Source organism: Physcomitrium patens, chromosome 7, assembly GCF_059467195.1.
Source record: "Physcomitrium patens ecotype Gransden chromosome 7, ASM5946719v1, whole genome shotgun sequence".
Lineage (NCBI taxonomy): Eukaryota > Viridiplantae > Streptophyta > Bryopsida > Funariales > Funariaceae > Physcomitrium > Physcomitrium patens.
The window spans coordinates 9,281,558-9,353,646 of record NC_143416.1 but is presented as its reverse complement, the minus strand read 5'-3'; the positions used below and the strand labels follow the sequence as shown (position 1 = coordinate 9,353,646).

The 72,089-nt window shown below is 37.2% G+C and overlaps 4 protein-coding genes and 1 pseudogene across 9 annotated transcripts; 2 read left to right on the top strand and 3 right to left on the bottom strand.

Annotated features, from left to right (window-relative positions):
- Nucleotides 1-29,810: 29,810 nt before the first annotated feature.
- On the bottom strand, nt 29,811-33,272 carry LOC112285127 (uncharacterized). The gene is made up of 5 exons (XM_024525684.3): nt 32,140-33,272; nt 31,710-32,013; nt 31,528-31,596; nt 31,201-31,273; nt 29,811-31,053 (listed from the first exon to the last, which is right to left on the bottom strand). The coding sequence occupies exons 1-5, from the start codon at nt 32,222-32,224 to the stop codon at nt 30,208-30,210; spliced, it is 1,377 nt and encodes a 458-aa protein (XP_024381452.1). The 5' UTR covers nt 32,225-33,272; the 3' UTR covers nt 29,811-30,207.
- A 600-nt stretch (nt 33,273-33,872) lies between these two features.
- LOC112285128 (uncharacterized) lies at nt 33,873-34,773 on the bottom strand (annotated as a pseudogene).
- A 750-nt stretch (nt 34,774-35,523) lies between these two features.
- Nucleotides 35,524-37,225, top strand: LOC112285129 (transcription elongation factor 1 homolog). 4 transcript variants are annotated; one of them, XR_002970602.3, is made up of 4 exons: nt 35,524-35,753; nt 35,866-35,936; nt 36,127-36,296; nt 36,693-37,225. XR_002970602.3 is itself a non-coding variant. In XM_024525686.3 (3 exons), exons 1-3 carry the CDS (start codon nt 35,641-35,643, stop codon nt 36,201-36,203), a joined length of 261 nt encoding a protein of 86 aa, XP_024381454.1. In that variant the 5' UTR covers nt 35,524-35,640; the 3' UTR covers nt 36,204-36,633. The 4 variants fall into 4 exon arrangements, 1 of the variants encoding a protein (XP_024381454.1); XR_002970603.3 differs by having other exon boundaries at nt 36,690-37,225; XR_002970604.3 differs by having other exon boundaries at nt 36,685-37,225.
- A 16,994-nt stretch (nt 37,226-54,219) lies between these two features.
- On the bottom strand, nt 54,220-55,796 carry LOC112284484 (jasmonate-induced oxygenase 2). Its single transcript, XM_024524307.3, has 4 exons — nt 55,664-55,796; nt 55,328-55,578; nt 54,915-55,239; nt 54,220-54,774 (listed from the first exon to the last, which is right to left on the bottom strand). The coding sequence occupies exons 1-4, from the start codon at nt 55,739-55,741 to the stop codon at nt 54,508-54,510; spliced, it is 921 nt and encodes a 306-aa protein (XP_024380075.1). The 5' UTR covers nt 55,742-55,796; the 3' UTR covers nt 54,220-54,507.
- A 4,202-nt stretch (nt 55,797-59,998) lies between these two features.
- LOC112284933 (high-affinity nitrate transporter 2.1) lies at nt 59,999-64,007 on the top strand. Of its 3 annotated transcripts, XM_024525325.3 has the most exons (6): nt 60,060-60,189; nt 60,917-61,007; nt 61,476-61,940; nt 62,036-62,354; nt 62,485-62,650; nt 62,782-64,007. In XM_024525325.3, exons 3-6 carry the CDS (start codon nt 61,586-61,588, stop codon nt 63,589-63,591), a joined length of 1,650 nt encoding a protein of 549 aa, XP_024381093.1. In that variant the 5' UTR covers nt 60,060-60,189; nt 60,917-61,007; nt 61,476-61,585; the 3' UTR covers nt 63,592-64,007. The 3 variants fall into 3 exon arrangements, with proteins under 3 accessions (XP_024381092.1, XP_024381093.1, XP_090108024.1); XM_024525324.3 differs by lacking the exon at nt 60,917-61,007 and having other exon boundaries at nt 59,999-60,189; XM_090251898.1 differs by lacking the exons at nt 60,060-60,189; nt 60,917-61,007 and adding an exon at nt 60,276-60,391.
- The last annotated feature ends 8,082 nt before the right edge of the window (nt 64,008-72,089 follow it).

Below are 72,089 nucleotides of genomic sequence, written 5' to 3'. Positions count from 1 at the left end.
CAACGAAGTAGCCATACCTTATCACCCAAGACGAATGATGGTTGTTCCTTTCGATAGACATCCGCATTGGCCTTTTATTGTTCTTGAGCCTCTTTTAACTACGCCTTCATTGTTGCATGTAGCTCTGATAAATGAATTGCCAAATCTTTCGCAGCAGGATTATCAACTTTTGAAAAGTCAAAAGTATCAAGTCGTGGATGATAACCATAATTAGCAAAGAAAGGTGTTTGTTTTGTAGAAGTGTGTACCGTGTTATTGTAAGCAAACTCTGCCAATGGCAAAAGAGTTGTCCAATCATCTTGTTAGTAATTAATGGTACATCTTAAATATTGCTCCAAAATTTGATTAACACGTTCCATTTGTCCATCAGTTTAAGGATGGAATGTCGAAGATAGTTTTATATCCACTTTAAGAATCTTGAAAAGAGTCCGCCAAAATCTTGATACAAATTGAGTTCCCCTATCTGATATAATATCCTTGGATAATCCATGATAGCGATAGATATTGTCAAGAAAGAGCTTAGCTGTTTCTTCACTTGTGATAGATTTTGTACATGGTACAAAATGTGCCATCTTGGTAAAACGATCTACTATCACGAATATAGAGTCATAAGAACTTGAGATTGGAAGATCCGTCATGAAGTCCATAGAAATAGAAGACCATGGTTGTTCTGGAATGGGTAATGGCTGAAGAAGTCCAAAAGGTCGATGACGAGGAGTTTTCGATCTTGAGCAAACTTCACATGATTATACAAAATCTTTAACTGCCTTCCACATTTGAGGCCACCAAAAATCCTTAGATATCATCTCCAAAGTCTTATTATATCCGAAATGTCCTGTTGCTGGGAAGTCGTGACGAGCTTGAAGAACACGTAAACGAGCTTCTCCTTCTGGAACATATAGGCGTCCTTCGAAATAGAGTAGGTTGTTCTTGAATTCAAATTTAGATGAATCATGAAATTTAGAAGAATTGTTCTTGATATCATGAACAAGAGGGTCTGAAGACATACTTAACTGGACTTGCTTAAGGAAAGTTAAATCAACAGTCAATGTTGATTTTATTGCTCGAAGATGAAATAGTTCCGGCTTCAAGAGAATCATTCTTTATTGCTCAAAAGCTGCATCTTCTTCTTTTGGTGCAAGATAAGAACGTCTAGACAAGGCATCAGACAAATCTTGTTGTTTTTCTGGCCGATAAGTGATGATGAACTCGAATCTTGATAAAGACATGCTCCAACGAGCTTGGCGACGATTTAATACACGTGCTGACATAAAATATTCGAGGTTCTTGTGATCTGTATACACGGTGACTGGATTAGAAGCGCCTTCTAGATAATGACGCCATTCTTGAAAAGAATCCACAATTGCAAGAAGTTCTTTTTCGTGGTTCTCATAATTGATTTCTGCTATTGAGAATTTTCTTGAATAAAAGGCTACTGGATGAAGTTTGTCATCTGTTCCCATTTGTGAGAAAACCGCACCATGAGCAAAGTCCGATGCATCTGTTTCCATAAAGAATGCTTTGGAAAAATCAACACGATACAAGATTGGTACAGAAACAAACGCTGTCTTCAAAGATTCAAAAGCAACTTCCGCTTTTTGATTCCATTGGAGTTTGTCTTTACAAGTCAAACATGTAAGTGGAGTTGCAACTCGAAAGAAGTCTTTGATGAAGATCCGATAGTAGTTGGCAAATCCCAAAAAACATTGGACATCTCTTACCGTTTTTGGGATCTTCCAGTCTATAATAGTTTGAACTTTCTTAGGATCCATCATAAGTCCATCATTTGAAATGATGTAACCTAAGAAATCGACTTGAGTAGTGTGGAATACACACTTTTTTATCTTGGCATAGAGTCTTGCATCTCTTAATTTTTGTAATACACGACAAACATGAAGTTCATGTTCTTTTGGATTCTTAGAATAGATCAAGATGTCGTCTAGATAACATACCATAAAATCGTCCAAAAACTCTCAAAAAACATCATTCATTAGATGTTGAAAAGCTGCTGGTGCATTTGTAAGTCCAAAATGCATGAAGTTGTATTCAAAATGTCCATACCTAGTTCAAAACGCAGTCTTCCATTCATCTCCTTCTTTGATGCGTACTAGATTGTATGCTCCTCGAAGATCTATTTTTGTATAGATCTTAGCTTGATTCAGTTGATCAAGAAGTCCAGATATTAAAGGTAGTGGATACTTGTTTTTGATGGTAATCTTGTTGAGTCCTCGATAATCAACACACATCCGCAATGATCCATCTTTTTTCTTCACAAATAGAATTAGAGCTCCTGTCGGAGATTTAGAATGGCGTATGAAATTCTTGGCTAGATTTTCTTCAATATACTCCTTGAGTTCAGCCAACTCATTTTGTGATAAACTATAGATTGGTCCGAATGGCGATTGTGCTCCTTCTTGAAGGTCAATTTAGCAATCATAGGGACGATGTTTCGGGAGTGTATCCGCATTCTTTTTTTTGAATACATCTTGAAATTCTTGATATTGGCTTGGAATGCCACTTGAAGTCTTTTCACCAGTAGAAACGAGTGTAGCATAAATAATGTATGGTGATTCTTTCATAGCAACATGCAAGAAAGCTTTTGCACCTATAAATATGGATTTAATTGAACTGGACTTATGACTCTCTACTTGCTTAACTACACTGTTAGTTATACTTCAGAGAAAGTGAGAGTTCGAGAAATCCAGTCTATTTGAGGGTTGTATTTTTCTAACCACGATAAACCTAAAATGACTGGATTAGAGGGAGATCTAATGATATTAAATACTACAAAAATATTATGACCATTGATTATTACTTCTATAGGAAGGGTTTCGTGAGTAATATCTCTAGAAGACAATGGACGACCATCTATGACTTCTACATGAACAAGTTTAGTTTTCTTTACTAAACATATGCTATGTCTTTTAGTAAATTCTTCATCTAAAAAACACGCTAAGGCTCTTGAATCTAACAAGGCAGAGACTTTGTAATGTTTAGGTCCTAAAATAATATTTAATGTAAAACAAGAAGACGGCTCTGAGGAGAGAATAGGACCTTTATTAGAAATTGTACAAGGTTCCAGCCGCACGGTCCCTATTGTAGCTGGACAAACTCGTTTTTCGACATATTATCTTCTTTCACAACCATACTCCTCATTTTGTGATTGCATATTTTCTTTGGACAATGTTGAGCAGTGTGCTTTGGTTCTCCACAATATAAACATAATCCTTCTTAACAACGACGAGTATTTTCTTGCTCAGTAAGAGGTTTGAAACGTACTGCATCAATTTGCATATCCTCTACTTCCGAAAGTATGTGTTGAAGAGATATTGGTGTTGCCATTGAATTATAGTAACGTTGAGGTCCACTTGTACGGTTCTAAGATCGGAATTCAAAAAGGCGATTGTCGCACTTCACAGCAAAGTCAATTGCTTGACTCAATGTTTGAGGATCAGGTAAGTTGAGCATTAATTTTTTACCTCATATTGTAATCCGTAGAGAAATTGGCTAATAAGTGCAGCATCATCTCACTTGATATCAGTTGCAAGTTGTCAAAATTGTGAAGCATATAACATTACTGATCGATTGCCTTGTCGTAAAATATGGATCTTATTGGTTGCAACACGAATTGTATCATGTTTTCCATACATGGATCGAAACTCCGCCAAAAAAGCCTCTAGATTATCCAATATTGGATCTCGTCGTTCAAGAAAAGATGAAAATCACGATAGTACCAAACTTGAAAGAAGCGTTGTCATATTACGTGCTTTCCTGCTCGAGAACGCACCGGGCATCTGGCTGTAGAAGGTAGTATGGAGATTCGCCGATAGTCAAGCAGTCTATTAGTTTTTGACTGCTGGAATATAAACGACTGCAACAATGTACCGTAAATCTATACAGGTGCTCTTCGACTGCTTGTCGGTCTTTTTTGCCCCAGCCGGTAGGTCTCTAGACGTTACAGAGAACCCCGTACAACCCAAACTGTTAACCTTCAATACTGCTTTGTACTTACGATCTTGTATCTACTGACTGTCTTGTTAGATTAACCCAATAAATTTCATTCACTCCGCATACTCAATCCTATAGACACCCTTTTAATCCTTCAATCACAGACGTAACTCGATTTCACAAAACAGTCAAGAGTATTCAAACCCACTTCATTTAAAAATCCCGATTCACCATTACAACACTGACTTCAGCAGCGATTGTCTCAGTCTTCCCCAAAACTCTACGAAGAAGAAAAATCCAAATTCTATGTCTTTCCTTCCCCGACCCGAAGCATGAAGCTCCTCTCTCTAATTCCCTTAATCTTCAAAAACCTCCAATAAAAAAAACCCGAACTGGTAACCTTGCAGAAGCTTGAAAAATCCTTCCCCCTCCCCGATTTCCCTCAAAAAAAAAACCACTCCCAAAACTATATCCCACCTAACCTTATCCTCTGAATTTCTTCAATCTCCCGTCTTAGATCCGGAATTGGCTCCCACCTCAAGCTTGGATCCGAAATTGGCTCTCGCCATGAAGCTTTCTCCTCCGTTTTTGCCTTTAAGAAATCCATTTACCGAAAACAATGTTCCCTGAGACGGCACAGAGAACAGGACAGCCTGAAACAGAATCGAACCCCGTAATCGGGACCACATTGAGTCGCCCGACCAATTCAGGTCCTATAATGGGAAAGATGCCCGTAGTAACCTGGTGTCAAGGACAAGAACTCGATGAAAGCTAAAGAGTAAGTGAGACTTTTTTCAAAAAAGAAATAGGACAAAATAGAAATATGTATATTAAGAAAGAAACTGGAATGGCTATTGCCAAAATACAAGAAAACTAGAGACCCTTGAAACTAGACTAGAAGCAAGAAAGGAGTTGACAAGAGTGAAGAGGGCTTCACTCTTGCCTCTATATATACTATCTAACTAGAAGCCACGTGGCGATGTTCTATAAGACCTCCAATATATGTTGACTTTCTAGGCCACATGCCTTTGCTTGCAAGGCAAGTTTTCTATGGATGGACCACGTAGTTAGCTTGTTCTTTAAGCTTCCAACATGCGTGGCACATGGCTAACTTGTTGACCAAGTTTCTAACCTAAAAGTCAACTATAGACTCCTATAAAGTCAAAGCAGCGTCTATGAAGCTTTTAAGAAGCTTCTCTAGAAGGTATTACACAATTAACCTACTTTTACATACTTTTATCTATTCATATAGGTAATTATATGTATGTCCATGACATTACTCCCCCTTCTAGAGACGAGTTCCACGAGGAGCGGTGATTATATATTGAGAAAATCTAATATGCGGCGAATTGTATTTGCTACATACTCTGATCTTTAATCTCTTCGAAGATAGTTGATGGGTCCTCTTAGCCATTGATAGTGTCCCATTCCAAGGCGAGAAGACCACCCTGTTATTTGATCACTGTTGAGGCCTTCATAACTTCCTTCAAATAATACATTTGAAACACCATCAGGAGTCGTTCCTATCTCCAATAATATCACCAAACATCGAGAATCTCTTCCAAGGTCGTGATACAAAACGCGTATCTCACCATCTATTCGAGGAAGAACATGTCGTTCTTGAGGGTCTTCATCTCGGTTGCGTCGTCTTGAAGGTTGTGACAATCGCAATGTCTCATCCGGTAAGTCAGCAAACGAAGGTTCTTGAGTTGAATCCGCTGGTTGTTGGGTCTCCATCTAATTAGCGTCACAAAATGCAAAGAAGTTATAAACAAGGATAGGAAATTGAATGTTATCTTGCCTCAATCTTGTCTCTTTTATAAGAGAGGTTTTCATCTTGGTTTTGATGGATGTCGTTGATGAAAAACTTTGACTTTAGCTGATGCATTTGCTAGATTCCTGGATGGCTCCCATGTGCGCTCACTAATATCATATCCGCACCAATGAACAAGATATTCCAGCTTATTTTGGCGCCGCCTTGAGTCTAATATCTCTTCCACCTCAAATTCTTCATTATTATCTACTTCTATAGGAGGCGATGGCATTTGTCTTCTTCCTTGTATATCCACTGTCTTATATGGTTCAAGAAGAGACACGTGGAATACAGGATGGATCTTCATTGACTCCGGTAGAGGTAACCGATATACAACTGGGTTGATCTGTTCAGAAACAGAAAAGGGGCCAAGCCTACGATAGTCCAATTTATCACAAGGTCGAGTGGTCTTGATATTGCGACGAAGTAGCCATACCTTATCACCCATGTTGAGTTGTGGTTGCTCTTTACGATATACATCTGCATTTATCTTTTGTCGTTCTTGAGCTTTCTTCAACTGCGCCTTCATTATTGCATGTAACTCTGACAACCGATTTGCCATATTTTCTGCTGCAGGATTATCAACTTTTAAAAAATCAAAAGTATCAAGTCGTGGATGATAGCCATAATTGGCAAAGAAAGGTGTTTGTTGCGTGGAGGAATGTACCGTATTATTATAAGCAAACTCTGCCAATGGCAGAAGGTTTGTCCAATCATCTTGTTGGTAGTTGATGGTACACCTTAAATACTGTTCCAAGACTTGGTTTACGCGCTCTGTTTGTCCATCAGTTTGAGGATGGAAAGTTGAAGATAGCTTTATGTCCACTTTTAAAATCTTGAAAAGAGTCCTCCAGAATCTCGACACAAATTGAGTTCCCCTATCCGATATGATATCTTTAGGCAATCCATGATAGCGATAGATATTATCAATGAAAAGCTTAGCTGTTTCTTCACCTGTGATAGATTTTGTACATGGCATAAAATGTGCCATCTTGGTGAAACGATCTACTATCACAAATATAGAATCATAAGATCTTGAGCTTGGAAGATCTGTGATGAAATCCATAGAAACAGAAGACCATGGTTGTTCTGGTATAGGTAATGGCTGAAGAAGTCCGTAAGGTCGATGTCGAGGAATTTTTGATCTTGAACAAATATCACATGATTGTACAAAGTCTTTGACTGACTTCCACATTTGTGGCCACCAAAAATCTCTTGATATGAGTTCCAAAGTCTTATTATATCCAAAGTGCCCTGCTGCTGGAAAGTCATGACGTGCTTGAAGAACACGCAAACGTGCTTTTCCTTCTGGAACATATAGGCGTCCTTCAAAATATAATAGATTATTCTTGAACTCGAACTTAGAAGAATCATGAGACTTAAAAGAATTATTCTCGATATCATGAACAAGAGGGTCTGAGGACATACTGGACTGGATTTGCTTGAGAAAAGTTGAATCAACAGTCAATGTTGATTTCATTGCTCGGAGATGAAATTGCTCCGGTTTCAAGAGGACCGTTCTTTGTTGCTCAAAAGCTGCATCTCCTTCTTTTGGTAAAAAATAAGAACGTCTAGATAGGGCATCGGACAAACCTTGTTGTTTTCCTGGCCGATAAGTGATAATGAACTCGAATCTTGACAAAGACATACTCCAACGAGCTTGACGACGATTCAACACGCGTGCTGACATGAAATACTCGAGGTTCTTGTGATCTGTATACACAGTGACTGGACTAGAAGCACCTTCTAGATAATGACGCCATTCTTGAAAAGAATCCACGCTTGCAAGAAGTTCTTTATCGTGGATCTCATAATTGATCTCGGCTGCTGAGAATTTTCTTGAATGAAAAGCTATCGGATGAAGTTTGTCATCTGTTCCCATTTGTGATAAAACTACACCCAAGGCAAAATCCGATGCGTCTGTTTCCATAAAAAATGCCTTAGAAAAGTCAACACGATATAAGACTGGTGCAGAGACAAACGATGTCTTCAAGGCTTCAAATGCTGCTTCCGCTTCTTGATTCCATTGGAATTTATCTTTACTAGTCAAGCGTGTAAGTGGAGCTGCAACTCGTGAGAAGTCTTTGATGAAGATCCGATAGTAATTGGCAAATCCCAAGAAACATTGGACATCTCTTACAGTCTTTGGAATCTTCCAATCCATGATTGTTTGGACTTTCTTAGAATCCATCATAAGACCATCATTTGAAATGATGTATCCTAAAAAGTCAACTTGAGTAGTGTGAAATACACACTTTTCCATCTTGGCGTACAATCCTGCATCTCTGAGTTTTTGTAATACTTGACGAACATGTATTTCATGTTCTTCAACATTCTTAGAATAAATCAGGATATCGTCTAGGTAGCAGACGACAAAATTGTCTAAGAATTCATGAAATACATCATTCATGAGATGTTGAAAAGCAGCTGGTGCATTCGTGAGTCCAAAAGGCATGACATTATATTCAAAATGCCCGTACCTGGTTCGAAACGCAGTCTTCCATTCATCTCCTTCTTTGATCCGTACTAGATTATATGCTCCTCTTAGATCTATTTTTGTATAGATCTTAGCTTGATTTAACTGGTCAAGGAGTCCTGATATCGAAGGTAATGGATACCTGTTCTTGATTGTGATCTTGTTGAGTCCTCGATAGTCAACACACATTCGTAAAGATCCATCTTTTTTCTTTACGAATAAAATTGGAGCTCCTGCTGGAGATTTTGAATGGCGTATGAAATTCTTTGCTAAATTCTCATCAATATATGTCTTGAGTTTAGCCAACTCATCTTGCGATAAACTGTAAATTGGTCCAAATGGTGGCTAAGTTCCTTCCTTGAGATCGATTGAACAATCGTATGGGCGATGCTCAGGAAGAATATCTGCATTCTTTTTCTCAAAAACGACTTGATAATCCTGATATTGACTTGGAATGCCACTTGAAGTCTTTATGCTTTCAGAAATAGGTGCAGCATAAATAGCAAAAGTTGATCCTTCTTTTGCTGCGTGTATAAATGCTTTTGCACCTATAGGTGCGAGTTTTACTATACTAGAGTCATGGTTTTTTACTTGGTTAATAGAACTGTTACTAATGCTCTGAGGAAAATCAAGTTTACGAGAAATCCAATCTATTCGAGGATTATACTTTTCTAACCATGATAAGCCTAAAATTACTGGATTAGAGGGAGATCTAATTATATTAAAAATTACGCAACTACTATGACCATTTATTACTACATCTACAGGAAGTGTTTCGTGAGTTACATCTCCAGAAGACAACGGACGACCATCTATGACTTCTACGTGTACAGGTTTAGTTTTTTGTATTAATGATATTCTATGACCTCTAGCAAATTCTTCATCTAAAAAACAAGATGAGGCTCCTGAATCTACCAAGGCAGAGGCTTTGTAATTATTAGGTCCTAAACGCACATCTATTATAAAACAAGGAGATGGTTTTGAGGAGAGGATAGGACCTTTATTAGAAGTTGTACAAGATTCCAGCCACACGGTCCCTATTGTAGCTGGACGTACTCGTTTTCCAACATACTGTCTTCTTTGACAGCCGTACTCCTCATTTTGTAGTTACGTCGCTTCTTTGGACAATGTTGAGCAGTGTGCTTAGGTTCTCCACAATATAAGCACAATCCTTCTTGTCGACGACGAGACTTTTCTTGCTCAGTAAGAGGTTTGAAACGTACCGCATCAATTTGCATATCCTCTACTTCTGAAGGTATGTGTTGAGGAGACGTCGGTGTTGCCATTGAATTGTAGTAACGTTGAGGCCCACTTGTGCGACTCTCGGATCGAAATTCAAAAAGTCGATTGTCGCACTTCACAGCAAAGTCAATTGCTTGACTCAATGTTTGAGGATCAGGTAAATTGAGCATCAATTTCTTTACCTCATATTGTAATCCGTAGAGAAATTGACTCACAAGTGCGGCATCATCCCACTTGATATCAGTTGCAAGTTGTCGAAATTGCGAAGCATATAATGTTACTGATCGATTTCTTTGTCGCAAAATACGGATCTTGTTGGTTGCAACACGAATTGCATCATGTTCTCCAAACATGGATCGAAACTCCGCCAAAAAAGCCTCCAGATTATCCAATATTGGATCTCGTCGTTCAAGAAAAGATGAAAACCATGACAATGCTGAACCTGAAAGAAGTGTACCAATGAATCTTACTTGTGACCCTGGAGTTGGATAGCTCTGGGATTGAAGTTCAATCACTAGTTGGACCTGATTGATGAATCCTCGAAACTTGGATCTGGTACCATCAAACTTCTCGGGCAAGGCAACTCTCGGTTCTCTAACACTCGAAGGGTGTTCCATTCTGGGAGAAGGGACATGGTTTGGTGCAGATGTTGAAGCAGCCCCAATCATCTCTATATCTTCACTTCCTACCATTCTTGTTGCTCCTTGTGGTGGTAAATTGAGTTGATGCATCGCAAGCATTAACTCCCTCAATTGTTCTTGCATCTGTGCCATTGCACTCTTCATTTCAACAAGCTCTGCCATAGTAGCACTTAGAAAAGAGAAGATGTCTAATAACGCTCAAAACAAATAGAAGAGAGGAATTGATAACAAAGAAAATACTAAGAACAATATCAGTTTAAAAGAGGGTAATCCGCAACTTCTAATGCGCTTATGTCTTATCAAGAAAAAGGGGTAATCCACTCTTAATCAAGAAAAGACAAAGCTCTGATATTGTAAGTGTACTCTTGTCAATCTGTCAAGGATAAGAACTCGATGAAAGCTAAAGAGTAAGTGAGACTTTTCTCAAAAAGAAATAGGACAAAATAGAAATATGTATATTAAGAAAGAAACTGGAATGGCTATTGCCAAAATACAAGAAAACTAGAGACCCTTGAAACTAGACTAGAAGCAAGAAAGGAGTTGACAAGAGTGAAGAGGGCTTCACTCTTGCCTCTATATATACTATCTAACTAGAAGCCACGTGGCGATGTTCTATAAGACCTCCAATATATGTTGACTTTCTAGGCCACATGCCTTTGCTTGCAAGGCAAGTTTTCTATGGATGGACCACGTAGTTAGCTTGTTCTTTAAGCTTCCAACATGCGTGGCACATGGCTAACTTGTTGACCAAGTTTCTAACCTAAAAGTCAACTATAGACTCCTATAAAGTCAAAGCAGCGTCTATGAAGCTTCTAAGAAGCTTCTCTAAAAGATATTACACAATTAACCTACTTTTACATACTTTTATCTATTCATATAGGTAATTATATGTATGTCCGTGACACCTGGATGTTCCCGTAATTGGGTCAAATTGGTTCTCGCGTCAGATTGGCTAAAACCTGTAGTAAGACCTAGATTTCCTGTAATTAGACTGCAATGGGTTGACCGGCCAATTCAGGTCTCATATTGGATAAGAGGACCCGGATTGGATTATCGAAATTGGATCCAATTGGCTCCTCGAACCCGTCTTGTGAATTGGTCCTTTTCTTCCTGCTGACTCCTGTTATTGAGATCGAATGGAGCATTTCAGTATGCCCTGGCTGACTGTAACGAAGTCACTGAACCTGACCACTTAGTATTTGTACTAGAGTTGGTCGATGCTCCCAATATTCGAGGTAACTGAATATTAATAAAATTCCCCTTTCTTTTTATTTTCACTGTATACTCGTGTTACAATACGACATCCACCCCCTCTGAACCTGTGCATCCTCCGGTATGCACCAATTTACCCAATTGCTGTTTGATTCAGAATATATCCCCTACGTCTTTGTCCAGTTTGTCGTCGTCACCTTCATTATCCATATCACTTTCATCTTCTTGCTGCGGAATCTCTGTACCTTCATTAAGGTCTTCTATATTCATCTCCGCGTGTCTTCGTTTAAATATTTTTACTCGCTTCCCTGCAATTGGTTTTTTTAATTTTGTACCATCTAACTCCCGTAATGAGTAAGTCGCATTATCATGAACAGTTGTTACAACATATGGTCCAAACCAACGTTTTGAAAATTTCCGTAAAGTACTATGTTGATTATCCAGACTATTGTCATAAAAAAGTACCCAGTCACCTTCCTCGATTGCTTTTGGTCTCAATCGATGTTGCTTATCGAATCGCGCCTTATTTTGTAACCTTGCTCTTTTTAACATTTCCAATGCTATCTGGACATCTTCCATTCTTTGCTCCAATTGTCGAATCCTAATAGCCAGAAGTTCTTCTCTTGTCAATCCATCTTCCCATGGTAGCATACTCCAAGTAAGTACCTTTTCTTCAATCGACATAATTGGTTTTTGACCTGTCATAAGTTCTACTGGCATATATCCTGTCACCGAACTATGTGTTGTTCGATCAGCCCATAATGCAAATGACAAAAGCCGTGGCCACTCTTTAACCTTCCCATTACAAGCTTTAACCAATGCTTTCACAATCGGCAGATGATCGCGTTCGCTTTTCGCATTCCCTTCCGGATTATAAGCAGTAGTCAGTGATAGTTTAACTCCACATCTTTCAAAGAACTTACGAGCTTCTTGTGCATTTAATTCTCCACGATCTGCAGTGATTTTTCCTACGCACCCGTAACGGCAAATGACATCTTCAAGCAAAAACCTACAAATCCCCTCAGTAGATTTTGTCCTCAATGCTCTTCCTTCTACTTGATTTGATAAATCTTCACGAGCTAAAACCAAATATCTCATCTGCCATAACCCAACCGGCATAATAACCAAATCAACAATCCATTTAAAATGAATAGCCAGAGGATACGTAGGATGAAGACCATCTCGATGTCCGATATTAGAATACGATTGACAGATTTCACATGACTCTACAAATGAGAGCACATCTCGATACATATTTTTCCACCACTTTAGGTAAATGTGTCCTAGGTACTGGAATTGGTCTTAGATTCCAAGGCACATGCGGTACAGTGAAGATAACCATAGGTGTTATAGTATTTGGATCCACACACCCAATTTCATGAGATTTGAAGGCAAACGATCTACCTTGGTTAGCCAACATCTTTTTGAAGCAAGTAATTTCCTCCGGCAATAAAGAACCATCAGAACCAATCTTCAATTCTTCAAAAGTCTCTTCAGTAAACTGATGTCCAATACTCATTGGATCTCTTGAACTCGCTTCTTTTGATGCTTCTCCCATTTGTTCTTTAGAATCCTCTGGTAATGGTCTAGCAACAGGCTTTACCTTCTTATCTGCCGTTTTATATCTCGTCTCTACTGTGACTTCTGGTGCTTGAAAAGATTCAAGCATGGTATAAACTTCTCTCGAATGAATCTCAACAATCTTATCATTATCTCCTAACCCAATAGATGTAATCAATTCCAATGAATCTTCTAGTCCATTTTCTTCATAAACACCCAAAATCCTCTCATCATCTTGCAATGTACCTATCTTGCGTAATTGTCCTTCAATATCATATAATCTTTTTCTTTCTTTTCTTTTAAAATCATCAACTTTCTTATACATAATATTTCCATTCTCCAATATACCAATAAAACTCACATCAAAGGCACCTTCATCTCATGAGAGTACCTCCTCTTTTGTACCTCCATAATCTCGCTTTACAGTGGTACCTCTCCAAAATCCTTAAATCCTTCAACAATCTTTGGCAATGGTTTCTCCCTCAACCTATCTCGATTCCGTTCATGGTTAGGAGGTACTGTTAGAAATTGTACAGCTTTCCTCCCATCTTCGCTCCGTACCCTTACATAAGCAGAACCATCGTCAAGTACCTTTGTTTCCATCCGTGTTGCCGTGATATAAGGTTGTCCTAAAATCAACGGATAAGACGTTGTATCTTGAACGAAGAAATGTTGCTCCGTCGCAACATCCCCAATCCGAATTTTGACATCTGGACAAGCTCCATATAATTCGCCTCGTGTGTTATTAGCTGCTCGTATTGCCCATCTATGTTCCATATCAATTGGCCATTTTTGCTTCTTATAAAGATCTTTAGACATGAGATTTATTTCAAAACCATGGTCCACCAAGGCAACTATTAGTTCTTCTATATCTCATACCTTCACCAATACCTCGGTAGTTGCGCTTGCCCAATGCTTTCGAGTATAATGGCTCAAAGTTTCCATTTCCTTGTCACTAGAATCTTCAAAACGTACTCGCTGATTATACCCATTCTTTTCATTTGTTGGTTGCTTGTAACCAATATCAACCTCTTCTTCATCTCTACATATTCTTGCATCAATAGCATGACTCATTCCAATTTCGCTCATTAATTGCCTCTTTCGCTTAATGCTGTCAATGATAACATCATGAAACTCCTTCTTTGCAATTTCCAAGACTTCTTTCAATGTGAATTCCACCTTAGCGTTTAATATACGTTCTTCCAACACCCCTTTCAAATTTGTTGCCGCTTCAATATCAGAAAGTAGCTTATAAGCAATTGATTTGCCCTTATCTTTTGTCTCCGTTGTTTTTTCTCCCAATGATGCTGAGGTATCCTTTACAAGCAATTCTTGTGAAGCTGCCTCTCGAGCCTTGTCTCCTCGAGTTTGCCTCTTAAAAGAATTTCCTTCTCTAGTATCATCAAAATTTCCTCATCTTTTTTCTTCCATCAAAGCTTCATGTTGGCTTTTAGCAATATATGCATGAACTGAAAGAGACTCAACAGGATCCTCCCAACCTGTTCTTCCTCGTATTGTAGCTGCAGTTCTCAATAACGCTTCTTGAGGTAATTTCCCTTCTTGCATTGTAGAAACGGCAGAAGCCCAAAACTCACTAGTTTCCGTACTCCCACCAATTTCATCCTCTACTCTAGCACCATAACTTGCACTTTCTCGTACTACTGTTTCATGCTCTTTTAAGTAATCTTGAACCAATGCTCTCATTCCTCCCTTGCCAAAATTGGTTTGAAGAAGATCCTCCCTATCTTTCAATGCTATCTTCCCATCTTTCCAGCAAATAATTCCCTGCCGTATCATATTATTAAATTCATTGCAATCTTTTCTAGTGTGTGAAGCATCATCACACCAAATGCATCTTTGTACATATCCTTGTTTTGAAACATTCTTCGAATTGTTTATAGAAGTATTCTCTTCAAGTCTTGCCAATTTGATTTGAAGATCTCGCATTCCTCGTATAATTTCTTCCATATCCATATCTGCTTTCTTTGATAAGGATGTCGAAGGTTGAACTGTAGGCATTGTCGGTGGTGTTGTACGTACTGGAGCTTTGGGTGCTTGTACTGTTTTCGGAATATTACTCCTATCCTTCCTCCTTTCTTTTTTTGTAAGCAACCCCACCGCATCTTCAACGTTCTTCCACTTCGTTGTCAATCCTTCATCTTCTTCTTTGTCTTCAAGAAGGGGTTCTAATTTCTCTTGCAATTCTCCATCAGCAGCTTGAAGAAATAGATCAACTTTGTTCGGCTCCAATGTCAATTTTTCTACCTTTGATAATTGAGAGTACTGCCTCTCAAATTCCCTTAGTAGCTTTGTTGCTTGCAAATTCTTATTGGGCCGTTCAATCCATCCCAGAAACAGCTTCTTAGTAACGCGATCAGCATCTTCCAAGAAATATTCGTCTTTCAATGCATGTGAAAAATCCTCCCATGAATTCCCATAACGATCCGTAATCGATGTAATGTGGTCCCTTATCTCCGGTATCGTGGCAAGTACAAATAGTGCAACCATTTTTCTCTCAGAAACCCGATTTAATTCCATTTCACGAACATAACATCTTAAATACCTTGAAATATTCCTCCCATCAAATTGATCAATTTTATTGACCACTGCTTGCAATGCTTTGGTTGCCAAAGCTTTCTTTCGATCATTGCTTTGTTGTTGCTGCATTCACAATGAGAAGGCTTGAAACAAACTAGCAATAGACGGATCCATGTGCATACCTTGTCCTTTAGAAGACTCCCCAACAGAAATTTCTCCTAGAAATCCTTCAAAATTTTTATTTTCGTTTTCCATAAAAATAAAGATAAAATCCACCGAAATCCGATACCTTCCACCTCAAGCTTTTACGTCGGGTTCACCACTTATGTCGTATTACGTACTTTCCTGCTCGAGAACGCGCTGGGCGTCTGGCTGTAGAAGGTAGTATGGAGATTCGTCGATAGTCAAGCAGTCTATCAGTTTTTGACTGCTGGAATATAAACGACTGCAACAATGTACCGTAAATCTATACGGGTGCTCTTCGACTGCTTGTCGAAGTCCTTTTTGTCCCAGCCGGTAGGTCTCTAGACGTTATAGAGAACCTTGTTGTCGTGTTGTAACACGAGTATATAATGAAAATAAAAAGAAAGGGGAATTTTATTAATATTCAGTTACCTCGAATATTGGGAGCATCGACCAACTCCAGTACAAATACTGAGTGGTCAGGTTCAGTGACTCCGTTACAGTCAGCCGGGGCATACTGAAATGCCCCGTTCGATTCCAATAACGAGAGTCAGCAGGAAGAGAAGGACCAATTCACACGACGGGTTCGAGCAGCCAACTGGATCCAATTTCGATAATCCAATCCGGGTCCTCTTACCCAATATGAGACCTGTATTGGTGGGGCAACCCAATGCAGTCTAGTTACGGGTAATCCAGGTCTTACTACGCGGCTTAGCCAATCTGACGCAAGGACAAATTATACCCAATTACGGGAACATCCAGGTTACTACGGGCATCTTTACCAATATAGGACCTGAATTGGTCGGGCGACTCAATGTGGTCCCAATTACGGGGTTCGATTCTGTTTCAGGCTGTCCTGTTCTCTGTGCCGTCTCAGGGAACGTTGTTTTCGGTAAATGGATTTCTTAAAGGTAAAAACAGAGGAGAAAGCTTGGCGGCGAGAGCCAATTTTGAATCGAAATTGAGGTGCGAGCCAATTTCGGATCCAAGCTTGAGGTGGGAGCTAATTCCGGATCTAAGACGGAAGATTGAAGAAATTCAGAGGATAAGGTTACGTAGCATATAGTTTTGGGTGTGGGTTTTTTTTTTTTGAGGGGAAATCGGGGGGGGGGGGAGCGAGTTTTCAAGCTTCTGCAAGGTTACGAGTTCGGTTTTCATTGGAGTTTTTTGAAGATCAAGGGAATTAGAGAGACGAGCTTCATGCTTCGGGTCGGGGAAGGAAAGACATAGAATTTGGATTTTTCTTCTTCGTAGAGTTTTGGGGAAGACTGAGGCAATCGCTCCTGAAGTCAGTGTTGTAATGGTGAATCGGGATTTTTAAATGAAGTGGGTTTGAATACTCTTGACTATTTTGTGAAATCGAGTTACGTCTGTGATTGAAGGATTAAAAGGGTGTCTATAGGATTGAGTATGCGGAGTGAATGAAATTTATAGGGTTAATCTAACAAGACAGTCAGTGGATACAAGATCGTAAGTACAAAGCAGTATTGAAGGTTAACAGTTTGGGTTGTACGGGGTTCTCTGTAACGTCTAGAGACCTACCGGCTGGGACAAAAAGGACTTCGACAAGCAGTCGAAGAGCACCCGTATAGATTTACGGTACATTGTTGCAGTCGTTTATATTCCAGCAGTCAAAAACTGATAGACTGCTTGACTATCGACGAATCTCCATACTACCTTCTACAGCCAGACGCCCAGCGCGTTCTCGAGCAGGAAAGTACGTAATACGACATAAGTGGTGAACCCGACGTAAAAGCTTGAGGTGGAAGGTATCGGATTTCGGTGGATTTTATCTTTATTTTTATGGAAAACGAAAATAAAAATTTTGAAGGATTTCTAGGAGAAATTTCTGTTGGGGAGTCTTCTAAAGGACAAGGTATGCACATGGATCCGTCTATTGCTAGTTTGTTTCAAGCCTTCTCATTGTGAATGCAGCAACAACAAAGCAATGATCGAAAGAAAGCTTTGGCAACCAAAGCATTGCAAGCAGTGGTCAATAAAATTGATCAATTTGATGGGAGGAATATTTCAAGGTATTTAAGATGTTATGTTCGTGAAATGGAATTAAATCGGGTTTCTGAGAGAAAAATGGTTGCACTATTTGTACTTGCCACGATACCGGAGATAAGGGACCACATTACATCGATTACGGATCGTTATGGGAATTCATGGGAGGATTTTTCACATGCATTGAAAGACGAATATTTCTTGGAAGATGCTGATCGCGTTACTAAGAAGCTGTTTCTGGGATGGATTGAACGGCCCAATAAGAATTTGCAAGCAACAAAGCTACTAAGGGAATTTGAGAGGCAGTACTCTCAATTATCAAAGGTAGAAAAATTGACATTGGAGCTGAACAAAGTTGATCTATTTCTTCAAGCTGCTGATGGAGAATTGCAAGAGAAATTAGAACCCCTTCTTGAAGACAAAGAAGAAGATGAAGGATTGACAACGAAGTGGAAGAACGTTGAAGATGCGGTGGGATTGCTTACAAAAAAAGAAAGGAGGAAGGATAGGAGCAATATTCCGAAAACAGTACAAGCACCCAAAGCTCCAGTACGTACAACACCACCGACAATGCCTACAGTTCAACCTTCGACATCCTTATCAAAGAAAGCAGATATGGATATGGAAGAAATTATATGAGGAATGCGAGATCTTCAAATCAAATTGGCAAGACTTGAAGAGAATACTTCTATAAACAATTCGAAGAATGTTTCAAAACAAGGATATGTACAAAGATGCATTTGGTGTGATGATGCTTCACACACTAGAAAAGATTGCAATGAATTTAATAATATGATACGGCAGGGAATTATTTGCTGGAAAGATGGGAAGATAGCATTGAAAGATAGGGAGGATCTTCTTCAAACCAATTTTGGCAAGGGAGGAATGAGAGCATTGGTTCAAGATTACTTAAAAGAGCATGAAACAGTAGTACGAGAAAGTGCAAGTTATGGTGCTAGAGTAGAGGATGAAATTGGTGGGAGTACGGAAACTAGTGAGTTTTGGGCTTCTGCCGTTTCTACAATGCAAGAAGGGAAATTACCTCAAGAAGCGTTATTGAGAACTGCAGCTACAATACGAGGAAGAACAGGTTGGGAGGATCCTGTTGAGTCTCTTTCAGTTCATGCATATATTGCTAAAAGCCAACATGAAGCTTTGATGGAAGAAAAAAGATGAGGAAATTTTGATGATACTAGAGAAGGAAATTCTTTTAAGAGGCAAACTCGAGGAGACAAGGCTCGAGAGGCAGCTTCACAAGAATTGCTTGTAAAGGATACCTCAGCATCATTGGGAGAAAAAACAATGGAGACAAAAGATAAGGGCAAATCAATTGCTTATAAGCTACTTTCTGATATTGAAGCGGCAACAAATTTGAAAGGGGTGTTGGAAGAACGTATATTAAACGCTAAGGTGGAATTCACATTGAAAGAAGTCTTGGAAATTGCAAAGAAGGAGTTTCATGATGTTATCATTGACAGCATTAAGCGAAAGAGGCAATTAATGAGCGAAACTAGAATGAGTCATGCTATTGATGCAAGAATATGTAGAGATGAAGAAGAGGTTGATATTGGTTACAAGCAACCAACAAATGAAAAGAATGGGTATAATCAGCGAGTATGTTTCGAAGATTCTAGTGACAAGGAAATGGAAACTTTGAGCCATTATACTCGAAAGCATTGGGCAAGGGCAACTACCGAGGTATTGGTGAAGGTATGAGATATAGAAGAACCAATAGTTACCTTGGTGGACCATGGTTCTGAAATAAATCTCATGTCTAAAGATCTTTATAAGAAGCAAAAATGGCCAATTGATATGGAACATGGATGGGCAATACGAGCAGCTAATAACACACGAGGCGAATTATATGGAGCTTGTCCAGATGTCAAAATTCGGATTGGGGATGTTGCGACGGAGCAACATTTCTTCGTTCAAGATACAACGTCTTATCCGTTGATTTTAGGACAACCTTATATCACGGCAACACGGATGGAAACAAAGGTACTTGACGATGGTTCTGCTTATGTAAGGGTACGGAGCGAAGATGGGAGGAAAGCTGTACAATTTCTAACAGTACCTCCTAACCATGAACGGAATCGAGATAGGTTGAGGGAGAAACCATTGCCAAAGATTGTTGAAGGATTTAAGGATTTTGGAGAGGTACCACTGTAAAGCGAGATTATGGAGGTACAAAAGAGGAGGTACTCTCATGAGATGAAGGTGCCTTTGATGTGAGTTTTATTGGTATATTGGAGAATGGAAATATTATGTATAAGAAAGTTGATGATTTTAAAAGAAAAGAAAGAAAAAGATTATATGATATTGAAGGACAGTTACGCAAGATAGGTACATTGCAAGATGATGAGAGGATTTTGGGTGTTTATGAAGAAAATGGACTAGAAGATTCATTGGAATTGATTACATCTATTGGGTTAGGGGATAATGATAAGATTGTTGAGATCCATTCGAGAGAAGTTTATACCATGCTTGAATCTTTTCAAGCACCTGAAGTCACAGTAGAGACGAGATATAAAACGGCAGATAAGAAGGTAAAGCTTGTTGCCAGACCATTACCAGAGGATTCTAAAGAACAAATGGGAGAAGCATCAAAAGAAGCGAGTTCAAGAGATCCAATGAGTATTGGACATCAGTTTACTGAAGAGACTTTTGAAGAATTGAAGATTGGTTCTGATGGTTCTTTATTGCCGGAGGAAATTACTTGCTTCAAAAAGATGTTGGCTAAACAAGGTAGATCATTTGCCTTTGAATCTCATGAAATTGGGTGTGTGGATCCAAATATTATAACATCTATGGTTATCTTCACTGTACCGCATGTACCTTGGAATGTAAGACCGATTCCAGTACCGAGGGCACATTTACCTAAATTGGTGGAACTATTGAAAGAAAAGATAAAGATGAAAATATTAGAACCTTCATTTGCGCCGTACTCTAGTCGATGGTTTACGGTACCTAAGAAGAATGGGTCACTGCGGTTTATTCAAGATATGCAGCCGGTGAATGCTGTAACTGTCAGGAATGCAGGAATTGGACCTATTGTGGATGAATTTGCTGAGGCGTTTGCTGGAAGGGCGATCTATTCAATGGGTGATTTGTATTCAGGTTATGATCAATTTCAACTTGCCGAAGGAAGTAGAGATATGACAACGATGAGGACACCGCTTGGATTGGTTAGAATGTGCACTCTTCCTCAAGGCACGACCAACTCAGTTGCGCATATGATGAATGGGATGAATAAGGTATTGAGAGATTTTATCCCGGAAAAGACTATGCCTTTTCTGGATGATGTTCCTATAAAGGGGTGCAGAGAAGGAGACAAGGATGAAACTTTAGATACGAGGGGGTGTCGCAGATATGTTGTTGATCATATACAAGATTGTGAAAAGATTTTAACTCGGCTTGGAGAAGTTCATCTTACATTATCGGGTATGAAGTCCGTATTTGGAGTGCAAGAGGTTGTAATTGTTGGACATTTATGCGGATCTTATGGAAGAAAACCAGATCCGACTAAAGTTGATGCAATTGGAAGGATGAAAGAGGATTGTGGTTCTTTAACAGAGGTTCGCAGGTTTTTAGGTGCATGTGTATTTTATCGAATCTGGATCCCTCATTTCGCTCACATAGCGGATCCATTATATGAACTGTTACGCAAGGGTTACCGATTTGAATGGAAAGAAAGGCATATTCAGGCAATGCAAAGATTGAAGAAATTATTGATGTCACCTCCAATATTGAGGAAGGTTGATTATAAGTGCAATACACCAGTGATTCTTACTGTAGACGCTAGTCCAATTGCCATTGGATGAGCTGTGGGTCAAGATGATTCAAATGGGAGTAGATTTGCAGTTCGATTTGGGGCTAAAGTTTTAAGTATTCATTAGCGTGCATATTCGCAAGTCAAAAGAGAACTTTGGAGAGACGTTTTGACTATGAAAGCTGAAAAGGACTATTTGATTGGAGCAGTAGTAGTAATTGAAACAGATTGCTTGCCATTGCTTGGAATGATTATTAACTGTTCAACACCAGATATTACAATGTTGAGATGGATTGCTTATATTAAGTCACTAAATCCAAAATTTAAGCATATCACTGGAAAGGACAATTTAGTAGCAGACATGCTATCTCGAGCACGATACGAGAGGAAGGACGAAATGGTTGAAGACATTGATGATGTCGGATTAAAATTCTATTCAATATCAAATCTCAACAGAGAAGACAAGCTATTTCTTGAAGAAGCTTATGAAGGAGAATTATTGGATATTGGTCATTATTTGAATACCTTGTCTAAGCACGGGAATTGGTCTACAGAAAAATTCAAACAAATAAGAAAAAAAGCATATGGATTTTTACTTCGAGATGGATTCTTATGGAAGAGACCGAAGAAAGGAATTGGGATGCCACAATGAGTGATAGGCAAAAAGAAAGAAAAACTAAAATTATTAAAGGAGTTTCATGATAGTTTATGGGCAGGGCATAGAGGAATCTGGGCTACTTTTGCTAAACTCAAGGAACGATATTGGTGGAAAAATATGTATCGAGATGTGCTCTCATTTGTAGAGTCATGTGAAATCTGTCAATCGTATTCTAATATCCGAAATCGAGATGGTCTTCATCCTACGTATCCTCTGGCTATTCATTTTAAATGGGTTGTTGATTTGGTTATTATGCCAGTTGGGTTATGGCAGATGAGATATTTGGTTTTAGCTCGTGAAGATTTATCAAATCAAGAAGAAGGAAAAGCATTGAAGACAAAATCTACAGAGGGGATTTGTAGGTTTTTGCTTGAAGATGTCATTTGCCGTTACGGGTGCGTAGGAAAAATCACTGCAGATCGTGGAGAATTAAATGCACAAGAAGCTCGTAAGTTCTTTGAAAAATGTGGAGTTAAACTATCACTGACTACTGCTTATAATCTGGAAGGGAATGCAAAAAGCGAATGCGGTCACCCGCCGATTGTGAAAGCATTGGTTAAAGCTTGTAATGGGAAGGTTAAAGAGTGGCCACGGCTTTTGTCATTTGCATTATGGGCTGATCGAACAACACATAGTTCGGTGACAAGATATATGCCAGTAGAACTTATGACAGGTCAAAAACCAATTATGCCGATTGAAGAAAAGGTACTTACTTGGAGTATGCTACCATGGGAAGATGGATTGACAAGAGAAGAACTTCTGGCTATTAGGATTCGACAATTGGAGCAAAGAATGGAAGATGTCAAGATAGCATTGGAAAGGTTAAAAAGAGCAAGGTTACAAAACAAGGCGCGATTCGATAAGCAACATCAATTGAGACCAAAAGCAATCGAGGAAGGTGACTGGGTACTTGTTTATGACAGTAGTCTGGATAATCAACATAGTACTTTGCGGAAATTTTCAAAACGTTGGTTTGGACCATATGTTGTAACAACTGTTCATGATAATGCGACTTACTCATTACGGGAGTTAGATGGTACAAAATTGAAAATACCAATTGCAGGGAAGAGAGTAAAAATATTTAAACGAAGACATACAGAGATGAATATGGAAGACCTTAATGAAGGTACAGAGATTCCGCAGCAAGAAGATGAAAGTGATATGGATAATGAAGGTAACGAAGACGAACTGGACAAAGACATAGGGGATATATTCTGAATCAAACAGCAATTGGGTAAATTGGTGCATACCGGAGGATGCACAGGTTCAGAGGGGGTGGATGTCGTGTTGTAACACGAGTATACAGTGAAAATAAAAAGAAAGGGGAATTTTATTAATATTCAGTTACCTCGAATATTGGGAGCATCGACCAACTCCAGTACAAATACTGAGTGGTCAGGTTTAGTGACTCCGTTACAGTCAGCCGGGGCATACTGAAATGCCCCATTCGATTCCAATAACGGGAGTCAGCAGGAAGAGAAGGACCAATTCACACAACGGGTTCGAGGAGCCAATTGGATCCAATTTCGATAATCCAATCCGGGTCCTCTTACCCAATATGAGACCTGTATTGGTGGGGCAATCCAATGCAGTCTAGTTACGGGAAATCCAGGTCTTACTACGGGTCTTAGCCAATCTGACGCGAAGACCAATTTGACCCAATTACGGGAACATCCAGGTTACTACGGGCATCTTTACCAATATAGGACCTGAATTGGTCGGGCGACTCAATGTGGTCCCAATTACGGGGTTCGATTCTGTTTCAGGCTGTCCTGTTCTCTGTGCCGTCTCAGGGAACGTTGTTTTCGGTAAATGGATTTCTTAAAGGTAAAAAACGGAGGAGAAAGCTTGGCGACGAGAGTCAATTTTGAATCCAAGTTGAGGTGAGAGCCAATTTCGGATCCAAGCTTGAGGTGGGAGCCAATTCCGGATCAAAGATGGAAGATTGAAGAAATTCAAAGGATAAGGTTAGGTGGGATATAGTTTTGGGTGTGGATTTTTTTTTGAGGGGAAATCGGGGGGGGGGGAGCGAGTTTTCAAGCTTCTGCAAGGTTACGAGTTCGGTTTTCATTGGAGTTTTTTGAAGATCAAGGAAATTAGAGAGACGAGCTTCATGCTTCGGGTCGGGGAAGGAAAGACATAGAATTTGGATTTTTCTTCTTCGTAGAGTTTTGGGGAAGACTGAGGCAATCGCTGCTGAAGTCAGTGTTGTAATGGTGAATCGGGATTTTTAAATGAAGTGGGTTTGAATACTCTTAACTGTTTTGTGAAATCGAGTTACGTCTGTGATTGAAGGATTAAAAGGGTGTCTATAGGATTGAGTATGCGGAGTGAATGAAATTTATTGGGTTAATCTAACAAGACAGTCAGTGGATACAAGATCGTAAGTACAAAATAGTATTGAAGGTTAACAGTTTGGGTTGTACGGGATTCTCTGTAACGTCTAGAGACCTACCGGCTGGGGCAAAAAGGACTTCGACAAGCTGTCGAAGAGCACCCGTATAGATTTACGGTACATTGTTGCAGTCGTTTATATTCCAGCAATCAAAAAACTGATAGACTGCTTGACTATCGGTGAATCTCCATACTACCTTCTACAGCCAGACGCCCAGCGCGTTCTCGAGCAGGAAAGCACGTAATACGACACTGTACAACCCAAACTGTTAACCTTCAATACTGCTTTGTACTTACGATCTTGTATCCACTGACTGTCTTGTTAGATTAACCCAATAAATTTCATTCACTCCGCATACTCAATCCTATAGACACCCTTTTAATCCTTCAATCACAGACGTAACTCGATTTCACAAAACAATCAAGAGTATTCAAACCCACTTCATTTAAAATTCCCGATTCACCATTACAACACTGACTTCAGCAGCGATTGCCTCAGTCTTCCCCAAAACTCTACGAAGAAGAAAAATCCAAATTCTATGTCTTTCCTTCCCCGACCCGAAGCATGAAGCTCCTCTCTCTAATTCCCTTAATCTTCAAAAACCTCCAATAAAAAAAATCCGAACTGGTAACCTTGCAGAAGCTTGAAAAATCCTTCCCCCTCCCCGATTTCCCTCAAAAAAAAAACCACCCCCAAAACTATATCCCACCTAACCTTATCCTCTGAATTTCTTCAATCTTCCATCTTTGATCTGGAATTGGCTCCCACCTCAAGCTTGGATCCGAAATTGGCTCTCGCCGTCAAGCTTTCTCCTCCATTTTTGCCTTTAAGAAATCCATTTACCGAAAACAACGTTCCCTGAGACGGCACAGAGAACAGGACAGCCTGAAACAGAATCGAACCCCGTAATCGGGACCACATTGAGTCGCCCGACCAATTCAGGTCCTATATTGGAAAAGATGCCCGTAGTAACATGGATGTTCCCGTAATTGGGTCAAATTGGTCCTCGCGTCAGATTGGCTAAGACCCGTAGTAAGACCTGGATTTCCCGTAATTAGATTGCACTGGGTTGACTGGCCAATTCAGGTCTCATATTGGATAAGAGGACCCGGATTGGATTACCGAAATTGGATCCAATTGGCTCCTCGAACCCGTCTTGTGAATTGGTCCTTCTCTTCCTGCTGACTCCCGTTATTGGGATCGAATGGAGCATTTCAGTATGCCCCGGCTGACTGTAATGCAGTGACTGAACCTGACCACTCAGTATTTGTACTGGAGTTGGTCGATGCTCCCAATATTCGAGGTAACTGAATATTAATAAAATTCTCCTTTCTTTTTATTTTCACTGTATAATCGTGTTACAACAGGACAGCGTATCAATGAATCTAACTTGTGATCCTGGAGTTGGATAGCTTTGGGGTTGAAGTTCAATCACAAGTTGCACTTGATTGATAAATCCTCAAAACTTAGATCTGGTGCCATCAAACTTCTCGGGTAGGGCAATTCTTGGTTTCCTAACATTTGAAGGGAGTTCCACCATAGGAGAAAGGACATGGTTTGGTGCAGATGTTGAAGCAGCTCCAACTATTTCTATATCTTCACTTCCTGCCAATCTTGTTGCTCCTTGTGGTGGTAAATTGAGTTGATGCATCGCAAGCATTAACTCCCTCAATTGCTCTTGCATTTGTGCCATTGCACTCTTCATTTCAAGAAGTTCTGCCATGATAACACTTAGAAGAGAAAAGATGTCTAATATCGCTCAAGACAAATAGAAGAGAAGACTTGTGGACAAAGAAAATACTAAGGACAATATCAGTTTAGAAGAGGATAATCCGCAACTTCTAATATGCTTATATCTTATCAAGAAAAAGGGGTAATCCACTCTTAATCAAGATTAGACAAAGCTCTGATATTATAAGTGTACTCTTGTCAATCTGTCAAGGACAAGAACTCGATGAAAAAACAATTCAGACAAGTGAGCCTTCAGTCAAAGAGAGGTAACAAAATATATATAAACAAGTATATATATTGAAAGAGAAATTAGAATGGCTATTGCCAAAAGACAAGAAAACTAGAGACCCTTGAAACTAGACTAGAAGCAAGAAAGGAGTTGACAAGACTGAAGAAGCCTTCACTCTTGTCTCTATATATACTATCTAACTAGGGGCTATGTGGCGATGTTCTATAGGACCTCCAATATGTGTTGACTTTGTAGGACACATGCCTTGACTTACAAGGCAAGTTTTTCTACGTGTGGACTACATAGTTAGCTTGATCTTCAATCTAACATGTGTGGCACATGGCCAACTTGTTGACCACGTTTCTAATCCAAAAAGTCAATTAAAGACATCTATGAAGTTAAAGCAGCGTCTACGAAGCTTCTAAGAAGCTTTCATATTAAATATTATAAAATTAACTTACTTTTATCTACTTTTACTTACTTCTACTTATTTCTATATGTAATTATTAGCTTACATGATTATGGCGGTGACAACATGTCTCCTTCAGAGCCATATAAGATAGTGAATATATCAAAAAAAAAAGACAAGTACCACCACTTCTTATAGAAGTCGGTAATAATGAAGAATTCAAGGTGGACGAAGTCTTAGACTTGACGCAACATCGATTTAAGTTGGAATAGCTTATTCATTGGTGTGGATATGATATTAACAAATGTACATGGGAGCCAACAAAAAATCTTACAAATGCAATAGAGAAGATGAATGCTTTTCATCAATGATGTCCATCAAAACTAAGAGGAAGGATAATTTTAGAAGAGTATAGCATCCATAATTTTTTTGTTTTATTTCAAAAAATTTAACAAATCTATAAATTAAGTTAAAAGAAGATAATTCACAACCTCTAATAACAAATAAAAATTTCCACAAAGAGGGATAATTTACTCTTTTGAAGAAAAAAATTGTATTAAAAAACTAAATAATTTATTTAAAAGTGGATAATCTATAATTTTTAAAGTACAACAATAAAAGTAAGGTAATCCATTCACTTCTAAAACAAGACAAGAACAATGAGTTAGAACTCTTGTCAAACTGTCAAGGATGTGAATCTCAAAGAACTAAATGTCAATACACTCTTTTGTCACTTGAAAGGACTAAAAAATTAGTCAAAGATGATATAGTATTAAACTAGAATGGTTATTGCCAAAGAAAAGAAGATTAGAAAGATTTAAAACAAGACTAAGGACTTGAAAGGCATTGACAAGAGTGAAGAAGGCTTCATTTTTGCCTCCATATATACTTTTAACTAAGAGCTATATAGTGATTTCGTGTAGGACCTCCATTACATATTGACTTTGCAAGACACATATCTGAACTTACAAGGTAAGTTTTCTATATGAACACAACATAGTTTGTTTATTTTTCAAGCTACTAAGACATGGTTAGCTTATTGACCAAGTTTCTAACCTACCAATTAACTACAAAGACATGTAAAGTTAAAGCAGCATCTATGAAGCTTCTAAGAAGCTATTCTAAAAAATATTATGAAATAAATATACTTTTACTTACGTCTACTTAATCATATAAGTAAATATTAGAATAAATATGTATGTTTGTAATACTATATTTTTAGAGCTACTTCTAATTTTTATTTATTTTAATAATATTAATTTGTAATTGTTCTATGTTATTTCTTATTGTAATAGATATTAATCTATAATTCAATCCAAGTTTGGATTTTTGTTATATAGAGTGATTATCAACACTAATACTTCTGCCTTGGAGATAAATATTCATTACTATATATTATTGATTCTTAGTAAAAAGAACTACTATATTAAAGAAATTGTGGCTGCTTTCTTAATGTTATATTAAACAGATCTTTTTACCAAATATTGATAAATAAAAAAATCTCAAGTATTGTAGGAAAAATAATTAGGATATTTAAAAGAATTGTGCCATGTTTATCAAGTTATTATTCTATGTTGCCATTATTAAGCTATTGTTGGACATCTAAGAAATTTAAAGATTGACAATAATATAATTGGAACTATATGTAGTATCAATCAAGGCATTGTTTATATTAAAAATTATTTATTTGATTGAGAGCATGATGGAACTATCTTTTGTTTCTCTTGTTTTTGACTTTCTACATGATCTTTTGGTATCTATAGATGTACTTTAAGTCCATACCATCTAATTACAATCTTAATGAGTCAAAAAGGCTTTTATTAAATTAGAATATTTGTAATATAATTCCTATGAAGCCATTTTGTCTAAAGATGAGGATTGGTCAAGAGTTGGTAAAACCATTGTATTTCTTTCTTCTAATATAATTTTATAAGACAATGCTAGAATTAAAACTAAAACCATAATATTGCAGTTTGATATTAATTCAATTTTAGCATAAGCTTAAAATTATTTGTTAGTAAATATAAAGTTGTTGTTTGAAGAATTACTTGCTCTACAATAGAAGTAGATATAATTGTCATCAAACATTTTGATGCTTGTGGATATATTTCTTTTGTAGTAATATTATGAATACAACTCAATGAATATGGAGTCATCTCTTGCATGACATTACTGATTGTATGAGAAGAAATTAGTCTAGAAGAGGTTGTTATAGAGGATACAATGTAACTTTGCATCGGGGTCTCTTTGCTCCCATTTTTACCTTTCTCTTCTCATGCAAAATTGATATACACCTCTTTAAGTTGACTCCATTAATACTAAACATGATCTTAAGAGGAATAGAAGAGGAATAGAAGACATGTCTTAAGGATTTTTTTATTGTGTTTAATTGGATGCAAGGACTATTGTTCTTCGGCACATAATTAGGACCACTGTTAATATGTTTAGCTTGCTAATTGGTCTTTGCCATATTTCTTTGTGCTAGTTATTGGGTTATTTAACTTGATTTCAAAATCCAAGCCTACTCCAAAGTCCAATAGTTTGAACTTGTGGTGCAATAGATCCCTTGACACACTCTCGACATTGTCCATTCTGACAATGTTTACAGGTTTGCAACCTTTAAAGAATAATAATAAAAAAAATAAAATTCTCTATTCAAGTGCAAGGCAACTAATTCCAAAACAAACTCAGAAACAACTTGCAGTTGTGCGATGCGGCGACAGCCGTGCCCGCAATCAGCCACACTCTCGACGACTTCTGAAACCCTAAAATCACTACTCCGCCACCTCTCTCAGCCTCTATTCTTTTATGCCATATGAAGAATTCAAGCTTGATTCAAAGTTCGTCAACATCTCAAGCGGAACCCATCTGAGAATAATGGCCATTAGCCAGCAGCCCCGTCACTGCCAGCTCAGTGTAGGCATGCCTATTCTTCCAACTTTGAGAGCTCCAATTCACAGTGCTGTGCATTTTTATCAGATAGTGCGGAACGCACCAAGTATCACAAATATCATTTATCCATTGGCAATGAAACCATCCACTCTGTTCACTAAGGTGCACCAACGCTTTAGCAAGATTTCGAGCATCACCCATTCTGTTTATCGATGACCTAATTTTCTCCGCCCTGGTGTTGCGAACCGGCATTGTCTTAGCAAGCATTAAAAATTGGCACCCATGATTAATGTTGACTTCGATCAGAATTTTTTTAGAGGATTCGAAGAATTGGTGTTCGCGGCTAATCAGTTTGGTGGGTCCCGGATGCCGTTTTGGACAGGGTTGCGGTTTTGCGAAGCAGTACTAGGTTGCAGTGGTAAATTACAATGAGGGACGTATTAAGGACCCGTTGATTGTGCAACATTATGTAGATTCTTCGAGAGACTATGGGTCGTTGTGCTGCTAACAACAGACTTTGCCAGTTCTTTTGTAGTCCACCGGGTTGCGTTCCTGCCAATGCTGTGATTCGGATAGCTCCTTTGCATCGGCCCAGAGTGGACACGACGGCGGTGGATCCTTTTGGGTAAGCTGTCTTGTTGGTCTTGTGACAGGGCTTCCCATGTTTGGTCGTGGCTTGATTGGTTTGGGATCTTTGTGATTTGCACGAGTTGGGTGTTTGACATTCATCTTTTGTGCCAGTGAAGGCGTGCACATACTCTGTATCTTCAATCGCTCCTCCTCGCCGATGACACTGTAGAGTAGTGTGACGCCGGGTTCGTGTAGGTTGTTAGCTCCATGATTCTCCTGACACCTTTTCGGTTCGCTGCTCAGGGAATTCGAGGACTTTCTTGCGTGCAAACTTATTCCCTGATCGTTGAGACCCTGTCTGTACGCATCCTTCAGAGATAATGTAGCTTTTGTTGGAGATTGAAGCGAACTGCGCGCGTCGGTTGTGTGCAGCGTATCTGCCGAATTAGGTGGCTTTTCTGAATAGCCTTGTTTCGACTGCCAAATTTTTTTTCTGCCTCCTCGAAACAATGGTTGTTTGGGTGGCTCCTTAACATGCAGATTTGGTGGTCTTGCTTCGGCGGTCGTAAGCCGGCTGATGTCAGAGCGATTGGAACTACACTGGTCGTCTACATCAATTACTTGTAGATTTGCCTGACTGTCATGAAGGACTTCATCCTTCCTGGGGTTTGTGCCAATGTCAGGCGTTCCATTGAGTTCCTTGTCGCGATTCTCCTTCTCCTTCTGTGCCTCATTCTTCGCATCCACAAAGTAGTCGTTGTACACAACAAACTGATTTGCCTGCACTGACGCAAAACGAAGGATGTCATGGCACTCGTGTGGACCTTGTTTCTCGGGTCTCCTTCATTTGATTGTTTGTTTCGGTAATATCTCAACAATCAGACAACTCACAAAAAATCACGATGTTAAAAATCATGAAAAACGAACCTGGTCGTTGTAGCTTCTTAGATTGTAGTACTTGGACATGAAGGAGAGCAGTTTGTTAGAGGGTTTGTCGTAGCTGCACATTAAGAACACAACAGGAAACTTAAGCGGCGCTACAGCGCAGGAAACGCCTCTTCAAAGCCTGTAGCAATTGAAGTCGGTGCTCTGCATTTTCAGACAGATACCCAGTAACAACATCTCGCATACACGCCTACAGGGTTCGAGAGCACATATGTTGGATTGCACAACATCATTTTGTCATGACAAGCTCTACTTCGAGGTAATTTCCACAGGTACAGGTACAGGGGAAGGGAATGAAGATAATCGCACCCAAGCTGACATGGCCTCTTCTTCTCCTGCTCGAGCATGGACCTGAATAACATATGCCCCAGTCCCTGCCTGTTCATCGCCGAGAGCTCATGTCAGACGGTTACTAAGTCTGGAACTAATCGTGCAAAAGCATGGAGATCAGTTTCAACTTGTTACAAAGCATCTGGTGGAGTAACTCCCACCTTTGGTAGGATTCGTGCACGTAAAAATCTAGCACACAGAGAGGTGATATCTCCACAAGGGGAGCGTTCGGGGTTCGTCGGATGAAGAGGTGCTTCTGACCAACTTTGAGGATACCCTGAGCAAGAATGTGACCCGAATTCCCCGGGACGCTGCTTGTGAGGAGGTAGATCTTTTGGAAGCTTTGCAGGAGGCGGTCTACACTGGTGATGGGACCGCGCAACCCTTGAGCAATTGCGGACAACTCTCCCATGTAGTTGATAATGATCTGCATTTCCTCACCATCCTTGCCTCGCATGAGGTTCACTGCGTTCAGAACAGAGGTTTACTCAACATCACACATTACAAAACACCCATACTTGCAGGAAGTTCGATTTGATTTTGTCAATGGCCTATGCTCGATCTATTCATAGTGGTAGTAGGTTTTCGTACTTAGTTGGTAGCTGTTCCATGCTGTGATTTTGGGAACCTCAGTGAAGGTCTTCAAGGATGGAATGCTGCAGACGAACTCCACCATTGTCAATATCGATCAACGCGTAGCCACTAGATGGCCGGAACAAATCTTATCCCCACTCCGAGCGTCTGCCGTTTTCCAATTTACCCTAAGATTGGCTGAAATTACATTCTGGCCGAAACTCTGGCGTACCTCAATTCTTCCTCATTCATGCAGACATGGCAAGTGATCGCACTTTTTTACAGTAAGTCCAACCAACAGTTCCCTACAGTAACCTTTCAGAAAATCTCTCAGATTCGAACTCATTTCTATTTTCAATTTCCAATTGGAAGCTTCATCAACTGTCATCATGTTCGCATTCAACTTGGGCTAAATGGCTTTTCTGCTGTTGCGGGGGAGAAGCACCAACGTTCTCGACTTCGAACGGCAACACATCGTCATGAATACGAACTGCCCAATCATAGCAAGCTGGGGATGATTTTCCGGTGATGATACCATAAGTTCCAAGAAGAAGCAAATGAGGAGAAAGAAGAAAGCGGGGGAATGAGCCACGCATGGGTAATGGCGTCGACCTAGCGTCGCTACAACAGTAAAAGGAGGGTTGTTCGGAGTTCAGCTGGCAACTACCTTCAGTTACAGTTGCAAAGGATATGAAGCGTGACGTTGTGACCCCTGCTTTTTGCTCTTTCCTTTCATTTCTGCCCTCACCATCCCACTTCTCTGCCCTTCAGTATCTTAATAAAATCATTCAACCCTCCGCCATTGCCGTGGATGTCACCTCTAACGTGCCTCATCCAATTCACTGTGTCATCTCCGAATCTCTCGCTTGGGCCCTGGCAGACTCGGATTGCAAATTCACACTGCATAACACATCGTGCGCCAATGAGAAGCATGGCAGGGAACTAATCACCACTCGTTATTTACGTCCTTCACTCGTGGTCTGTTAATGTATGGCTGCCACTTCTTGGGGGAGTCAACATTACCGACAGGAAAAGGAAGCGCAGAGTGAAACAAACAAGACTGTCGACGGTCGGAACTTCAAATGCAACCCCAGAAAACCCATGAAATGCCAAGTTTAAGCTGACTCATAGTACATGTGCAGGTGAGGCAACTCTTCCAACATGATAAACATTACATCGTGAGAAGGCCACCACAAAGGAGGGCTCCAAGAAACCATACCCAGCCGCTCACTCAAGAGCCTGCGTTCCTTTTCTCTTTTTATCCACGAAGATCGCTTTTTATCCACGATCTTCTGCTTTATATCACAAGCAGGCAGGCTGTACCTCGTAACTACTTAGAGGGATCCCCCCCCTCTCGTGGTTCAAAGAGCATTCAGCAACCAACACGAATAACTCAGTAGTCGCATACCGTTACCAACGTAGTACAGTTACCATCCACAAATTGACAGCTTGGACATGATGAATATCACGACCGGCTCTCTCGATTGGGAATCTTTTGATAACTCGTGACCTTTGATCGAAGGCACGGATCCTCGTTGTACATTTCTCGGGGTCACAGCCCTAGTTGTGTGTATACAGCCTTGATTGCTACCCCCCAGTTCAGAAAATCAGTAGCTTGTCATGGCAGCTACATCGTACATCATAACGAGGACTGCCGGTTTGTATCTAGCTACGCCCCAGTCCTCAAACTTCATGTTTTATCTACATATACCATTGCCCGCATCTATCAAGCTTGCCTAGTATCAAAACTAAACCTACATGTGAAGAAGTCACCGAGACTGAGTGACTTCCACAGCGATAATGTATAATGACGTGGATAAAGAAGATAGTATTGAAAAGCAGAGACCAGGTAAAAATCCACAATGTTCGTAAGTCGCCAGCTACGAGCAGCACTCAGAAGTAGATGGAGTGATTGCAGCAATTGGTTTGTCTACGATGACAATACTCCTTCTTCGTGCAACACCCTTGTTGTTTTCGGAGCCCACAGCTACTCTTTGTTGTATCACACGACGAGCTTGATCCAGAAAGGCCTCCTCAATGCCAGTGTTGAGTTTTGCAGATGCTACAAAATGAGATGCCCCAATCGACTCTGAGTATACAGCATCATGCATGTTCACGTGCCGGGACTGATCCATGTCACTCTTGTTGCCAGCAATTGCCAGCACGATGGTTTTGGAAGCCATCTTCTTTAGCTCCCGCACCCAGCTTTTAACGCGATCGAAACTGTCTTTGTCCAGCAAGTCATACACCAGCAGCGCTGCATCAGCATCACGATAATAGAAAGGACCAAGCCCATGGAACCGCTCCTGCCCAGTTGTGTCCCAAATGCAAATATTGACATCTTGCCCATCTACACTCAAGCGCTTCGTTAAGTATGATGCCTGAATTGTGGCCATCTGCTTCTCAAAGAATACATTGTTGATATATCGCAGCGCGAGAGACGTCTTTCCTACGCGTCCATCGCCCAGAAGTACTAGATTGATCTGTATCAGAACGGCGGGCCTCATCCTTCTGATGTCTCGCTTCTTTTTCTTCCTCGTCCACACTACTTCCTATCCCCCAAACCTCAATCATTTACCACAACCCCCTGTTGCGTAATCCACCATTATCTGTTATGATTAATATGATAATTCGTCTACAAAGAGCTGTTCATCGATCTCCTAACACCCTCTCACGACCAAACGAAGCCCCCCACCCCGCAACTATTCCGCGAAACGTCTCAGTTCATCTCAGCCATCCCCTCCACCTTACATCAGCTTCACAACAATTCAACCAGCAAATTACCTCATCCTCCATCCGCAACATCTCCCATACTTCAGAAATATCGCAAATCCTCCAGTAGAATTGAACCCAAATGACAAGAGCTTGAAAAGATCAACATACCGCATCAATTAGTGTGACCTTTTCATGGAAAACCGAGCAAAGGTCACGAAATTCAGTCTGACAAGAACATGCAATAAATGGTCCTACCCACCAAATCCGATGATCTAAATTCTACCATAAAGTTCAAACGAAATCCCACACCGATCCGAATCGAGCTCCGCCTAACGAACTCAACGATTTCTGCGTTAGAGGAATCGGAGAAGCCCGCCGAATCGGAGAGAAGCACCTGGCAATGGACGCCTCGACGAGAACGAGATTTTGTGATCGACGAGGGCGAAGAACGAAGGACGACGTCAACGAAATTAAAATGAACGAAGAATTGCGACGTCCAGTCGGTTTAAATGAAGGACGAATGAGGAGAGGATGAACGAAGAAAATATGGACGAAATATAAACGAAGAAACGGCAGTGAGGTCCGCGGAAGATACAGCGGGGTCGATACCGGCGGCCGACTGTGTGTCTGAGCGAGAAAAATGTATAAAGCCGAAATTGGACCTTGCACTTCAAGCACTCGTTGCATTACTCTTGTGTTGCCGAAATTCTGAGTGTAGTCTGTAGTGCTTGTGACGGATTTTGAGTGCGGGACGAGGGTTTGGAGTGGGATTCCAAGGGTTGAGTGAGTGGTAGGGGATTTGGGATGGGGAAGCGCAAGAGCGCGGCGAAGCCGGCGCCCAGGCGCGGGCAGGAGAAGTTGGCGACGGTGTTCAGTTGCCCTTTTTGCAATCACGACAACAGCGTGGAATGCCGTATGTGAGTGAAGAGCCGTTTGCGACCCTTGGTTTGTGTTTTCTGCGCCATTTGCGTTGCGGTCTTAGACACTGGGGTTTGTGACGAGAATTGTGTTTTTTTTTGGTGATTTCAGGGATCGTAAATCGCTAATTGGAGAAGCGTCTTGCCGAATATGTTTGGAGACGTTCAGCACTCCTATTGATTGTGAGTTTCCTCTTACGATTGTGCGCATTGAAGGTTAAGTTTGTAGAAATGGCGAAAATGGTGCACTATTCAGATGTTTTGGGGTTTCCTTCACTGACCATGTGCAACTGAGGTTTTCTTAGTCAATGAGGTGTGATGAATTTGGAGACTGAAGCTGTGAATCTTACATCGTTTTTTCTGGTAATCGCAGCGCTGAGTGACCCCATCGATGTTTACAGCGACTGGATTGACGAGTGCGAGCGGATTAATGGTGGAGCCGACGCTTGAGATTCTCATGCGAGGGCTGTTGGGATGCTAAGAGCTCTAGCGTTCTCCTCGAGTAGAATACAGAGATTTTGTACACTCTAGGAAACTTGATAGGTAGCCACACTCATTGAGCCTGAAAAGGAACTTCCTCATTTGCTTTGTGCTGTTGCCTGTATAGTCCCTTTGAAAAGAATCTTTGTTCGATAGGATGAGATTACTACTTCACAGGGAGTATAAACAAAAATTCCAAAAAATCATAATCAAAAACAGAAAAAACGAAAAAAACAAGTTTAGAACACAAAGTAAGTGTCCTAGGAGATTAACTACGTACATGGGTTTGTAGATTATTACGCGGCCGGCCCTCTGCTCGAGCCTCTTCATTACGCTGCTACTTTCAGATCTGCAAATGAGTTACTAGGTTTTTAAATACGAGTCGAACTTTTTCTCACCATTTGGTCCAAATTTTGCTCTGCGTGTGCATGGGGTTAATTGTTCATGCAAGTGTAGCAGAATCTCAAAGAGCAATCGGGTGGAGATCGAGAGGGAAGAAAAATTCCCGTTGCTCAGCATGATTTGTGCATGGAACTGGATGGTAGTGCCTGGATGCAGCTGGATTTCGAACTGGCACTGTTGGCATCGTCGAAAATCGGTATTCTTCCATGTGATTCTTCTGCTCCAGCCCTTGTGTGGAGATTATGCTTGCTGTGTGTGCTCTTTTCTGCAATTCCTCTGAACCTAGAAACTAGTTTCACAGGATTTGTTTTGCTTTCTCTACACTTGTGTTTTTCTCTTTACTTCTGTTGTTGAGCAAACAAATAGGTCAGATGAATTCTTCTTAATCCCTTTTAGAGACATTTTGTATTTTGGAATTTGTAGAATAGTTGTAAGAATTGAATTGGGAGCATGAAAGTTGGAAAATTGTATGAATGGTGTGGAGAACTTTTTATGAGAAAATTCACATTGCTAAAGAGTGTTAAAAGTATAGTCAAGACTTGTTATTCATTATTTCTTTATAGAACTCAAGGTGATTTCTTTTAACAACACATATTTGTATATATCACCTTTTTATTTTACATACATAGATAGATATATATATATATATATATATATATGCATATATATGAGAGAATGTGATATTAATCCATGCTTTTATTAAATAGATCTATCTTTCATGAAGAATATGGTAATGATGATGAATGTGATTGGTTTTTATTGGTTGCAAATTTAATAGTTGGGAAATGAATCTATAGGTCATTATTTTTTTTCATAATGATAGGTGAGTTGATTTAATGAAAATTTGGATCTATTTTACATTCTAGTTATATATATATATAATTGTTAATGTGATGTACATATTTACTAATTTGATATATTCTAACCATTGTCAAAAAATAGATCATTTCCACATGTAGTTTTCCATTGTTGGACATACAACTAAATAATTGGTTGGTTGACTTATCATGGTTACTACCATAGAAATAATAGAGCTTGTAGTTGATATATGAGACTTATTCTTATATGTTTTATCAAAGTTGTGATCAATTTTATGAGAACATGGATGAAAAGATTTTAATGGAAAAATATTTATCACTTTTGCTATTCCCATTTAGGTCTTTTGATCCATAATTATATCTCTTTTTATTTTGGAGGAAAACTTTTGAACATTCTTATCATACATACTATATAACAAATATAACACTATTTGCTAAATTGAAAATTAAAGGAGTTACAATAGACATATATATTGCTTTCAAGTTCCAACTTTGCTATTAAAGATAGTGTATTCTTTGATTCTTACTTATAAGAGAAGATAAAACTTAGTAAAATGACATTACTAAATAAATCTTTGAATGTGTTGTTATACAAATTTTAACAATATATGAAAATTAGCTTAAAATCATAAAATATTATATTTTTTTAATATATATTCTATTAAATAAAATAAAAAATTACGAAAACAATTAGGATCTAAAATCTTTAAGTGAGAAATTAGAATAAAGGTTTATAAAGATGTTTTTAGTAAATATATAAATATATGTGGATTTTAGTTACAATAAGCATTATAATTTTGTTGAAAACAAAGTTATATAAAAAGAAATTTAATAAAGGTCCAAATTTTATTAGATGTTGTTTCTTTAAAAAATATTTAGAAAAATGTAGAACAATTAGTAGCAATCAAAGGCCATGTACTTTTTTAAGGCAAGATTCTCTTCAAGACAAATTTTTGTTTCTATTAAAAAAAACTTTGAAGCTTATTTTATTCTATTAGAGACAATAGAGGATATTGAGTCAAGATTTGGAATGTCAAAAGGAATAGCTTCAAATAACTTATTTTAAATATTTATACAATTCATGGAGCAATAATATCAAGGTCAAGAAAGTAATAAGATGTCAAAGACAAGAACATGATAAAGACAAATAATCAAGTGAGACTTCTCTCTAAAAAAGATGACAAAATAGAAATAACTTGATATATATATTAAGAAAGAAATTGGAATGGCTATTGCCAAAAGCCAAGAAAACTAGAGACCCTTGAAACTAGACTGGAAACAAGAAAGAAGTTGACGAGAGTGAAGAAGGCTTCATTCTTGTCTCTATATATACTATCTAACTAGGGGCTATGTGGCGACGTTCTATAGGACCTCCAATGTGTGTTGACTTTGTAGGACACATGCCTTGGCTTAGAAGGTAAGTTTTTCTATGTATGGACCACATAGTTAGCTTGGTCTTCAAGCTAACAACATGTGTGGTACATGGCCAACTTATTGACCACGTTTCTAATCCAAAAAGTCAATTAAAGACATCTATAAAGTCAAAGAAGTATCTATGAAGCTTCTAGAAAGCTTTTATATCAAATACTATAGAATTAAGTTACTTTTACCTACTTTTACTTACTTCTATCTACTTATATATGAAATAATTGGCTTATATGTATATGTCCGTTACATTACCCCCTCTTTTAGGGACGAGTTCTATAAGAAGCAGTCATCATATGTTGAGGAAATCTATGATGTGACATATTGTATTTGCCACATACTCTGATCTTTGTTTTCTTGGAAGATGATTGATAGGGCCTCTCAACCATCAGTAGTGTCCCATACCAGGGCAGGAAGACCACCCAGTTATTTGATCATTGTTGATGCCTTCACAACTTCCTTGAAATAAAACATTTGGAACACTATCAGGAGTTGTTCCTACCTGTAGTAAAATCACCAAACATTGGGAGTCCTTTCCAAGGTCGTAATACCAAACGCGTTGTATTTCTCCATCTATTCGAGGAAGGACATGTCGTTCTTGAAGATCTTCATCTCGATTGCGTTGTTTTGAAGGTTGCGACAATTGTAATGTCTCGTCCGGTAGATCAACAAACAAAGGCTCTTGAGTCGAATCTGTTGGTTGTTGGTTCTCCATCTCCTGAGCATCACAACTACAAAGAAGCTACAAACAAGGATTGAAAGTACAATGTTATCTTGCCTAGATCTTTTTTCTTTTATAAAGAAGGTTTTTATTTTGATTTTGATGGATGTCATCGATGAAAAGCCTCCACCACCTTTGCTGCATTTGCCAAATTCTTTACTGGCTCTCATGTGTGTTCACTAATATCATATCTATGCCAATGGATAAGATATTCCAATTTATTTCGATGCTGCCTTGAATCTAAGACTTCTTCCACTTCAAACTCTTCATTATTGTCCACTTCTATAAGAGGAGGTGGAACTTGTCTTCTTCTTGATATGTCTACTATCTTGTATGATTCAAGAAGAAACACATGGAATATTGGATGGATTTTCATTGACTCTGGTAGATATAAACGATATGCAACTGGATTGATTTGTGCAGAAATAGAAAATGGTCGAAGCCTTCGATAGTCCAACTTGTCACAAGGACGAGTAGTCTTAATATTGTGACAAAGTAACCATACCTTATCACCCATGTAGAATGGTGGTTGTTCCTTTCGATAGACATCCACATTGACCTTTTGTTGTTCTTGAGCTTCTTTTAACTGCACCTTCACCATTGCATGTAGCTCTGACAAATGAATTGCCAAATCTTTTACAACAGGATTATCCACTTTTTAAAAGTCAAAAATATCACGTCGTGGATAATAACCATAATTGGCAAAGAAAGGTGATTGTTTTGTAGAAGAATGTATTGTGTTATTGTAAACAAACTCTGCCAATGGCAAAAGAGTTATCCAATCATCTTGTTGATAGTTAATGGTACATTTTAAATATTGCTCCAAAACTTGATTAACACGCTCCGTTTGTCCATCAGTTTGAGGATGGAATGTTGAAGATAGTTTTATATCCACTTTTAGAATCTTGAAAAGAATCTGCCAAAATCTTGATACAAATTGAGTTCCTCTATCTGATATAATATCCTTGGATAATCCATGATAGCGATAGATATTGTCAAGAAAGAGCTTAGCTATTTCTTCACCTGTGATAGATTTTGTACATGGTATAAAATGTGCCATCTTAGTAAAATGATCCACTATCACAAATATAGACTCATAAGAACTTGAGATTGGAAGATCTGTGATGAAATCCATAGAAATAGAAGACCATGGTTGTTCTGGAATGGATAATGGATGAAGAAGTCCATAAGGTTGATGACGAGGAGTTTTTGATCTCGAGCAAACATCACAAGATACAAGATAAGATCATCTAGAGAGTGCATCTGACAAACCTTGTTGTTTTTTTCATTGATAAGTGATCTTGAATTCGAATTTTAAGAAAGACATATTCCAACGGGCTTGGTGACGATTCAAAACACGTGCTGATATAAAATATTTAAGGTTCTGGTGATCTGTATACACTATGACTGGGCTAGAAGCACCTTTTGGATAATGACGCTATCTTGAAATAAATCCACGATTGCAAGAAGTTCTTTGTTATAGATGTCGTAGTTGGTCTCAATTATTGAAATTTTTTTAGAATGAAAAGCTATTGGGTGAAGTTTATTATTTATTCCCATTTGTGATAATACGGAATCCAAAGTAAAGTTAGATGCATCTATTTCCATAAAAAATGGCTTAGAAAAATTGACGCGATACAAGAATGGTGCAGAAACAAAGGCTGTCTTCAAAGCTTCAAATGCTACTTCTCCTTCTTGATTCCATTGAAGTTTGTCTTTGCTAGTCAAATGTGTAAGTGGAGTTGCAATTTGATAGAAGTCTTTAATAAAGATGCGATAGTAGTTAGCAAATCCCAAAAAGCATTGGACATCTCTTACCATTTTTGGAATCTTTCAATCCATAATGATTTGAACTTTCTTAGGATCCATCATAAGTCCATCATTTGAAATGATGTATCATAAGAAGTTGACTTGAGTAGTGTGAATTACATATTTTTCTATTTTGGCATAGAGTCCTGCATCTCTTAGTTTTTGTAATACTTGGCGAACATGAAGTTCATATTCTTCTGAGTTCTTAGAATAGATTTAGATGTCGTCTGGGTAATAGATAACAAAATCATCTAAAAAATCTTAAAAGACATCATTTATTAGATGTTGGAATGTTGCTGATGCATTTGTAAGTCCAAAAGGTATGAAGTTGTATTCAAAATATCCATACCTTGTTCGAAACGCAATCTTCCATTCATTTCCTTCTTTGATGCGTACCAAATTGTATGCTCCTCATAGTTCTATTTTTGTATAGATCTTAGCTTGATTCAACTGATCAAGAAGTCTAGATATCAAAGGTAGTGGATACTTATTTTACCACTTCAAGTAGCATTCCAAGCCAATATCAAGTTTTTTAAGATGTATTTGAAAAAAATAATGCGAATACTCTTTCAAAACATCGTTCCTATGATTGCTCAATTCACCTTCAAAAAGTAGCACAACCGCTATTTGGACCAATCTACAATTTATCTCAAAATTACACGGTCCCTATTGTAGCTAAACAAATTTATTTTCCGACATGCTATTTCCTTTGATCGCCATACTCCTCATTTTATAGTTACGTCGCTTCTATGGGCAATCTTGAGCAGTGTGCTTAGATTCTCCACAATATAAGCACAATCCTTCTTGACGACGACGATTCTTTTCTTGCTCAATAAGAAATTTGAAACGTACTGCATCAATTTGCATATCCTCTACTTCCGAATGTATGTGTTGAAGAGATGTTGATGTTGCTATTGAATTATAGTTACGTTGAGGTCTACTTATACGGTTCTCAGATCGAAATTCAAAAAGGCGATTATGGCACTTCACAACAAAGTCAATTGCTTGACTCAATGTTTGAGGATCAAGTAAGTTGAGTATTAATTTTTTTACCTCATATTGTAATCCATAGAGAAATTGGCTAATAAGTCCAGCATTATTCCACTTGATATCAATTGCAAGTTATCAAAATTGTAAAGCATACAACATTACTGATCGATTGCCTTATCGTAAAATATAGATCTTATTAGTTGCAACACAAATTGCATCATGTTCTCTATACATGGATCGAAATTCTGTTAAAAAAGCCTCTAGATTATCGAATATTGAATCTCATCGTTCAAGAAAAGATGAAAATCATAATAATGCTGAACCTAAAAAAAACATATCAATGAATCTAACTTACGATCTTAGAGTTGAATAGCTTTTAGATTGTTGTTCAATCACAAGTTGTACTTGATTGATAAATCTTCTAAACTTTGATCTGGTGCCATCGAACTTCTTGGATAGGGCAATTCTTGGTTCTCTAACACTGGAAGGGCGTTCCATCATAAGAAAAGGGACATGATTTGGTGTAGATGTTGAAGCAGCTCCAATCATTTCTATATCTTTACTTCCTGCCAATCTTGTTGCTCTTTGTGGTGGTAAATTAAATTGATGCATCGCAAGCAATAACTCCCTCAATTGCTCTTGCATTTGTGCCATTGCACTCTTCATTTCAGCAAGTTCTGCCATGATAATACTTAAAAAAGTGAAGATGTCTAATATTGCTCAAGACAAATAGAAGAGAGGACTTGAAAACAAAGAAAACACTAAAAATAATATCAGTTTAGAAGAGGGTAATCTGTAACTTCTAATATGCTTGTGTCTTATCAAGAAAAATGGATAATCCACTCTTAATCAAGATTAGACAAAGCTCTAATATTGTAAGTGTATTCTTGTCAATCTATCAAGGACAAGAATATGATAAAGATAAATAAACAAGTGAGACTTCTCTCAAAGAAAGATGACAAAATAGAAATAACTTGATATATATATTAAGAAAGAAACTGGAATGGCTATTGCCAAAAGCCAAGAAAACTAGAGACCCTTGAAACTAGACTGAAAGCAAGAAAGGAGTTGACAAGAGTGAAGAAGCCTTCACTCTTGTCTTTATGTATATTATCTAACTAGGGGCTATGTTGCGACATTCTATAGGACCTCCAATGTGTGTTGACTTTGTAGGACACATGCCTTGACTTACAAGGTAAGTTTTTCTATGTATGGGCCACATAATTAGCTTGATCTTCAAGCTAACAATATGTGTGGCACATGGCCAACTTGTTGACCACGTTTCTAATCCAAAAAATCAATTAAAGACACCTATAAAGTCAATGTAGTGTCTATGAAGCTTCTAAGAAGCTAGTATATCAAATATTATAGAATTAACTTACTTTTCCCTACTTTTACTTACTTCTATCTATTTATATATGTAATTATTGGCTTACATGTGTTTGTCCATGACATAAGGATACCACTAAATCTTTATAAATTGTGGTTAATAAGATTAGAAGATTTAAAGAAAGATACATCACTAAATTCTTTAAAATCTTAATATATAAATTAGAAGTATATTAAGTTTTAAAATAAAAATAATCTTTTCTTTTGATTTTATTATTGTTCTTGAGATTTGAGGAAAAAAATATAATAATTGTATGCAAACTTTATTTTTGGAATAAATTTGTGGAAAAGCTTAAAAATAATTTTTTTGAAGAAGATTTAGAAAGAATGACCAAGAGGTCTTTTTTAGAATGGATCAAACAAAAGCCATGTCAAATTAGTTTTAAAAAATTTATCAAGGATTTTGAAAAGAAAATTAGTCAATTACCAAGGTATGAAAGGTAATTGTTTGATATAAGGAAAATTGAGTTGTAAAGCATTGTTTTTGAATATTGAAACTAAACATTTCTATTATCTATTAAATTCATATTTTTCTCTCCACATTCTTGATAGTGATTGAAGTACCAATCATAGCAGACTTGGTGGTCTTTGAAGTTTTTTTTGGCATACTTATAATTACAATTGACTACAAAGTATTTTGACATCTAAGTGCATGAAGTTCTCTATAGTCTTACTTGATTTGCTAAGCTTCTGAAGATAATTCATGATAAGTAAGCATCAATACACTAATACATATGAATAGTTTAAGATGAATGTTTCAAGAGTTCATAAAATAGGCATGTAATTTAGTAAGAATCCACATGGTTAAAAAAAACATCACATTTTATAATTGTTTAGTAAATTAAAATTACATATTTATCATAGCAAAAATATATGTGGATATATATATATGCTTTTTTTAGAGCTTCTCTATAAAAGTAAGGTATATATTATATATATTACATTAAAATCAAAAAAATAAATTTAATATAATTGTAAGGTTTAAGATTTAGATGGATGAGAAAAAAAAAGAAGAATATGTGAGAATTAGGAATCTTAATTTTTTTCCATTTCTTTCATCTTTTTTGGAAGAAATTCTAATTTTAGATATGAAATAGAATAAAAGGTTTGAAGATTAGAAATCAACTAATTAATTTTTTTATCAAAATGAAATTAGAATTAAAATTAAAATTTTAATAATTACATAAATTAAGATAAAAATGATAAAAATATTAATTTTTGTTTACAAAAGTAGGTTTATATTATATATCTAGCATAAAATGTTTTAAATTTTTTTGTATATATATATACACATATATATAAAATGTATAATATAATATAAAATAATTCAAAATAAATATAACTTAAGTAATTTTATCTACAAATGTAATTCAATTTTTAGAGATGTAATAAGTTAATCTATTAAATTTTATATTAAGAATTAAAAAAAGAATGAGATATTGATAGAGATTCATAAAATATATAGTATATAAATTGATATTAATTGATACTTAGCAATTTTGTTGTATAATTTAGGAATTTTACATATATTAAATTGGATTTTCTTAGATAATATTATGAAGTAATTAAAAATATTTTTATATCGAAATAATATTTATTAGATTATAATATAGTATTTTTTTGAATTAATATATTTAATGATGAGTTATAAATATTTCAAATCAAAATACGTACAAAATTTAATTTAGATTATTAAGTTCACTCAAGTATACATTTGTAATTTATTTTTTATACTTATACATAAATTAAATTGTATAAGTTATCTTTTATGCAGCAAATGCCACATAATTAAAGATTTGGCTACATAATTAGGATTAATTTTTAAAATAAAAGCCAAAGATTTAATTTTATTTCTAAAAAGAACCAATTCTTTTTTATAAACCTGAGTATTTTAATCCTTTATTTTTGAAGAGTTCTTAGCCACTAAATCCCAAGTTAGGTTGAAAACTTCAAAATATCATTTCAGTTGCATATCTTGGTCTTATTTTGGATTTACTTTAGAATTACCCCTTAAGATGCTAAAATCCTTATTAATTAGACTAAGTCATAAAAAGGATCATTATTTTTAAGTTTTAATTATCAAATTTTTTTATTATTGATTATCAATTTTATTTAATTCCAATTTTCTATGTGAATTATTTCAAAAGTAGAAGAAAAGTGCTTGAATTTATTTTTTAGTTTAATATAGATACCAAATTTTAAGAATATTATTACATTTTGTAAAAGATCTTGTAGCTCAAATCTAAAGACCAGATAATATTATTGTGGAGAGAGTTTTGAAGTTATTATAATTTTTTTAAATTTCTTTATAAGTTTTAAAGTAATAGTCTAAAAATATAATAAAATTTAAGTAAGTAACTTTAAAGATGTCATACAATTGCCAAAGATCATTAAAAAGTATAATTATTGTTGAGATCATTAAATGTAGCCGACGCTCTCCATAATATTTACTGTAGACTATAGTAATTATTGTAGCTACAGTATTTAGAGTCTAGTAGAGAAGTACTGTTCATCCTCTTATCTTCTCTCTTCTTGTGTACGAGATACAACCAGATCAATAGATTTTTGTGTGTGTGAAGCTCTCTCCTTAGAAACCCTTGTGTATGTATGACTTACTACTACTCGTGTGTGTATATGACTTACTACTACTCGTGTGTGTGTATGACTTACTATTACTCTTGTGTCTTTCTAAACATTCTCAACACGTTATCAGCACGATTCTCTTCTACACACTATCACAATTTTTTTTGCTCTAGTCTTTGACTCTTCAAACCTGTTGCTACCCTTGCTTAGTATCTGGGTCATGATCTTGTTCTTCTTGCTGGCACCTCACACATTAGCTGCTTGCTTAGAGCACTTGTTCCACTCTTTGCCTTGCTTGCTCTGAATACTTAATCCAGCCCAACTCCACCCTCTACTTGCTCCCTGCTCCATGCTACGTTCTGAACAAACGTCGAATTGCTGCCAAACCGTGCCGCGAACAGATGCCGAACTGTCTCCGAACAGATGCCGAATCTGCCGCTGCCACCCTATTGCCGCTGACGCTGCCGCCCGCTGCCGTCGCTGCTCTAACGCTGCTGCCGCCCACCATTGCTCGCCATTGCGAGCCGCTGTTGTCCACCATTGCCCGCCGCCGCTGCCCGCCGTTGCCACCCTGCCGCCCTACCGCTACCTACTGCCGCCATTTTATTGCTATTTTACTGCCTCAATCTACAACTATCTCTCCTTAAAATATATATATATATATATATATATATATATATTTTAGTTTTTTCAAGTTCAAGTTTATAATTTTATTTGACTTTATATTTTAAGGTACGTTTTATTCAACTTTTCTACTTGATCTTGTATTTTCTTTACAGATTTATTTATAATGAGTGCTTCAATATCTTCAATTGCTTCTACTATGGCTCTTACTATTACCAATGCATCCCAACATTTTCAAGCTCTTTTATTTCCACCATTGATTGTGGATGGAAACAATTATCTATTATGGGCAAAAATAGAAAAAGCAAATTTATTTGTAGAACAACTCTCGGATGCCATTATGTTTGAAGAATCTCCTACAATAAGTATTTCTATATCTCCTGCTATTCGTTGGAAAGCACTTCTTCTCCTTCATCGTCATCTTGTATCCGCATTACAACATCAATATTTGGAAATGGAAGACCCTGCAGAACTTTGGAAGAATCTTAAATCTAGGTTTGATCATCAAAAGACCATTTTTCTTCCACATGCACGTCATAATTGGACACATTTATGTGTCTTGGATTTTCCAAATTTAAATGCTTTCAATAGTAAAATGTATAGTATTGTCTCACAATTACGATTATGTGGACAAAGCATTTCTGAAGAAGAAATGATTGAGAAAACTCTCTCTACATTTCCTCCTGCATCTGCTGTGCTTGCACAACAATACAGGAACATGAAATTTCAGAGTCATTCTGATTTCATGTCCTATCTACTTCTTGTGGAGAAGCAAAATGAGCTACTCTTGCACAATGCGGAAGCTCGTCCTATTGGAACTACAATTCCTGAATCTCATGCACTTAATATTTCAAAGTCTAAGAAGAAATTATATAAACATGGAAAACGTGCTCATAAGTATCAAGGTAATCATAGTCAAGACCATTTCTATTTATATGGAAAGAATAAATATTCTATTATTAATTACAGTAGAAAAAAAAAAATCAGAGATGCGTTCTTGCAATAAGTGTGGAATGATTGGACATTTAGCACATGCGTGCCGTACTTCAGAATATTTTATTAAAATATTCCAAAAAAATAAGAAATTACGAGCTGAGGCTCGTGAAGTTCATACCATGGATGCGTCCATGGATTCAATTGGTGTTGATGACTTAGAGGCTTATATGACTGATAGAAGCTCTAATGATGAATCAAATGATGCACTCATTGATTCTGCAATAACACATACTATCTTGTGAGATAGACGATTTTTTATTCAAAAATCTTCAACTTGGCAAACTAAAAATATGATGACCATGGCTGGAGGAAATGCGTTTTTTTTCCAAGAGGGCACAACAATGATAAAATTACCTGCGGATTCCATCATAAAATGTAAACATGCGATGTTTGCACCCTCAGCACTTCGGAGTCTGATCAGCTACCGAGATGTGTGTATTAATGGTTATCGCCTCTCGACCGCCACTTTAAATAGAAAAGAAGTTTTGATTCTTGCAAAGAACCATAAAGTTGTTGAAAAAGCTTTTGCTACAAAAAATGGTTTATACCGAATTACGATTCCGCCTCCTATTATATTTAATTTTGCATCATCTATCTCAGAGAGTCGAGTTTCTCTCTGGCATGGACGATTGGGACATCCAGGATCCACATTATTTAGAAAGATCATTCCATGTATAATTGGACACAATTTAAAGCCTGCAGATGTAGACTCTATGGAATTATGTCGTACATACGTGCAAGGTAAAATGATTACTCGACCTTCAATTTGGAAACTTCCACAAGAATTACCACCAATGCTTGAAAGATTGCATGGTGATGTTTGTGGTCCTATTAATCCAACATCAGGACCATTTCATTATTTTTTGGTCCTTTTTGATGCATTAGGTAAACAATCACATGTTTCATTATTATCAACTCGAAATATGGTGTTTGCCAATCTTATATCTATGCTTATTCGCTTTTGGACACATTTTCCTAATTATCCTATAAAAACATTACGTATAGATAATGCAAAAGAATTTGCATCAAAGTCTTTTGAAGACTATTGTACTGCAACAGGAATCGAATTGACATATTGTGTTCCATATGAACATGCTCAAAATGGACTTGCAGAGTCATTTATAAAGCGTATACAACTCATTATGCGGCCACTCCTCCTTCACGCAAATCTACCTACATCTATGTGGGGTCATACAGTTTTACATGCTGCAGCATTAATACGCCTCCGCCCTTCTTTTCTTGAAACTGTTTCACCACATGAACTCATTTCGGGCCGTGTTCCAAATGTATCTCACTTACGAGTATTTGGTTGTCGTGCTTGGATTCCAGTACCAGAACCTCAACGACGTATCATTGGAGCTCATCGACAAGAAGGCATATATGTTGGTTTTGATTCACCAAGCATTATTCATATTATTGATCCATCAACTGGCACATTATCACGTGCACGTCTGTAAAATTGCCGTTTTGAAGAAATTGTATTCCCATCTCTTCAAGGAGGAATATCTAATCAACAAAGAAATAAAGTACTCATATTTGAAGCACCAGAAACATTTACAATGAATCCCGATCCTAGGACATCTTTGGCAGGAACTGAAGTTGCTAAGATTTTGTATTTAAAACGGATCGCGGATGAAACACTTGATGGCTTCAATGATACACCTAGAATTACAAGAGTTCCTATTAATGAGGCTCGGAATGCACCTGCTCAGATTGCAGTGCCATTGATTATAATACCTCAAGTTATAACAACAACAAATAAAAGAACTCGTGGACCAGATAAGCAACCACGTAAGAAGAAAGCTATAAAATTAACTAATCCTGGTATTATTTCTCAAGAAATTACCACTCATCTTGTAGGACTACCAATTCATGATGATATATCCATACATAATGTACCTTCAATTCCTATGAAAAATAATCTTGGAATTGGAAGGAATAAGAATAAGTTGAGTAAAGAATTATCTATTCTATATTGTGCTATAGATGATATTTGGGACAGACCATCTATTACGGTAGATAAATCATTTGCATATATGATTATAGAAGCCCTTTTTTGCAAGGAAGATGATCTTGAACCTCAAACCATCAAAGAGGCGATGCGTCGCTCTGATTGGTCAAAATGAAAAACTGCTATTGAGAAAGAATATGCCTCTTTGCGTAAGAGGAAAGTCTTTGATCCAATTGTAGACACTCTTACATCTCGCCCTGTGGGATATAAAATGGTATTAATATGCAAGTGAGATGCTCAAGGCCAAATAAGCCGCTATAAAGCTCGTCTTGTTGCTCAAGGATTTTCTCAACGATTTGGCATTGATTATGAATCCACATATTCTCCAGTCATGGATTCAATTACATTTTGATATATTATTGGATTGACATTTCATGCCACCCTTGAGATGCATCTGATGGATGTAGTTACTGCATATCTATATGGTTCTCTTGATGCAAATATTTATATGAAAGTTCTACCTAGCTTAGAAACAGGAACTCCAAATCAACCCGCTCCAGAAAAATATCGTGGTATTAAATTATGTAAGGCCTTGTATGGTTTAAAACAATCTGGACGAATGTGGTATTAACGTCTTCGAGATTATTTAATTAAAAATAATTTTATAAGTGATCCACTAATTCCTTGTTTGTTTATCAAACGAGATAAAACTGGTTTTGTGATCATCGCTGTATATGTTGATGATCTTAACCTAGTGGGCACTACAACTGCATGTGTTACAGCTACAAACCTACTTATACGTGAATTTGAGATGAAAATGCTAGGAAAAATAACTTTTTGCATTGGTCTTCAGATTATGCATCTTACAGATGGTAGCATTTTTCTCTACCAACTAACGTATATTAGATGAATTTTGCAAAGATTTAATATGAATGATGTTTATCCATTGTCCACACCAATGGTTGGATGTGGTCGTGATGGTCATGATCCATACCGTCCATGCAAGGAGGAGGAGGAAATATTGGGAGACCAATATCCATACCTCGCAGTGGTTTGAGCACTTTTGTATTTAGCTACATCTACAAGATCAGATATTGCATTTGCAGTTAGTGTTCTTGTAAGACATAGTGCACGTCTAGCACTACGACATTGGAATGGCATCAAACATTTATTACGTTATTTAAAAGGTACTGAAGACTTGGAATTATATTACACAAAATCTGCAGATCCAAAATTGATTGGATATTGTGATGCAAGATATAAATCTGATATTGCAACAGCTAAATCTCAAACAGGATATGTATTTTTAAGACATGGAGCTGCAATATCATAGAAATCAGTGAAACAAACAATAACTGCAACTTCATCCAACCATGCAGAAATTATTGTCTTACATGAAGCATCTCGAGAATGTATTTGGTTGCAATCAATTGATAAATTCATTCAAACAACCTGTGGATTTTCATATGATGATTCTTCAACTATCTTGCATGAAGATAATAGTGTTTGTATTGCACAGATGCAAGTTGGTTTCATTAAAGGCGACATGACAAAGCATATTGATCCAAAGTATTTTAGTTATACTCATGACTTGATTACTGATCAAGCACTTATAATTAAGAAAATTGAATCTACAAATAATCTTGCTGATCTCTTCACCAAAGCTCTCCCATTAAACAATCATCGTCGACTTACTTATGGCATTGGTATGCGGCGACTTGCTTTTCTTGAATAAGAAAGTTAAAGAGCTCTTTAAATAATTAAAGAAAATGATGTTGTGCTCTTTTTCCTTCATCTATGGTTTTGTCCTTAAATAAAATAAGGTTTTCCTAGATAAGGTTTTAATGAGGCAACAATTCTTGATCTTACAAGATCACAGAAAAGTATAGATCATAAATCTATATAAATCTTATATTATGTAAATATTATGATGAGCATGGAAGAGTGTTGAGATCATTAAATGTAGCCGATGCTCTCCATAATATTTACTGTAGACTATAGTAATTATTGTAGCTACAGTATTTAGAGTCTAGTAGAGAAGTACTGTTCATCCTCTTATCTTCTCTCTTCTTGTATACGAGATACAACCAGATCAATAGATTTTTGTGTGTGTGAAGCTCTCTCTCCTTAGAAACCCTTGTGTATGTATGACTTACTACTACTCGTGTGTGTGTATGACTTACTATTACTCTTGTGTCTTTCTAAACATTCTCAACAATTATAAAATAATGCAATTTTTTAAGACTATTTCTTTAGAACCACATTAAAATTTAATACGTATTTTTAATTATTTCTTAAGATCACAAATTTTCATTATTTATGTGGCCCTAAGATGTGGTACAAAGAACTTTCAATCATTATTTTAAAAGTATTTGAAAGTAATTTAATATAATTCCTAGAATATATTAAATACATATTAAAAATTATTGAGAATTTCTATTTACAAAATATAAAACCAAAGTTTGATTTTAAAATATAGTTTTAAAAAAAAATCTACATCTATCGATATATATATATATATATATTATTTTTAAAATTCAAAATGAAAGGTAGAATTCAAAGTTCTTATTTAACTATCATAGTATTATTGTATTTTTAATTTTTTTCTAAAGTATAAATATATTTTTATTAATATGTAAAAAAATAAAATTAAAAAAAATATTTAAAATTAATCTAATAGTTAAAATTGAAACTTAATTAACATGTAGAATCTACTATCAGAGTAGTATAAGTAACTTTTGGTAGAATTTAGAGGCACTTTAGTTAAAATTGCAACAACATAATTCCAATAAAGAATATATAGGTTAATTTCTAGACTACAATTAAGGCCCTACATAAGGTACATCAAAATTATATATATCTGTGTATGAAGTGAATTTGGTCATTAATAATTGATTGAATAAATTAGAATTATGCAACAATAGTAAATATGCACCAAAAAAATATATGAAAGTTTTTAGGAACCTTAAATATTTTAAATATTAAAGATATAAATTTATAGAAATTTACCAACAAATAATTATCACATGTAAAAATAAAAATAGATAAAGAAGCTTAAGAAGATGTCTGTTAGTAGAACAACTATTGCAAAGTACAAATGGATTAGAGATGCTTAAATTAATATTGGAATATAATAGAATTATTTAAAACATTGATAATAATCTTATTATTATTTCTATATATAGAAACTAATAAATAAACCTTGTAAATATTTTCTAAAAACCACAATACTTGTAGATTAAGCACTTAAGATGTAAAATACTATATTAGAGTTTTTTTTTTGTTTTTGTTTTTTTTAGATCTAAATTATTTATAATAGAGGTTTTTATAGCTAGATGGAGTATTCAAGTATAATTATAGATCCAATTCATATCTAAAATGGTTTTAAAAAAAATTATAAGTAAATATTATATACTTGACCTATTTTACTAATTTATACATATTTTGATTTATTTAAATAGTTTAAATATTTGCAGCACTAAAATACATCTTAAAATGATGTTTTGATTTTGTATATATAATAATAAATCATTTAAAATGATTTTCTACAAAAAAAATTTTAATAATTATAAAATATTATAATAATTTATCAAAAATCTTATACAAATAATAGAAAATCATAACTATGAATTTTTAAGAATTGTTTAAATATTATAATATAATAGCTAAGAAATCAATTAAGGTCCTAACATACTTATTACATATTTTATTTCTTACTAGGTAATTGATTAGATATTATATATATATATATATATATATATGTATATATATATATATATATAGATATGAAAAAAGGATACCATTACATTTTTGAAAATTTATGAAAAATGAAATATTGATTGTTTTAAATCTGATGCTTAGATTTTTGTTGTATTTCTAAGGTTTTGTTGTTTATTTATTGAAAATTCATATTTACACTTTTTTTCCTTAAGTACCGAATAAATAATTAAATTAGTAGTTGGTGGATAATGAATAATTTGGCTTTAAAAGGAATAAAGAAGAAACGAAAAAATAAAAGTAATCTATCAATGACATAAATAAAAATATATTAGAAAAGTAAATTTCTCTTTGATAAAAAAGTTATTATTTAAAATTATAAAAAGCACATAACAACAATTGATGTTAGTAATGTAATAGAATTGGAGGGTACTGGATAAGAGAAAAATTCTATAAAAAACCCACATGACCCAATCTCCTAATAATTGGCCCTCCATTGATTCCCCCAATTAGCAAAGAACCATCCCGGAATCATGGATCCAAAAGCAACTTACAAGCCCGTTTGAAAATAGTCACCTCCCAGAAGAAGATGAAGGTTCTTCATATATTTTTATGGAAGAATCTCTTCCTCCTCTCCTGAAAAAATTCAAAATAAAATAGTCCCAATTCTCAAGGATTCTTCACATGTCATGCTCACCTTATTTGCAAAAGGGTTGGAACATTATTCTCAGGTCCATTCTCCTTCATTCAATGCCTGATATACGTAGCAAAACTAGGTCCCAATAAGCAAACTGTTGTTCCAGAGCTTACCCTTTTCACAGAACGTCAAAATGCCCCATGAACTCAAGCTCAAGAGGATGAGTCATAAACAGGATGTTTGATCCGGAGTGTGTCGACCTTGTTTCGGAGAAGGTTGGTTGCAACCACCTCCACCAAGTAGCGACCATACTCCATGGATCCAAACACCGAAGGCTGGGTTTTGCTGCAAAGTTCTGTGGCAGGTTGTACTTTTGTATCACGCCGAGGCATTAGAAAGTTGGCAATGCTGATCCGGCCAGTATGACCAGCAACAACAGCTCGATGTGTCACACTCTTCAGTTTGTCGTTGCTTACGACCTGCAACAAATGATGCTCCATGTCGAGGGCTAAAACGAGTTAAATCCAGTGTGCACATTACTTTGAGTTAATGGAGGCAGACGGGAAAGTTGAGCACGAAGTAAGTGATATGGAGAATGGAAGAAGCGAGAGCTGCTTGCCTGGAGTATGTCACCGATTTTGACGACGAAAGCGTGAGGGATGGGTGATACCGACACCCAGTTTCCGACCTTTGGTACTTCTAGCCCACACACGTCGTCTTGCTGGAGAATGGTTATGGAGGAGGCATCTTCGTGGCACGAAGTGCCCATGACAAGGTCGGGTTGTGGGCACGGTGGATAGTAGTTGATGGACGTCCGGAGGAATCCATCTGCTGCGGTTTTTTTGTAGAAAAACTCCGAGTTTTGTTCCATGCCCTCAGAGAGAATGGCAAGGATTCTTCTGGCTAGCTCGTAGACTGCATTCCCATACTTTTCGAACAGTCCTCTGTAAAATGTTTTGCTCCGTCACTTCCCGATTCACCAACACAACCGTCATCAGAGCGCATAGATCTGAGGAGGAAAGAGGTGCTTACTGGCAGCCAGGGGGGTTGTTCAGAACAAGGTCGTAAACTTCGAGCTCGTCTTTATTGACGCTATTCAGTTGCAGACGATCAACCCAATCTTTGGCAACTCCTGGACGCTCGACCACGAATCGGCCATAGCCAACACCTGCCACTTGCCTCATTTTGAACTCTTCTTTCTCCGCTGAGGTTAATGCAAAGAACCTCTTCGACATTTCCATGGCAGCATCCATCAGAGTATCAGGGACGCCGTGATTAATCACCTGCCATCCATCGCAACTTCATATTTCAACTGCCTTATCTTATGAACTGAGTTGGCAAAGTGGAAGTGGCGTTCTTGTCAAATACCTGGAAGAAGCCCCACTCCTCAGAAGCTCGAATGGTGTCTGCAAGCACCTGCTCTCTCCCTGGCTCGTCCTCCAGCATCGCTAAGTCGATCACAGCTACTTGCTGTCCGTCCTCGATCGCATTTCTCCTTTGCGAAGCACGCTCATGTGGCGGTTTGATGAAGTCTGAGGGGACTTGTGTGAGACCCCCTCCTCAACCATATACTGCACCATGTCGGCTGGTTTTCTGCTCAAAATACTCGGATCACCCATACCGAACTGCTTTTCGTTTGCAAAGCCACTCCCGACTGCTTCATTCTCATCAGACGATGCCATGTTCTTGATTCAAAGGTCGGAGAAGCACAAGCAGCTCGTCGATGCTAAACCCTACAAGCAGCGTGTTCGACAACAGGAGAGTTCCAAGTAAAGCTGGTAGTGGTTGTGCAGTTACAAGTGAGAGTCACGATAGGTTTCCACGACGGACGCCTGATCAACACCTGTTGTTGAACCTAGTAAGAATTAACTCAAAATGGGCCTCAGAATTGGATGCAAGTTGCATTTGGCGTGTGGAACTGGCCTTTGTCAGCCATGACTTAGCATCAAACGACTACAGAGTTATAAACTTAGTGCCCATAAAATATGGCTCAGCCTGCCGTGCATAGTACATGCATTATGTTCATGACTTCGAAAAAGTGGAAGTATACAGAGACATCATTTGAAACAAATTCAAACACAATAAATAGAAATACGAGGCGATTGTGTGTATTCAACAAAATAAAGTTATATTCACGTGACTGGATTCATATACCGATCTAGTCACATGACATTATGACCCATCAGCTGGTCTGCTCTTCTCTCAAATTCTCCCTGCCACCATAGTGACTAATGCAAATGCGAATCACATGTATAGGCTTGCAATGCCACTTCCGACACGCTTTGCACTCCGGGAGGTTATTCATTGTGCACTTTCCACTTGTGTCTGGTTCCTTATGATACACGGTTGTCAATACAGTTGAATCGCAAGGGTATCTTCCAGCCAGGATTAATATGATGCTGATTATTCATAGTTCCGCACATTTGCAATGAAGGAATTCATCATCGTACTTCACCGGTATTGCAGTGCAATTTGTGCAAAGCCTGCAATAAAACTAGGTTTCAATGATATCATTGCAGGCATCGATCCAGGACCTCTTCTCAAGTAATGTTTCTTGGTGGAATTATTGTTGTAATCGCAATATGTTCTGTGGCTAGGTCTATCTTCTGTATACTGAAAGACCGCCGTTTCCGGTTAAGCAGATGAACTCCATCTACACTTACGCGCTTGTAACGATCTCTCAACTGAGATTCAATTTATCACTTTGTGAAAGACGAACATACGCACCATTTTATTGCGAGAAAGATCATCCACGTTTTGCAGTCTCACACAACATCTTCCTGAACGCATGTTGATTCATCGATCTGTTTCTAGATATGCTTTGATACGCAAGTTCTAGAAACAGAACATCCCTATTGCAGTTCACGCTCAGAAAAAAACAAAAAATTCAAAAAAAAACAGCAATGAAGGCAGCAGCGGCAGCAGCTGCTTCCGAGGTGATTACAGTAGATGGAACGTGATGCCGCATCCACTGTAAAGCGACGTGGGTACATTACATGTAGACCACCCAAGAGCCACGGATCCCTAGCAATAGTTATTAAGTTTGGATCGACCATTTCAAAGGAGCTTTTCGTGACATTGATATGTATCTGTAAGTATATATAGATAGATAGATAGATATACATAAACAGAGAAATAAATATTTGTACAGATTGCAGACACCTGCTAACTCACTGCTAAGCCATATGGCATGAATTGCTAGAAAGTGATCTTGACTCGATGTGAGCCACGAGACCTTCCATTAAAAACAAAGCACAGTCGGCAAGATGCCTACTATTCAAGACCTTGGGATCAAATCAAGCAACCGAACCAAGCTTATGTGCCGCCTGGAACCGCCTACACAACAGTATCAACGATGGAAGGCCCCCCTGTTTTTTTTGTGATTCAAGGTGTGAATGACAGATTATTATTATTATTATTATATTTTTTTGTTGCTGATGGCACCCTCCGAATCCTGAAGCAACAAGGCGAGGCTGCGGCGTCGAGTTGGAGGGATGGATGGTTTTGAATGCAACAGACTCGGGTCCCTGCCCACAACTCTGTCTTTATCTAGTGCCATTGTTTCAGGAGCTGCTTCCAAGGAACGGTGCCGAAGTATCTTGCTGCTTGTCCCAATCCCTATCCCTGTGTATACTGTTGGAAAATAAACTTACATTTATATATGTGTATATACATATATATATATATATATATAGATATAAAGATATTAGTTGGAACTGAAGTTGAAAAAACAAAACAAATTGTATTGCAATTTGAAACGTTGTTTCGTATATAAAATAGTTTACGATGATGTATGTGAATTAAGAGAAGAGTAGTAAGAGGAGTCTTTTTCTTCTTTCTTTTTTTGAAGCTTTTCTTTGCTTATTGTTTCTCTTTGAAAATTTGCAGATCTGTTAGAAAATGTTCAATGTTTGATTCTAAGAGAAGATTGTAATTAACACATCAATAGTCAAATTTGGTAATTTTCAGTTTTTTTCCTAATACAACAAAACTAAAATGCTGTAGCAATAGTATATAAAAACGTAGAAAAAATCTTAAATAAAATATAATATTTTTATTCAAATGACTGGAAAAAGTTAGATTATAGTTATTAATAAAATAAATTTTCATGGTATATATATATATATATATATATATATATATTAATCCATCCAATGGCATAAAATCCAGCTTATCAAATTTAAATAACATATCTTGCTTATATATAAAACTTATCTATGTTACTAAATAAATTGATGTCTAATAATTTTATAAGTTGAAATTTTTTTTGTTTGTTTATTTTTAATAATTCTATAATGCATGGTAGTTTCTTGCAATACCTTTGGTCACAACATTGCATTCAACTGGCCGTATATCCTACAACATTTCCAACAATATTATAAACTTTATATTTGCAATGCACTCTATAGACTTTTCACAAAAGTATTGTTTGGTAAATAGAATGCTCAACCATCAACAACTTGTATAACAAGTTGCATGTTAAATATGGCATTAAAAAATGTCTAAATTCTCATTAAAATATGGTGACACTTTTGACTTGTACAATTTTTATTATATGACATATCAAATTCATAAAAAAAAAACTCAAAATAATGTTTAGATATTCTAAACTCATATAATAAGGCTTACATAATGCATTTTATAAATTGATTTAATTTTAGATTAAATAAAAACTTTAACTTCTTAGGTCATGATACAAGGTTCTCTACTTCTACAATTTTTTTTAGTACAACTCTTTTTATTTAAAAAAAAAATCATTTAATGTAACTTAAAATATTTTTATACTTTGTATCTGGCAATATTTTCTTTAATGCTACTTTAAATCAGATAACTTTTATTATGTAACACAATGCTTTGTATTACATACTTACATGTTTTATTTTATTACTTTTTTAGAGATTTCCGTTTCTTTGAGAATTTGGGATACTTACCCATTTTGATAACACATGATTTTCAATTTTTTAATTTATTTATACTTTTAAATGAAACGATTCAAGACAAAAGAAATAGTTGGGATACTTTCTACATGCATACTAACAATCCCAAAGAGCTTCAATTAAAAATAAAATAAAATAAAATAAAACAAATAAAAATAAAAAAACTCAATTCTACCCACGTTAGAAGCGAGAGCACAAGAAGAATCCAAGGCTCGAGCAATTTTCAGCCAGTTTCTAGCAATTGTCAGTGAACCCTAGAACTGTGGGAGGCGGAGAATCCAAGACGGCAATGCAACAACATGCGCCTGCATGCTTGGTCGAAACCCAAAGATCAGAGCACGCGGAAATGGCTGCAACAATGAAAATGCGAAGGAAAAGGAAGAGCCAAAACACTTCCCACGAGAGAGAGAGATAGAGCAGTAAGTAGAATGGGTAACTATTGTCAGAGTCTGGATATCACATTTTCGTGACTCTATTTCTGATCCATTTCATTCTTCGAGGATCCCTTTCACACAACTAGACTAGGCTGTAATGTGGGTGATGTGTCTATTCCGATGGATAGTATATTCCTTAATAATTTATTGCTATGATGGTAGGGCCAGGAGACTTTCCGATTCCTGACTCCAATACGCTGCCGGGGAAGGAAGTTATGCGTAGCCATTGGAGCCCTAATCCCACCTGTGCGGAAAGGTGCCCCACTACAACAAAGCCGCCAGTGTTCAACCACGAAACCGTGGGCCGCGGCTTCTCTCCGCAGTCGCAAGCCCCAGCCACGTCGCTTAGACACTCTCCATTCGCCCCTGCGTCTGTCGGAAGATAAATAGAATCTGCGCTTGTAGTTGATCACAATTTTGCAACATACGGTCCTCCGCATCGCACTGATAATCCGGTCCGGTATTACCAAGTTCTCGTGGTGCATGCTCCAACGGCGTCACTGCTCGCCAAGGAATGAGCTCGGTGAGTAATGCGGCCTTCTCATGGACATCCGTCACCAAGTTTGAGGACGATCCTTCATTTTTTGCGTTTTTTTCTTCTGACTGACGTCGTAGCTTCCGTAGAATTGCTTGAGGTGATTACCTGTGTATTTGTCTTGCTGTCCGCATCCTTCCTTCACTTCGACGATGTGGGTGTGTATGTGGACTACCTGAAAGCGCAACAAGTAAGTTGATACTTACGAGTGTGCGTTGGAGTGTTGTTTTGGCGATAGCATAGTTGCGTTTGATTTCAGTGAGAGCTTGGATTGGGCTCATGTCTGGATCCTTGTCACTAGCGTAGTCGATGAGGCAGTTCAATTTGGGCAGCAGTTCTATTGCGTGATGTCTACAATGATGAATTCTGATAGTATTAAGGTATCTCGATGTGCGATTTGTGATTACATTGAGTGAAGTGATTTTCAACGTCAAATGTGCTCTAGTAGACGTTGTCAGGTACCATGTTCATCTGACTGCAGGATTGGAGGGATAAGCCTGTCATGTACCTTTCACAATCAAGGATGATGAGGTTCAGAGATGGGTGTGGAATAATTTACCCACTTTAGTCGTTACAAGATTTATCTCTCGTCGTAAAAGAGCTTACATGCATAGTTCGTGGCCGTAGAGATTCGTAAGCGACATTACTGTACTTAGCAATTCTTTCAGAAACTCCACTGGTATGGGGGCATATCTGATCATGAGTTTTACAGCAGAAGTGAGATGGCACAGTTCTCCAACAAGCTTACAGGCCTGACATGTCGATTCTTCTAATCCGCATAGCGTCAAGTTCAGCTGCCCATTTGTGTGCGTAACTACACATCACTCTGATACGATACTTTTCTAAGTACCTTATTCAACGTCTATTCCATCGTAATTAGAGGTGCACAAATAGCAAAATAGGAACACAATTGCTTACTCTGCGATGCTAGAAGCGCAACTGCATCTCATCTGCAGCTAATAGTAGAGAAGAAATTGAGACGAGAACGAATTCGTACTACACTTATCACGAGGCATACAAAGATTTTGTTACTATACACGAAATTCGTATTCCATTTGTGTTGGTTATATGTTGTTCTACTTCTCATGCCAGAAAGCCAGTCGTGATCTGATCAATTCATACAGTTGACTTCACCGCTGCTGTTCTCGAGCTGCGCTCGCAATGCTGCTCCATTTCCTTATTCATGGTTGTCGACATGGTTGGTGGAAACGAAGTTTTGACATTCTATTATTTGTATGCCTTCTGATATCTGTCATTTTGTCATTCAATTGCAGGAATTTGCTGACATTTCTATCAGTGCTGGGACTCAATCAAGTGGTCATCGGATCTGTTTCGACGCACGTGATCATAGTGTTGCTGCGGTCGCCCCAGATACAAGTTTCCAATGGCAGACCAGACAACATCGGCGGTGGGACATGGGGGAAGGACTGTTCCCGGCATGTCCATGCACGGTGTGACAGGAAAAGAGCCTGTGTATGCATTCTCAGTGATTCAAGGAACTGTAGAGGACCCCGACGCTGAGAAGTTTGCGCTCCCGGTGGACTCTGAGCACAAGGCGAAAACAATCCGAGTTTACAGTTTCGCAAAGCCACACATGCGCGCCTTTCATCTCGCTTGGGTGTCTTTCTTTACATGTTTCTTGGCAACCTTCGCGTCGCCGCCCCTGATGCCGATCATCCGTGACAACTTGAATTTGACCAAAACCGACGTTGGACATGCTGCCATCGCCTCAGTATCTGGCAAGTGACTGTTCGGACCTATTCCCTACAGTCACGATCTCAGTTCCATCAGTGACACTCACCATTCTAACAAAGCTGTTCTTTCGTATATGCAGGTTCTATCCTGTCTCGTCTGCTGATGGGAACCGTGTGCGACGTGGTTGGACCCCGATATGGCTGTGCATTCCTGATTATGATAATTTCGCCAGCCGTGTACTCAATGGCTCTTGTTTCAGATGCCGCGAGCTTTATAATAGTCCGATTCTTTACCGGTTTCGCTCTAGCCACCTTCGTCTCTTGCCAATTTTGGATGAGCTCCATGTTCAACAGCAAGATCGTCGGCACAGCTAATGGGCTGGCCGCGGGTTGGGGCAACCTCGGTGGTGGCGCTACTCAGCTCATCATGCCTCTGGTTTTCGCGTTAATCCGAGACAGGTTTGTGTACCAACCATGTTTTATTGACATCGGCTTTCATTTCATAGAGAAGTGTTCATGCTTGATCGAATTGTTGGCATGAGTTAAGATGACTTCGTTTTTCCTGAATTTGGTATGTGTACATGAACAGCTTCAACTCTACACCGTTCGTTGCATGGCGCCTGGCCTTTTTCTTACCCGGAGCGATGCAGACAATTATGGGGCTCCTCGTTCTATTTCTCGGCCAAGATCTTCCCGACGGCAACTATTCTCAGTTGCAGAAACAAGGCGTCAAAGTGAAAGATAGCTTTCTAAAGGTTTATCCCGTTACTCGATTTTCACCATGGGACGTTGCTGTATTCACAAATGGTGTCATTTACTATGAACTGTTAAAATGTAGCGGCCATGATTTCGTGAACTGACTGTTTATATTTTTTTCCTATGGCAGGTCTTGATGTACGCAATTACAAATTACAGAACATGGGTGTTCTTTCTGTTGTATGGATTCACCTTCGGCGTTGAGCTGACAGTCAACAACAACATCGCTGAGTACTTCTATGACCGCTTCGATTTGAATCTCTCCACAGCTGGAATAATCGCTTCATTATTCGGCTTGATGAACTTTTTCGCTCGTCCAAGTGGTGGAATCATCTCCGATACTGTTGCGCGCCGTTTTGGAATGAAAGGTCGCCTGTGCACGCTGTGGATATGCCATTCACTTGGGGCAGTCTTCTGCATTGTGCTTGGGAGGATGGACAGTTTGACTGCCGCCATAGCCGTCTTGATCGTCTTCGCGGTTTTCATCCAGGCTTCTAGCGGGGCTGTTTTTGGCATAATCCCTTTTATCTCACGGAGATCACTTGGTGTGATTTCGGGATTCACTGGCGCAGGAGGGAATGTAGGCTCCGTGGTACTGCAAACAGTATTCTTCACATCGGGTTCGTATCGAACCGAAGAAGGCATCCAGTTCATGGGTGTGATGGTCATCTGTGTCGCCGCGCTAACAGTATTTATCTATTTCCCCCAGTGGGGAGGGATCTTCTTTCCTCCATCCAAAAGCACCGAAGAAGATTACTACGCCTCCGAGTGGAGTGCCGAGGAGCAGGAGCAAGGGAAGCATGCAACAAGCATGAAATTCGCCTCTAATGCGAGAAGCGAGCGTGGAAAGAGAGGTCTGAATTCTCCCGATTTGACCATCCATCCCGTTACTGATTCCAAGGCCACCCCAGTTTCTGACGTTGAGCTCAACAAAGTGTAAACCTCTCTGACAGTTGAGGACGCTGACCTTCTTTTACCTACGACCTCCCGGTTTTGGAAACAGTAGAACTCAAGTTTCAGCAGTTCCCAAACGATTTGGTTTAGATAGCATTACAACGATGGGTCCGCAGATACACCTTCACAAATCATCTGGATTACGAGGGAGATGTAACTTAGTCACATACCTTTTCCCACGCATGCCTCGGTTCAAACGCTTCAATCTCCTTGGATGAGCGTACAGATCCTTCTTGAACACGAGGCACGAAATTGTGCATGTAAGAGATTCTGATAGGATTGTCTAGTTTAGGTCTCTGAAGACTACCAAAAAATTACTCAGGCTGGATGTAGTTTCTAGCATTGATGTTCCGTAACTTATTCCCGTATTCATAATACTTTTCAACATGTTTCCCTTCACAAGTCGTCTGAAATTCGTGTAAAGCTATCTTCCCAAATCACTTTGCAATTAATATAGCTTGAGAAAGCGAAAGTGGACATAACTGTGTTCATCAAAAGACTTCTTATGGAAGAACCTGTCCGATTGACATGGGGCAATTACTAAGCTGTAACTATACATCGTATGCTGTCGATTTGTGTCTGAGCATGCATATTGCTGTGTTGATCACATTGAAGATGAGCGCGTGATTATTCGTATATCATACCTCACGACCTCATACTTATGGATACTATATCGAGTACAAGGCATTTCCGCACACAGCTTGAAAAGAAAGGATAAGGTCGGATTTGAAGTGAAGAGCACATTCAGCACTATTCTCTTAGGCAACAGGGACACATGGTACACCCAGAAATGTTCATATCCCTGGATTTCATGTGCATCTAACTTAAATGTACTGTTGCATACATTTGTTAAAAGTGTGATATTGTGTTGCTCAATGAGCTGCTAGAGAGTGCAATACAATTCCTCTTTATGAGTAGTAGAAACTTTCAGTCGAGCTGCAAACGGTTGGAGGCCAATATGCGCGTCTCTAGGTCCTGCACTGCAGTGCGTGGGGAACTAGCAGATCCATTTTGCAACACATTGTATTGTGAATAATACATCTAAGTTTCTTAGATATGGGAGATATTTGTGGAGTCAAAGACGCCTTAAGAAAGTATTGGCCACCAACTCAAACAACTAAAGATGTCCAACCTTCCTCCTTAAAATTTAGACCTTCATTCTATTCTTAAGTGTACAGACAACAATAATAATCCTCATTCTATTCTTAAGTGTACAGACAACAATAATAATCCTCAAGTATGGCCCAATCTTTGCAATGACTTGGATGATTGAGTAGGCACAATTTTAAGTGCATCACAAACTTAACATCCTCGACAAATTCATAAATCTTATAGGCAAATGTGTCGTACAACAATACCATCTAAAGGGTTTTAAACATACCCTCAACCTATGTCAATGGAACTAATGCTAAATAAGAGAATGGAATGTAGTATTCCAAGTAACTACAAATATGTTGAATATTCCATATTTTATGTATCAAAAGTTATGACTTACCTTGCACATAACAAAGACATTAGAGATACTTACACTCTAGTTTCCGCTACATTCTGGTTTGCAATAGAATGATATTCATCCAATTTTGTAACATGGTATCAAAGCCTTAGCTATAGATGAAATTCGTTAGGCAAAAAATTGGATGAAAAATATTCGAATGATTTTTGTAGATGAAAAAATAATAATTAGATGAATATTTTATATAGATGATCTACTTGTTGTTGGAGGTGAAGAGCACTACTAGAGTGCTAAAATACTACTAAAGCCAAGGAACACTATTAGAGTACTAAAGTACTACTAAAGCCAAGGAGCACTACTAGAGTACTAAAGTACTACTATAGTCAAGGAGCACTATTGGAATATTATTGGAGTCAAGAAGCACTACTGAAGTGCCGAAGTGCTAAAGCCAAAGAGTGCTATTGGAGTATTGGAGTTGTTGGAGTTTCATTGCTGCTAGACTTTAATACCATTGATATCATTGTTTTTTATTTAATTAAATTTTATTTGTTGCTCATAGTAAATATATGTTTTTTTTGCTCCAATATAGCTCGATATTATTATTACTCTTCAATTATTATCTTTTATAGAATATTTGTTAATTATTTCTTTATAGTTATTTGTTACTATTGCATTGATTGTATTTGGCAATGACATCTTCTTTAATGGATCATTGTATTGATCAATTAAATGAAAATAAAATATAATATATGGGCATTTGTTATGAAGCACTTGATACACATCTGTAAGTTTAACATGCATGTAGATGGAATATTACAATGTCTTATGGATATTGATGAAAAATTAAAATGGAAATCAAGTGAAATAGAAGCACAAGCACTGGTTGCACTTATTGTTAAGCCTTTGCAATTAATTCATATATGCAAATACAATATTGCAAAAGAGATGTGTGATACATTGGCTAAAATCTAATAGCCTTTAGAAGTTGCTATTGACATATTTTTAATGAAGAAATTGCATAATCTTTGATATATGGATGGAAATCTATGAAGATTTTTCTTGTGGAGATTTTTGATCTTAGGATTGAATATATTGAAGTTGATAGTAAAATAGGCAAACAGAGTATGATATTTTTTTATATGTAATGTATTATCAAAATCTTCAAATTGACTTGTTTAATCAATTGCATTGAAAAAAACAAAAATCATAGAAGAAGTAGTAAAGTCTATTTTCTTTGAAGAAGAGATGGAAAGAAACAATAAGACTAATTCTATATCTTATATTTTAGCAATGCATATATGAGGAAAGTATCAAGGATATGATTCTTCAAGAAAGAAAATCCTTAATATACTCTTGTATCACTAAAAGGAACTAAAAAGTTTCTCAAAGATGATACGATATCAAACTAAAATGGCTATTGCCAAAAATAAGAAGACTAGAAAGTCTTGAAATAAAACTAAAGATTAGAAAGGCATTGACAATAGTGAAGAAGGCTTCATTTTTGCCTCCATATATACTCTCTAACTAGGAGCTATATGGCAATATTCTATAAAATCTCCAACATCTGTTGACTTTGTTAGCCATATGTCTTAACTTACAAGGCAAGTTATTTATATATGTGCTACATAGTTAGCTTATTTCATAAGCTATTATATGGAGTTAACTTGTTCCATAAGCTATTAACACGTGGTTAACTTGTTGGCCAAGTTTCTAATCTACAAACACATCTAAAGTCAATACCACATCTATAAAGCTTCTAGGAAGCTCTTCTAGAAGACTTTATGAAATTAATCTATATTTATCTATTTCTACCTAAACATATAAGTAACTATTGGAGTAAATATAAATATTCATGACATTATCTCCCTTTCTAGGAATGAGTTCTACGAGGAGCACTCATCATCTTTTATGGATCTTACAATCCTCATCTTAGTTTGATAGATGTTGTCGATAAAAAGCTTCAATTTTCTTTGCTGTATTTGTAAGATTCTTTACTTGCTCCCATGTACATTCACTAATATCATATCCATGCCAATAAACAAGATATTCTAACCTACTTCGATGTCGCCTTAAATCTAAGACTTCTTCTACCTCAAATTCTTGATTATTATCCACTTCTATAAGAGGAAGTGGTATTTGTCTTCTTCTTGAGATATTCATTGTCTTATATGGTTCAAGAAGAGATATGTGAAATACAAGATGGATCTTCATATACTCCAATATATTTAATTGATAAGCAATAAGATTGACTTTTTCACAAATAAGAAAACGTTTCAACCTACAATAGTCCAACTTATCACAAAGATAAGCAGTCTTGATATTGCAACAAAGTAACCATACCTTGTCACTGACATTGAATTGTGGTTGCTCCTTGTGATAGGCACTTGTATTGATCTTTTATCATTCTTGAGCTTCTTTTAATTATGTCTTCATTATTGCATGTAATTTTGAGAAATGATTTACTAAATCTTCTGCCAAAGAATTATCTACTTTTGAAAAGTCAAAAGTATCAAGTCATGGATGATAACCATAATTGACATAAAAAGGTGTTTGTTGAATAGAAGAATATATCAAATTATTATATGCAAATTCTATCAATGGCAAAAAAATTGTCCAATCATCTTGGCACTACCTTTTTACCTCTCATATTTCAAAATGCTTGACTCCAATAAAGAATGAGAAAAAGCATCATGATAGAAGCAAAAAGATTCTATCACAATCTTGGTGCGTATATTGGATGAAGAGAGATCTTGGTGTAGTAGGACATATTTGGAAGTACTATAAGAGAGGAGAGGAATTGCACAGTTGTAGGAAAAACAATGCAAGAGATAGAATGTATGAAGATATTAGCATGAAGAATTTCAAGTGAGAAGTGGCATAAATGAATACAAAGTCTTTAAGAAGGTAGAGGAGAGCTAGAAATGACAAGTAGAAAATTGAATGGGCTCCACTTTATTGTAACAATAACATAGCCTCAATTAATAAAATATGGATAAATAGGGTACTGATTGTAAGGACTCAATGCGGATGAATTGCTTGCTTGAGTGGCGTGACCAATCCTCCCTCTTGCTCACTCTCTTTTATGCACGCACTATATGTTGCATCTATTCTTTCCTCTATGCAATCCTATCCCTTTCTCTATATATGACCATGCTTTAGACGTCCATCTTTGTGCCACCGCCACCTACCAGCCATGTGGGCATGTACTTCCACGTAGACTTAAGGCCTTGTGTTGTACAATTTTTAAATAAAAAATCAAATCACATGACTAGGATTGGTAGAAATTTTCATGGATGGATAGATAGATGGATGGATAGATAGATGGATGGATACACGGATAGATAAATGGATGGATAGATGGATGGATGATTGAAAAAATGGATGCCTGAATGAATGGATGATTAGATGGCTAAAAGAATAGATGGATAGATGGCTGATTGAATGGATGGTATATCTCAAATATTGCTCCAAAATTTGATTCATCCATTTTGTTTGCCCATCAATTTGAAGATGAAAAGCCAAAGTGAGCTTTATATCTATTTCTAGAATTTAAAATAGAATTTTTTAGAATCTTAATACAAATTAAGTCTCACTATTCAATATAATATCTTTTGGCAATCTATGACAGTGATAGATATTGTCAATAAAAAGCTTAGCTATTTCTTCACCTGAAATAGATTTTGTACATAGTACAAAATGTGCCATTTTGGTGAAGCGATCTATGATTATAAATATAGAGTCATGTGAACTTGAACTTAGAAGATCTGTAATAAAATCCATAGAAATGGAAGACCATGGTTGTTTGGATATAGGCAATGGTTAAAAAAGTCCATAGGGTCGATGACAAGGAGTTTTTGATTGTAAACAAATGTCACATGACTACACAAAGTCTTTTACTAACTTCTACATTTGAGGCCACCAAAAATCTTTAGATATAAGTTTTGAAGACTTCTTGTTTCCAAAACGTCCTGCTACTGAAAAGTCATAACATACTTCTCCTTCTCAAATATATAGACATATTTCAAAATAGAATAATTTATTTTTGAACTTGAACTTTGAAACATAATGAGACTTAGAAGAAAGATTCTTGATATTATGAATAAGAGGATCAAAGGACATATTTGATTGATTTTTTTTGACGAAAATCAAATCAACAATCAATGTTGATTTCATTGCTCGAAGATGAAAATGCACTCGCTTCAAAAAGATTGTTCTTTATTAATTAAAAGATATATTTTTTTCTTTACGTGCAAGATAAAAGCATCTAGAAAGAACATCTAATAAACCTTGTTATTTTTTAAGTCGATATGTGATCTTGAAGTCAAATCTTGATAATGACATACGCCAACAAGATTGACAATGATTCAAAATACTTGCCTACATGAAATACTTGAGATTCTTATGATCTGTATATACTGAGATTGGACTTGAAGCACCTTCTAAATAATAATACCATTCTTGAAATGAATCTACAATTACAAGAAGTTTTTTGTCTTGAATCTCATAGTTAATCTTGGTTGTTGAAAATTTCTTGGAATAAAAAGTTACAAGATAGAATTTATCATCTATTTCTATTTATAATAATATTATATTCAAAAAAAAGTTTAATGCATTTATTTCTATAAAGAATATCTTAAAAAAGTTGACATGATACAAAGTTGGTATGGAAGTAAATTCTGTCTTAAAAAGAAACAAATAATGCTTTGGCTTTTTTATTCCACTGAAGATTGTTTTTACAAGTTAAACGTATTAGTAGAGTTGTAACTTAAAAAAATTTCTTGATAAAGATTCGATAATAATTGGTGGAGGTGTCAAGGACAAGAACTCGATGAAAGCTAAAGAGTAAGTGAGACTTTTTTCAAAAAAGAAATAGGACAAAATAGAAATATGTATATTAAGAAAGAAACTGGAATGGCTATTGCCAAAATACAAGAAAACTAGAGACCCTTAAAACTAGACTAGAAGCAAGAAAGGAGTTGACAAGAGTGAAGACGGCTTCACTCTTGCCTCTATATATACTATCTAACTAGAAGCCACATGGCGATGTTCTATAAGACCTCCAATATATGTTGACTTTCTAGGCCACATGCCTTTGCTTACAAGGCAAGTTTTCTATGGATGGACCACGTAGTTAGCTTGTTCTTTAAGCTTCCAACATGTGTGGCACATGGCTAACTTGTTGACCAAGTTTCTAGCCTAAAAGTCAACTATAGACTCCTATAAAGTCAAAGCAGCGTCTATGAAGCTTCTAAGAAGCTTCTCTAGAAGATATTACATAATTAACCTACTTTTATCTACTTTTACATACTTTTATCTATTCATATAGGTAATTATATGTATGTCCGTGACATTACCCCCCCTTCTAGGGACGAGTTCCACGAGGAGCGGTGATTATATATTGAGAAAATCTAATATGCGGCGAATTGTATTTGCTACATACTCTGATCTTTGTTCTCTTCGAAGATAGTTGATGGGTCCTCTTAGCCATCGATAGTGTCCTATTCCAGGGCGAGAAGACCACCCTGTTATTTGATCACTGTTGAGGCCTTCATAACTTCCTTCAAATAATACATTTGAAACACCATCAGGAGTCGTTCCTATCTCCAATAATATCACCAAACATCGAGAATCTCTTCCAAGGTCGTGATACCAAATGCGTTGTATCTCACCATCTATTCGAGGAAGAACATGTCGTTCTTGAGGGTCTTCATCTCGGTTGCGTCGTCTTGAAGGTTGTGACAATCGCAATGTCTCATCCGGTAAGTCAGCAAACGAAGGTTCTTGAGTTGAATCCGCTGGTTGTTGGCTCTCCATCTAATTAGCGTCACAAATGCAAAGAAGTTACAAACAAGGATAGGAAATTGAATGTTATCTTGCCTCAATCTTGTCTCTTTTATAAGAGAGGTTTTCATCTTGGTTTTGATGGATGTCGTTGATGAAAAACTTTGACTTTAGCTGATGCATTTGCTAGATTCCTGGATGGCTCCCATGAGCGCTCACTAATATCATATCCGCGCCAATGAACAAGATATTCCAGCTTATTTCGGCGCCGCCTTGAGTCTAATATCTCTTCCACCTCAAATTCTTCATTATTATCTACTTCTATAGGAGGCGGTGGCATTTGTCTTCTTCTTTGTATATCCACTGTCTTATATGGTTCAAGAAGAGACACGTGGAATACAGGATGGATCTTCATTGACTCCGGTAGATGTAACCGATATGCAACTGGGTTGATCTGTTCAGAAACAGAAAAGGGGCCAAGCCTACGATAGTCCAATTTGTCACAAGGTCGAGTGGTCTTGATATTGCGACGAAGTAGCCATACCTTATCACCCACATTGAGTTGTGGTTGCTCTTTACGATATACATTTGCATTTATCTTTTGTCGTTCTTGAGCTTTCTTCAACTGCGCCTTCATTATTGCATGTAACTCTGACAACCGATTTGCCATATCTTCTGCTGCAGGATTATCAACTTTTGAAAAATCAAAAGTATCAAGTCGTGGATGATAGCCATAATTGGCAAAGAAAGGTGTTTGTTGCGTGGAAGAATGTACCGTATTATTATAAGCAAACTCTGCCAATGGCAGAAGGATTGTCCAATCATCTTGTTGGTAGTTGATGGTACACCTTAAATACTGTTCCAAGACTTGGTTTACGCGCTCTGTTTGTCCATCAGTTTGAGGATGGAAAGTTGAAGATAGCTTTATGTCCACTTTTAAAATCTTGAAAAGAGTCCTCCAGAATCTCGACACAAATTGAGTTCCTCTATCCCATATGATATCTTTAGGTAATCCATGATAGCGATAGATATTATCAATGAAAAGCTTAGCTGTTTCTTCACCTGTGATAGATTTTGTACATGGCATAAAATGTGCCATCTTGGTGAAACGATCTACTATCACAAATATAGAATCATAAGATCTTGAGTTTGGAAGATCTGTGATGAAATCCATAGAAACAGAAGACCATGGTTGTTCTGGTATAGGTAATGGCTGAAGAAGTCCGTAAGGTCGATGTCAAGGAATTTTT

Coding starts and splice junctions, on each gene's coding strand:
- LOC112285129 (XM_024525686.3), top strand. CDS start 35,641: ATGGGGAAGCGCAAGAGCGCGGCGAAGCCGGCGCCCAGGCGCGGGCAG. Junction 35,754..35,865: donor AACAGCGTGGAATGCCGTAT/GTGAGTGAAGAG, acceptor TGGTGATTTCAG/GGATCGTAAATCGCTAATTG. Junction 35,937..36,126: donor GTTCAGCACTCCTATTGATT/GTGAGTTTCCTC, acceptor TGGTAATCGCAG/CGCTGAGTGACCCCATCGAT.
- LOC112285127 (XM_024525684.3), bottom strand. CDS start 32,224: ATGGTGGAGTTCGTCTGCAGCATTCCATCCTTGAAGACCTTCACTGAG. Junction 31,597..31,709: donor GTGCACGAATCCTACCAAAG/GTGGGAGTTACT, acceptor GGCGATGAACAG/GCAGGGACTGGGGCATATGT. Junction 31,054..31,200: donor TAAGAAGCTACAACGACCAG/GTTCGTTTTTCA, acceptor GCGTCAGTGCAG/GCAAATCAGTTTGTTGTGTA.
- LOC112284933 (XM_024525324.3), top strand. CDS start 61,586: ATGGCAGACCAGACAACATCGGCGGTGGGACATGGGGGAAGGACTGTT. Junction 62,355..62,484: donor TTCGCGTTAATCCGAGACAG/GTTTGTGTACCA, acceptor GTACATGAACAG/CTTCAACTCTACACCGTTCG. Junction 62,651..62,781: donor TGAAAGATAGCTTTCTAAAG/GTTTATCCCGTT, acceptor TTCCTATGGCAG/GTCTTGATGTACGCAATTAC.
- LOC112284484 (XM_024524307.3), bottom strand. CDS start 55,741: ATGCTGGAGGACGAGCCAGGGAGAGAGCAGGTGCTTGCAGACACCATT. Junction 55,579..55,663: donor AGGAGTGGGGCTTCTTCCAG/GTATTTGACAAG, acceptor GATGGATGGCAG/GTGATTAATCACGGCGTCCC. Junction 54,775..54,914: donor AAATCGGTGACATACTCCAG/GCAAGCAGCTCT, acceptor CATTTGTTGCAG/GTCGTAAGCAACGACAAACT.